This window comes from Xyrauchen texanus, chromosome 9 (genome assembly GCF_025860055.1).
Source record: "Xyrauchen texanus isolate HMW12.3.18 chromosome 9, RBS_HiC_50CHRs, whole genome shotgun sequence".
Lineage (NCBI taxonomy): Eukaryota > Metazoa > Chordata > Actinopteri > Cypriniformes > Catostomidae > Xyrauchen > Xyrauchen texanus.
The window spans coordinates 8,743,733-8,815,821 of record NC_068284.1 but is presented as its reverse complement, the minus strand read 5'-3'; the positions used below and the strand labels follow the sequence as shown (position 1 = coordinate 8,815,821).

The following is a 72,089-nucleotide window of genomic DNA, read 5'->3' as shown; positions in this document are numbered from 1 at the left end:
TGCCTCCACATAAACCTAACAGTAAAGTAGAACCCCGTAACCAAACCCTAAACCTAATTTTAACATGAAAATAACTTTTCTGTACCAAACATTGGGCTTTGGAATGAGACGAAGGAAGCATATTACAGGCTATTGACATACATCAGTCATGTGCAGTGCATAAATAAATATGGAATGAGTAACCATTTGATGTAACCAACCATTTGATGTTTCCATTCTTAAAATAACATTTTGGATAGGAGGCTAGCTAAGACTGTATTGTATTGATGTGAAAATCTGGTTGTTGATTGGTTGGTCTCTATGGGATTATTTTCTTACTGGGGAAACTAATAATAAAAAAAAAAATTTAAAAGTCATTAAGGATTTGTTTTCAGTGTGCACACTTGACTTTACAGCACGGAATGATATGTAGCCCACACAATTAATCTTTTCTATTGTAAATGTATGTCTGTTTAGGCCTTTAAGATAACTTATACTCCTGAGATTAACATGAATAATGGAGTAATAGGTGGAATTTCCTTTTTAAATAAAATGTTGCTAACCCTGCACCTCTGCTGGCAAACACATTGAATCCCCCACAGCAAGCATGTAAGAACTGCCAGAACCTGAGGCCCGAAGCTCAAATCCAATTCATGTTTATCTCATTTTACTTGAAATCCTGCTATGGTCTCTCAAGGGCTTTTCCTAAGCTGTGCAAGTATGTGCATCAATGCAAGAAACACATGCTACATATATTATTTTATATATGTAGTTTATTTATTATGGCCATTTTTTGTCCTGGAAAACGTTATCTGACTATGGCAGATATGTTTTTGTATTATTAGAAGTGATTACTAAAGATCTTATGGAACGGTAGGTCGGCGCAGTCCGTCTGGGTATGAGTTGTTATTTTCATGGCCATTTTTAACATTGTGTCCTAACCAGGTGCAACACAAGAAAGCGATAAATGTAATCTCTTAAATCGTATCTACAACATCAAATGTGCTCTTATGGTTTATTATTTTCTAGTGTCACACAGCATTGGCACTTTCAGTGTGTACAGACAAAACTTATCTCACTGGAAACTTATCGTTGGGCCTGATGATGTTATGATGAAAGCCAAAGCATCAGGATATATTTTTCTTCTTTGTTATATTTGCCATCCTGTAGATCAGACTGGTTTTTTTGTAGGTTGCATCATGACATAGATCTCACTATTATCAAGACAGAAATTGACATAAGACCTCACAGCAGACAAGAGAGCTGATACAGTATATGGCAAATGGGCCAATCAAATCAATGTTTCCATTGCTATCCCCACCCGAAACAGATTTGATGCTGTACTGTACATGATGCTCAACGTTTACATTAAGTTTCTTTGATGTCTCTTGAACTGAGCAAGATTGCTTCTGTCATAGATATTTTATTCTGCACAAGCCTAAACACTTTCTTCCACCTGCCGCATTTTGTTTTGCTTCTGTTCTGAAGAATCCTGAACTCACATGTTTTTCCAGCATCGAGGACGAGTGGGAAGTCTGACAGGTACTTAACAACAATCAAAAACAGTTGTAAACAGGGCTGGAGCGAGTCGAGCACAGCATTTGCCCAGCGTACAGCCCTATCACACTTTCCAGAAACCAGCTCATTGCCACCCCTCCAGCCACTCCCTGCCAACATAAAAGAGCCACAGAGTGAAAGAAGGTTTCATTAAAAAGAGAAGCACAAAAATAGCGCGCTCATGATGTGGGACAGAGTTGAGGTGTAAAATGATTCTCCTAAATAAGTTATATTTTGTCAAATCTTCACAACATTCTCCTAAAAATATGTGAAAATAAATGAAGTTGACAAAATTATTGACACCTTAATTATTAAACACAATCTTGACTTCCTTCATCCTTACACATAACTTCCCTGAATGTCATCTTCATAGCACAAGGAAAGCCCATAAGGCACAACAGCATGCTCCAGAGATAGGATTGTGCGAGTCATCTCTTGCGAGAGTCATCCAGTTCACTCCAACACGACGCAGACCACAAAACTTATGCAATCCTTATGAATTCTACAGAGTATCACAACATCAACCAAACGCCCACCTACTATTGCAGCACGTGTAGTGTTTGGGCTCTCGTGGGTTGATGACCTTAGTTCCTCAGCAACAATGACCACATGGACACATACATGGGGGAGGGGGGCGGGGAGTGAGATGTAAAATATGTAATTCTCAGTTGTTTCCAAGTTTTCACTGAATGATTATTAGATACATCGCCGTCAGTTATGACTTGAGATGGATGAGACGTGTCCTCACCACTTTTTGTAATAGCTTTCATCAGGTATGTGTATAATCCAGATGAAACATCTCGAGTTCTTGACTTGGAGTTTCTATTTCGTCTGTGTGTTTTGACTGGCAATCCAGTGCTGGAATGTGTTAATTTGAATGTCATTGCGGCTGTTATCGGTGTCGTTTATTGTCGGCAATTTTTCCACAGCTCATGCTCTTTTCCTTGTCCCCCACTGTGATGACCTTCTTGGCCATATTGTTTGTGTGTATGTAGTGTGTGTGTGTGTGAGAGAGAGTGTTGTCTTTTTCTCTTTCTCTCTCTTAATCACTCTCAGGTGTGTGGTAACCAGGTGAGACGATTGTTGATGGGGCGCACCGACGCGTCTTTAAAAAGATGCCCTTCTGTCTTTGTGTCATTCCTGAATGCGGTCGTCTCCATTTCTGATGGCCACAGGTGCTGTACATGACCATGGCAACATTGCGGTCGCGGCTCTCCTTCTTCCAATGAAAAGCTACTCTAGCCACCCACCACATTGCGCCTTCTACCCATGGGTATATGCAGTGGTTAAATTGGCTTTTGTAGGGAGGGAGAGCCCTTATTTACCGTGAATGGTCATCATTCAAAATCCCGCCGTAAAATGACTTAGGGGTTTTACACCAAAGGGGCTCTTTTTCCAGTATTAATGTGTAAGGTAGGGTTGAGTAGTTATTCAAACAAAGACAAATACTTTACAATTCACTTATGTTATTATAATTTTTTATCTTGAATGTTAACAGGCAGGCAACGGATTTCACCCTCGTAAAATGTATGAAAGGAACATGTTTGAAAATATTGCAAGCCAGAGACGAATATGTAAATGTATTTTTTATTTGTACACTTTAGAAACGTTGAAGTCCCTTCGCACCTGTATGTAAATGTAACTCTTGCAGTAATTATTTATCATATTCATGCAGCCTGTGTTATTCTGTTGAGGGTTGAAAAACCATCGAGGAGAAACGCATCATGACACTTTTAGCATGTAAATGGGTAAAGAAAAAAAACGAGAAACATTAAACGTTCTATAAAGTTTTTTTTTATTATTAGTAAAACTGAATAACAAATTAACAGGGAAGTAGAGTTGGAAAAAAAATTATAATCTCCACCTTTATTGAGGTTTGTAATGCCTGATAGAAAAGTATCTATCTTTGTAGCGCAATACAATACTTTAGGCAATTGCAGAATAGTCCCATTAGTCTCAGATACACTTCAGAAAATTGAGTACACAACTATTTCTGGCCTTAAAAGTTACAAAAACCAAATCAATGCAGAACAATGTATCTCAAAAGCATTACAATGTGGCCCCCCCATGCACTACTTAAAACCCGATGTGGGCCCTTTACCAAAATAGTTAAAAATATTAATAATTACACACATCACCTTTACAAATTTGTTTCAGGATTTTACAGTAAAAGGAACTGTTATATTTTGACAAAATATTTCAGTTTCAAATGAAATAATCTAAAGGTAAAATTTATTAGACATCAACAGTGGCAGTTTAAAGTTTCAAGATGTGTTTCAGCTAGTATTTATTTTTCATAAATACATTCATTTATTATTATTATTATTACTATTATTTAAGACTAGCACACTGACCTAACCATGGTAATGAGGAGCCTTTCCTTCTGTGTAATATGTGTATAAATATTAGGTAACAAATGGGATAATAATGGGCTCATATAAGTACAGACAGGAGCAGTCTGGCGTCACTGTTGTGCACCTACATTATATGCAAACTGTTAAAAATCAATATATTACTTCAAATGCTCACGCAGCTGATGTTATTCTTCATTTAGTAGGTCATTTAACATGTAAACTAACATGCTTTAGTTATATAACATGTTCTAGCTACATGCTATTTTTATATTCGATCGCTCTAGCCGTTAGCGGGATTCCATGGTAACGTCGCTGTCTTAGAATAGTGACAGTTTTCCCTTGATGGTTGTGGGCGGGGTGCTGAACCAGCGATTAATGCATTTATGACGTCTGATAATTCCATGTAGCCTGGGTGTCTCTGTGTAGTCTTGCTAATTATTCAGTCTCATATGCCATGTATTTGCCAGGAGTCAGGAGATGAAAAATAATTTAAGTGGAATAACAATATTTGGTGCTGAAGGAGACGGAGCTGAGCTCCGGCAGGGTGTGTTGTGGACCTGAGGAGGTGGAGCTGCGCTCCGGTGCGCTCCGGCCCAATTTAACCTCTGGGTATATGGCCAGCGCAGCTGGTGCTGGGGGTGATTTTGGGGGTGCAGTTTCACCGGGTAAATCACCGCGAACCACCTGTTGCCCAGCACACAATTTTTCCCCCGTCCGGATCCGAGATGAGACCGGCTCGCCTTACGGCCAGTCTCATGTCTCTTTCGGAGCCCTGGAGCTGGATGAGTTTTGAGTTTTGCCGCTGCATCAAAGAGCATCTTGGTGGAGTCCGACGCTGAGGACTCGACTGAGCTAGCGCCTACGGGTGTGCTGGCCCAGTCTGAGGCCGACACTGAGCTGTCCGCTATGCTTACCCGGGCCGCCGCAATTGTCGGGCTGGACTGGAACCATCTGCCCCCCAACCCCCCCAGCCCTTGAGGCTAGACGATTGGTTCCTGGGTTTGGGGTGCTGCTCACAGCCACCACCCACCTGGTTCCTTTCTTCCTGGAGGTGAAGAATGAGCTGACAAAGTCATGGAGGGCACCTTTCACTGACCGAAACCAACTTTCTCGCTCGTCTGCTCTCACTACCCTTGATGGCGGGGCGGTCCACGGGTACACAGAACTCCCCCAGCTGGATAAGGCAATTGCAGTGCACCTGTGCCCACAAAACGCCGCCACCTGGCGTGATCGACCGTCACTCCCCTCCAAGACCTGTAGGTTGCATCATCTCTGGCGACCAAGGCCTACAGTGCTGCTGGACAGGCCGTCTCTGCCCTGCATGCTATGGCCCTCCTGCAAGTCCACCAGACCAAAGTGCTAAGAGATCTGCACTTGGGCAGTCCTAGTCCTGATGTGCTGCAGGAACTGTGCTCGATGTACCTCCCCATAGACTGGGCAGGATGTGGCCTCCACTGGGTCTTTTCCCCCTGTAAGAATAGGACAGGGAAAGACCGCCTTCCCCGATGCATTTCATAGCATTAAGATAGCCCCAGCTGAGAGACATAGTGAGAGAGAAGGCCGCGGCTGCCGGGCTTGCACCCATGCTAGTCATGTAGCACCTGTTCCCCCCTCAGGGGTGCGGGGAACCTAAGGTCTGTATGTGACATCTCTTTGGGGACGTTGGGGAGGGCTACGTGCAGCCGACACAGCTGACACGCAGTAGCCTGCTTGCACCTGTCTCGACAGTTCACGCAACATGGTCAGTGCGTGGCGTTTTTATATGGGACCCCATGTGTCACTTCATTCGACACAACGTCGAGTTAGTGACAGAAGGGTAACGTCATGGTTACTGTTGTAACCTCCGTTCCCCGAGGGAAGGAATGAGATGTTGTGTCCCTCCTGCCACAGCACTAGACCTACCACTGTAAACGGCCATACCTTATTTTCAGCTACTCAGTGCAAAATCCTGACTGGCATTCAATGTCCTGCTTCCCTTTATACCCGTATGTCCGGGGCAGGGCATGCAAATTCTGTCTGCCTTTTCGCAGGTTCAGAGGTACGTTTGGCATCCCAGGAAGACCCCATGTGTCCCTTCATTCGACACAACGTCTCGTTCCTTCCCTCGGGGAACAGATGTTACAACAGTAACCATGACGTGAAGCACCATTTGTGACTTAGACTGCCTCATCACAATAACGGCATGTGCCTGAGCCCAGTGCTGCAATTGGGGCTATTTAAACAGGATGCTAAACAAAGCCCAACAGAAACACAACGCAGGGATCTAGAGACGCACTTTTCAATATTGAGCTTCTTTCAACGCTAGGCACAGCACAACTCATTTAAACCAAATGCATGGGTCACAAGATGCATTTTTAAAAGTTGACATTCCTATTACTTTACACAGTGTCTAAAAAACGCTGGACATGGAGCAACGATCAAAAACATCCACGTTTATATAGAAAACAGTTCTAAATATCACGCAGACGGACACTGAACAGTTCTGTGAATAGTCCCATTTGCTGCGAGAAGCTGATAAGAGAGCAAGATGCAAAGACCAAAAACCTCAGTGGTCAGTACTTAGCACATATCGAAAATTCGAATGCACAGTTTTTATTTTTGAATGTGCATTTGTTTATATTAAATTCTAATTTCGAATTTTGTGATATGTGTAATATGTACATTTTCCTTAGAATAAAAGGTAATACACATCTTACATATATGGTGTAACTGCGATGGTTTCACTAATATGATGGTTTCTTCACAAAACCACTTCTCTTAGTTGCCTAGCAGCACTACCTGTGTAAACATTGCTAACTTGCAGTGCAAAGCCTTCCATTTCTGCGGCTTCTTCACCTCACAACCTTTGACTTCACATATAACCTCAAAATGAAGCCCTCCTCAGCACAAAACTTCTGTGGAATGAGCAACTATACAGTTCTGCTCTACCAGGGGATGGAGAGGGGACTGCTGTGTACTTTTGTGCTGTTTTCAGCACACAAAAGGGTTTTGACTGACAAATTATCTCACTTTCCCACCCTCCTTGACCACGTCAACCCTGTTATGGGGCTGAGCAGATGAAAGGATGAGAACGGAGGAAACGGATTGTTTTTGTGTGTTTGAGGGGACTGGTTGGCATTTTTTCTCCAGTCTTTGCTTTAGTTGCACCCACTTCCTCAATGTAACAGCTGTCAAAACGTTGCAGGATTACAGCACACCGCACTGTTACGGCTGGCGTTAGTGCAGGAAGCTAGACAGGGTGAGATGTGCTGGGAATACTCTGCCCGTACGGTTCCTTAGGGCGAGATGAGAGCAGCTTAAGGGAGGAGAATCTAATACAGCGAGGGGAGCCACGCTAATGCTGGTAATTCTCTAACACGTGTCAGACATATCACAGGGTTTATGCTCTTATGATCTAGCTACCAAAAAATTTAACCGAACAGTCTTTAGATCTAAGCCTCCACATCCACAGCGTGTATTTTGTTCCAACACCATTCCAAAAGACATTCATTCTTTCTTTCTTCTGTGGAACACAAAAGATGTTTAGCAGAATGTTTACACTGGATCACATTACTTACATTACATTTTTGCACTAGGATTTGTACATGCCTCGTTGTACGTTTCGCAACAGTTTTGTGTAACAGTATAATGAGGCATTATAACAACAACTACTTTTTTCACTTTATCAAATCAAGAGTTAAACACTATTACTACATTGCATGACTTGAAAGATTCTACAAATTACAATTTGTATTGCATAACCAACTACATTTACAAGCTTGTTCAAATGTGATCAAATTGCACAGTTGCTCAAATGATAAAGCGTTGCACTTGCGATGCAAAGGACCAGGGTATGAGTCCTGAAGAGCAAGCAAGTCTACTTATGTCATAGAAGCACCAGAATATTAAGTGGTTTCATCTCGCATTTGCTTTTATGATACTGTCGGCTAGGTTTAGGTTAAAGGTTTAGGGTAAGAAGGTCAGTTTTGTTTATTTAAAACTAGATAGAGCATTAACTTTCTCTGTTAAAAACCTCAGTGGATATTTTACCTCAGAACTTCCATAATATGTGTCCTGAAACATGTAATATCATTCTGCAAAAATGTTTCCACAGTCATAGAAAAAAGCACCATAGAAGTAATCCTGTTACTTTCTAAATTCTATGCTATATTTCAAGTCTTTTGACAAGTCTTTTTTTTAAGGAGCAGACTAAAATTTTGTTTTTTATTTACTGAAAGTCTTTCCCTCAACCTTAACATGCCACGCTGTGATCATTCGCATGACACATGAGAACCATGTGGCCTAATTGACTTCATAATGATGCGACATCTTCACGCAAAATATTTGAATATAAGATGCAGAGATCTGAGAGCAAGGGAGGGCAAGATTTTCAGTAAATAAAGACTTATAATTTGGTCTGTTCCTCATAGAAAGCTAAAGTATTTCTTCAGAAGACTCAGAATATAGCTCACAATATGTATAGATTACTTAAATTGTTTTCTGGAGCTTGACGGTTCATGGCCACGTTATGCTGTCAACGTATTTTCAATAATAGCATGAACATTCTTGGTGGTTGATGGAATAAAGTTGTATGGGTTTGAAACAATGCGAGGGTGAATAAATTAACTAACCCTTTAATATTTTGGTGAAATGGCTGAATGACTGCAATAGCTTTTGCTAATATCAAATCACTCTTAAGAAGGATTCTAGGACCTTCTGAGCACATGAATGCTGTTGAGAAATGTGGACGGTTTTCCCAACAGTCCTTTCACTAAGGCTTCACACAGCTGGTGAAGAACTTGAGGTTGTTGACCGAATAAATGATTTTCAGTGGGGAGTTAGTATCACAAACAAGTTGCTCGACTTTTGATTCAACACAATCAGATTCTTGAGCTGATATGTCAGCATGATGTGGAACAGGTTTGCAATAACGCATAATCTGAGAGGTGCATATCACTCTAGTTCTTATTTTTTATTAGTCATGACACGTGAAAATTATGTTATAAATGATGAAATTGAATACTTGTTTACCCCGTCCAGTTCCTGTCCATCTGCCCAGCTGTGTATCCCCCTTGTAGTTCACCAATGCTCACTAATTACATCTCTGGTGGCGTAAAACTTAGTCCCATCTCAGATTAGAGCCGGACATTGCAAGATCCTATTCCAGAGGGTGTTTGGAACGGATGTCTTCAACTGAAATTAGCTTTTGGACTTCAGTATACATATATAAAATCTCTCGAAAATGTCTTCACAGATGAAAACTTTAAGGGTTGCTATTTTATAGCTCAGGATTGTTAATTGAGTACTTAGTTGTGTTTAGGTGTAACTTAAAGGAATACTCCGGGTTCAATAGAAGTTCAATTCAATCAACAGCATTTGTGGCATAATGTTGATTAACACAAACATTTGATTTGAATAAAAAAAAAAAAGCACAAAACTGGGTTTCAGTGCTAATAATTTCCAAAGTAGATCCACAAGACATAAACAATATTCATGTTAACATGATTTTAGTGTGATGAAGTCACTCACTAACCTTTTCTTTGTAAAGTTATAGTCAATTTGAAAACTTTGTTGTCATGATGATGTGATTCAACAAACCTTTAAACCCTAAAAAAAAACCCTGTAAAAATTACAATCTAAATAACTTTACAGCTCAAATAATACATGAGTTTTAAAAGAAGTAATGTAAGTTATTTTATAAAATTATAAGCTTCACATTTCTGCCTTTAAACCCTTTAAAAATCGGCCCCATTCACTTCCATTATAATGGCCTCACTGTAACTTCGATTTTTGCTTCTTCTTTTTTTTTTTAAGAATAAATATTTTTTTTGTGGTAAAAACATTATGCCACAAACGCTGCCCATTGAGCTTAACAGGTATTAAACCCAGAATTTTCCATTAAAATTAATGTTCCCTTTGTAAAGTGTTTATAAAGCCATTAAACCATTTACAAATGCATAATAAATCATTTAAAATGTGGTTATAACAACTTGAATAAAAACGTGACAATACATGCAATACTTGCCAAATAGTTGTCACTTTAACTTTCATGTTATTAATGCTTAATAAATACTCGTATTCATACTTATATCAATCAAAAACATAGAATGCACTAATTCATGATTTATATCACAATGCAGAAAAAAAATTATTATTATAGTGAGATTACATTTACATTTACATTTATGCATTTGGCAGACGCTTTTATCCAAAGCGACTTTCAGTGCACTTATTACAGGGACAATCCTCACAGAGCAACCTGGAGTTAAGTGCCTTGCTCAAGGACACAATGGTGGTGGCTGTGGGGATCGAACCAGCAACCTTCTGATTAACAGTTATGTGCCTTAGCCCACTACTCCACCACTACTCCAAGATTAAAATGAGGGGTTATGTCATTTTGCAAATTGGAGTGAAATAAATTTTGCTACTCCAACATACAGGTTCCTAATATTGGCAACTCCTCAATAAATTCTTCATATGTTTTGACTTTACACCTTTTCATAGCTTTCTAATGTTGAATAAGTGCCATTAAGCATTTATAACACGTGAGGTAAAATGGCAAACTATTTGGAAAGTATTGCATGAAAGTAATTTTTTATTTTATGTTCATGTTGTTATAACTGCACATCAATGATTTATTATGCATTTGTAAATGGCTCATTAGTCATCAAAGAAACAAACCCTTAACAAAGGGAACATTAATGTATAGTGTTACCTATGTTTCTTTTAAGTATCAACATTGTCTCAGATGTGTATCTTAAAAATCATATAGGGGAAATTACATAGACAATATATAGAAATGAACAGGCAATTGTTGACATAGAGGCGTAAAAGTAATGTCAATAGCGTCGCTCAAATAATTTGGTATTGTAAGAATTTTATGAAACATTTTTGAATTCATATATTTGAGATCTCGAGATTTTGGTGTCTTAACCAATTTGAACATGGTGTATATCACAGGTGAAATATCTGAGAGGCGGTAGACTTTATAAGTCTCCATTTACTGATAATTTAATGTCATTGCTGTTTATGAGAAGCATTTGAGAAATGAACGTGATCTCAATTTGTGATTTTTCTTTCCAGTTGAATTAGGAGCCTGCCAGACGTACTGTCAATGGGGGTAAACCTAGACAGCTGTTTCCCATACGTATTTAATCTCCATGTCACCAAAACAGGATAAAGAAAAGAACAGGAAGTTGTGCAGACACCCTGTTGACCAGTTTCATATTCCTCGATGACATGTCTTTGCACTTGATGGTGAAGGATCCTAACAGGGTTGTGTAGTAATACATCAAATGGGTTGCATGATCATATTACATATTAATTTGCCAGCACAGGTTACATTTTTAAAAATGGAACTAGAATTTACTTGAATGAGACCATTCTATACGTTCCAAAGTAGAAAAATTAAATAAACCTTACATTCGTTTAGAGGGTTGTTGTTTTTTACAGTAAGCCAATGTCACATTTGGGAAGTTGACATTAAATACTTTTGAGAAGTTGACATGTTCTGCCATGTGACATGTTATACTCCATCTATATCTATATTAAACCTCATTTTGCTATTCTTTTACTATGCCTGCAGCTTATATATAGAACAGTGCTACCTACAGTCATTGTACGAAAAATCTGTGCTCAGGGAGGCACATAAGATTCTGGATGACCCAACCCACATTCTCAATAAGGAACTAGAGTTGTTACCCTCAGGTAAACGATTTAGAATGCTGAAATGCAGGTTAAAGAGGTATAAAAACTAATTCATGCCAGCTGCCATTAAGACGCTAAACAGTAACAAATGACTGCTACCTACTTGTACACTTTTTATTCCCACTGTGTGTTTTCACGGTACAGTGTAATGAGGCATGTTTGTATTGTCTATACTCAGTGTATATTTTATGTGGTTTGTTGTAAGTGTGTGTCGCAGTGACTGTAGCCCAAGACAAATTTCCCCCCCGGGGGACATTAAAGTATATTTTATCTTTATCTTTATCTATATGCGTAATTTAGAGACTACATGGAATATTTGCACTTTCAAAAAAGCAATTGTCACATCACAGGACCAGAAATAAAAAGTCCATGGACATGTTGTGCATCAACTACCCATTTGCAATAACTCTCTGCTAATTCATTGAATGCAAAGGCCATTCTTTGCTAAGCAAGATGATTTATTTTCCAGAGTTTAAACACCAAAACCATTTAAAACAAGATGAATAGCAATTTTGTTATAATTACCAGACAACTTATAAGTTGCACAACTTATGATGTTTAATGTGATCTCTTAAATGGTTCTAACCAATTTTAACCCTTTAGGTTACCACTAAACTTTTCACCTGTATCTTACAGTACAGTTTGGTGTTTTGTATATAGCTTTAGTAATACTGGTTACATTTCATCAAAAGGTAAGAATAAATATGAGGGTTTTTTTTTTCCTCACCTGCATTTGATCAAATGTATTTATTTATTTGATCTCATTTCATTGGAATACATGAGCCAGTTCTGAAGAATGCTTTCTAGCAAAATCAGAAACACAAAATTCGGACATTCTTTAAAAATTATTTTATTATTTTCAGACTTTCTTGCCTTTGTTATACAAAGATGTTAAATAACTTAAATACATTCTTACCAGTCATTCATGATCAGTTTATACCTACAAGCTATACACATGAGGTAGAGGAAAATAATTTAGCGGAAAATAGCTTCCCATAAGACAAGAATAAAGTGGACAAAGACAACCAACCGACAAACTCTACCCTAAAAGAAATAAAAATGCCTTTGAACAGTTACAGCATTGCACAAACCCTGACAAAAATCAGAATAGTGACAGAGAAATTGGAATTGACAACACAAATTTACTGTCCATTTGGTCAGTGTTAAGTGTCTTTGATCAACTCTTAATGATGAGTGTATGTCTAAAACAATCAACCGTCTTGCTATTTATGAAAGTTATGTTTTATTTGATTCCATAATCAATATAGTAGTTGGAAAATGAATTAGACTTTATGCTACAAATGATGTACAGCAAAAACACTATATTTTTGGCGGTTGCTACAGCTAGCTGGGACATAAACAGTATAGTTTTACTATGGGTGTGGTGGGTTGTACGATATATACTACATATTGGCACTCTTTGATCTACATTCCTTGTAATCGAACAAGGTCATAGTTACTCTGCTCTTGAGAGAAGCAAACAGACATAGTTGCAAGACTGAATTTGAGAGGGTTTGCACTTTACATTGGGGGTAAATGATTTCTCTTAGCCACCTGGAGCAATTACATTGAATTAAAACATACTACCTCAACCCCCCAAAAAGCAAATACCAAAGAAAGGACAAATGCAAGCCAGAATATCAAAAACAAAAAAAGTTATAAAATCAAAGAGAACTTAACAAAATGTACACTTAACACATGCTCATAAAACATTTCAAAATAATTTATATTTCGTCTCTGTTTCCTTTTTCCCTACCAAATAGATTTTTACAGGGTGAATTGGGAAGTATCAAAGATTCAAATGCATTAGAAATAAAAACGGAGAATGTAATCTCACGCTGCATTCTGTCAATAAGAAAATATGACTTATTACTGAGAACATGCAGCATGCCAAAAATGAAAACTATACATGGTATCTACATTGTTTGTCAACAGAACATATTTACTAAGCTAGAACAGATGTAAGCAGGCATCTGAGGAGAGCTGTATGTATGTCCATGCTGTTTTCTGCTCACTTTTGCTGTGGGCGAGAGGGCATGTCTGATGAGAGACTTAGCATAGCCATTATGGTTTCCATGTAGCGTGCAAAGGTCTATGTATATGTTTCCAAGCATTCTTTAATTGGCATGTCGCTCCATCACACAACTGTTTGGAATTCAGCTCATAAGGTTAAATGGAATAATAAAAAAAAGAATCCCTTCTCAGACAGAAATATTGCTATGTACTTATTGCTATCAAAATCTTCACCTATTTTTTTTTTTCCATTAAACAAGACAAAACTATTTGCCAGTGCCTGGTAAGAAAAATAATCCATATAATGTATGTGTATTTGCTCATGTTAAGATATTTATAAAAAAAAACAAGGCACTTAAAAATAGATAGAAAAAATGACTGTGCGTGTGCTTACTGGGGAATATTATCTAACATATTATCTATTTACAAAGCACTGAAGTTGGCACTTAAAATTCATGTCAAATCTGTTTTTTATTTTGACTATAGGTTTAATTTTGACATTCCGGAAACTTCTGTCCAAATGCTTGAACGGTATGCATGTGCCTCACTTTTATCTGTATGCCACAGGAACATAACCTTAGCTATTTACAATTGAGAAAAAACATTTGAATGATATATAAACATACATATATGTCTTTAAATACTTAATGGGAGAGTTTCCAAGCTTCAGTGCGTGAATGGTGCCATTTTGCTTTTTGTCGGTCCCTCACTCAGTAGTTCACACTCAACTAAAACAATAAAAAAGCATATATACTGTAATTCATTCATATAATTTTGTCATATGTTCATATATATATATATATATATATATATATATATATATATATATATATATATATATATATTTACACTGTATTCAGATCACCAGACTCTCTTGAGATAAACATAAAGTCATACATTGTCAAAATGTGCGCCGCCACTAAGCTGACAGAGTCAGAGTCTGTAAGTGTCTAAAAGTCCGATCAGAAACTTAGATCCTGTCATTTGGTCATTTTAAATCATTTTAAAAAAAAATATGAAATTTCAGTGTTCTCTTAACAATATGTATATATGGACACCCACATCCATATGGACATAAATATATATGCCAATCTATATTAACGGAGTTGACAGGAGTATATAAATGAACACTAACCAAAGATTGTCTTGCATCTCCACAACTATGAATAGGTTCAATTAAACTTTAGAAGAATCACTTCTAAAGAAAGTTGCTGCTGATTCAAAATGTGATGGGAGAACCACAATCAAGCAGTAAAATTTGGACTTGTACACACTGCAATTTTTTGCACTTACAATGTGGTATTGAATTCCCTAAACTATAGTTCAATGTGGGTACAAAATACAGGAGTCACTTCCAAAATGAATCTGTGATTTTTCCAGCACAGCACATCAGATTAGCTGACAGTGTCCAAAAGAAAGTGGTGCCACTGCATTAACAAACAGTTGTTCAGTTCAGTACCCACTATGTGGATCTAAAAAACATTAGGTTGTAACTAACTGAATTGTTCGAGAGCGAATTTGGTTGTCACTCCCGCAAATAACAGAACTCTGTGTGTTCAATACGGGATTAAGAACAACTGTATTTTAATAATGACAACTCTCAGAATAAATGTAACATGTTATAGTAGATATGACAAGTTGGTAGTTTTTGGTTTTTTTTTCAGACTAGCTCTGCTACTCTGCTCCTCCTGCCTTTGCAGAGCAAGTATGAAGACATGCTAATGCTAGAACATACACAGACATGCTGTGTTGTGCATGGAAGACTGCATATAATGCTTCTGCTGCACAATTTAACATACAAACAATGCCCTTGAAAAAGATTTCGACCAGTGGTGCTGGGGAACATCTGAGGCAATTTGAATGTTAGACAAAGAGAGTACGCAAGTTGACAGGCTAACAGATTACATGTTTAAAGGAGCTATCAGCATGTGCCATGTATAGATTCATGACTGAATTTAGAATCACTTGAATCAGATGAAGTGTGTATGTGGACCTATCCCACTTCGGCCACCATCCCCAACTGAAATCTAGCAGGTGTCAAAAATCATCCTCCACAATTTCCAACATCAAATCCTCTAGCATCAGAATATGCTGGAAGAGGTATTATCTCTGAGATTAACTACTTCCCCCTAGAAATAACATTCTAATAAGAAAGCTAATAATTTAGCTTTTTCCAATGCAGACTCTGGTGGTTCACATTTGCTGTGATGTTTATTCTCATCTCTTCGTTACACCCTCAAGCTGTCTGTAAAACTCACAGAACATAAAATGGCCATGAACCATAGCATACTTAACCAGCAACGCCTGAAGAACACTGCTGCAGCGATTACAGCAATGAATCAGCAGCTTTTAATGAGGATGGACAGATCTGTCGTCAGGTGGAGACCTAAATAATGGAGACTAATACTCCTGCTTGCAATATAGTATCTCTTTACTATCCAATTGTGCATAGTGGTTTCACTTGTTCCCTGAACAGTCATCTGTAGAGTTCATTTAAGGCAGAGATAAATCTTAAATGGACTAGTAAAGATTTTCACTGTCAAGCAAACAATAAAAAAAAGGAAATTGAGAGGAAAAGCAAATAATTTTTGTTCCTTGCAAAAGAATAGTCCACCAAAGTTCCATAAATTATATCCACAGAAAGACACAAATCAAAAGTATTGCTTTCCGAAAGGCCTTGTCAAAGAGAATTACAACACAAAGTGAACGCAAGCACACAAACAATAAAACATTTGTGTGGTTAGTGGTTATTGAACATACTCCGATAAGTGGTGTATATAATAGAATTATAATGTAATTTATCTATGTACATATGCATACACACACTCTTGTGTGGGTGTTGAATACATGTGCATGTAGAATAAATCTGACTCCATCGTTTCATCAATGCAAATTTAGTCTCAGAATGAATTATTTTGGAATTAAATCAGTCACATACAAACACATACTCTCGCACATACAGCTTGAAACGTTTCAAGCTATTTTTCAGAGACTGTCAGATCATTGGACAAACAAATGTCTGTCCAGGACTGAATTTTACTGCTGATTGATGTCTTGGCAGACGAGTTACTCTGTGAAGTTTTTTTGTCTAGTTCCAAGATGTCTCTCAAAACTGTGGACCATTCCCTTAGGCTAGGTATATTATACAGCCTTCACACCACTTCACTTGGGAAACAAACAAAAAAATGTCTTCCAAAACCTATCCAAAAGTGCTTTTCATCTTTTTTTTTTTACCTTCTCGAAACAGGACAAGGGAATCCACCTATTCCAATGTGTCACTTCTCCTTATTCTTTATTGTGTCTTCCACTCACTCTCATTTGTCTCTCTTCACAGTTCTGGCCAGAGATATTCTGCATGGTTGTCATGATTTTTTACCCTTTACATGTGTAAACCTCTTCTCTTTGAGTGCACTGTTTGCATTCAACATAGCAGCACCAGCGTACTTGGCACTGGCACGGCCGTGTCACCACTCGGCTCTGAGTGTTGTGGCCCCTGTCGCAGCAAATTACGTCACAGTTTTTATCCTTATAGCACTTGCGTGCCAACGTTCCTGCCGAATACTTGGTGAGCAAGCAAAAGTCCGGCGAGTCCTCGATGTGTAGAAGATCGGTGGTTCGGGGAATGGGGTCCGGCCGTGGGCCCGGTGGGGGCTGCTGCCCCTGGGAACGTGTCTGAGAGATCTCCCCCTCTCCGGTAGCTTCATTGGTGGAGCTGGCCACTTTGACTGAAGTCTCGTAGCGTTGTTTAAGCTGCTTGCCGATCTCATGGAAAGGTGCCAGCTGCCTCCAGCAGGTCTGCACAGTGCAGGAGCCTGAAACTCCATGACACTTACAGGTGGTTTCCACACCGGCCTTGATCACCTGGTTGGGACAAATGTTGAAAGTGGTAAGATGACACACATCAAAGGCAGTACACTGAAGACTTTACCAAACATCAACATTTATGTCTCCAATTATATCAGCAGACACAGCACACTGCTACACATCAAAGATGTTTACAAAACCCTTATGTTGCCTCTCATATTGAAAGGTCAGTTAAACAGATAGGCAAGTTTATTTACAAAACAAGTATTTCAAAAGCACATTGAGGCAATAACTTTGATGCCCCCACATATTTTGATTGCTTTAACTCTGCTCAACCACAGAGTGAATGACAATACAGCCCATTGAGGGGTAGGGTATTATCCTCATTCTTGCCTAATAGCCATAATTATGGTTTTATCAAATGCTCTTGTCAAAAAAAAAGCTCTGCTTTAAAAAATGTCCATTATGTGTATACATTTTTGTAAGGGATCACCAAGAAAACTGTTTTTTTCCCCTCAGGCTATCCATCTCATGAAAAGTTAAAACTGCCCCATTGAGGAATAATTATGTGCAATCCACAGTTTAGTCTTTTTATATTTATCCAACACATCCGACCTCTTCTGCATTACATTCCCTTGCACTTTATATAACTGTATTTCCACTATGTATATATATGTAGATATATATACAATCAATAAAGCTGATTCTTATTCTGAAATATATTATTACAGTAGCCATGGTAACGTTAAAGTTAATTTTGGTCATTAGAAGTAAAGATTAGGTGTTTAAGGTAGAAGTCACATGGACATGCAGTATTCATATTTATCCTGTAGCATCTGGTAAGGACATGGTGTAACAGAGTTAAGTTTTATCTGCACTCAGATCCCACACAATAAAACTGTGAACAATTCACACTGATATTTACCTAAACCTTGCATTATACGGTGAGCATTACCAACCACAATGTTTGACCAATTCAACATTTCTGTAAGAAAGTGAACTTTGAGATAAGTACATAAAAGGTACTGTCTGGACAATTTCTGTCAAACAAGTGGTGAACTTGTTCAACAAAATCTGCAAATCCACCACAATGGAAGCAGAGGAAAATGTGAAACGTCAGCTTTAAAGCACAGGGGATGCAGAGGCTAGCACATTCCAAGTTTGCTCTCCATATGGGATTTGACCCCAAAGACTGTACACCTCCTTACATGTGCAGATGGACAGAAACATTAAATGCAGAGCTGTAAATCTCTTATCGCAGACAAAATGGCCTGAGGATAACTACTTCAGATGGACCGAGCAGAGAAGACAAGTTTGTGCTGATCTGTGCTGTAATTTATATGCATACTAAAAACTAAAACGAATGATATGAGACAATATGTTGGTGCCAGACCTGTAGTTTACTTTGGCTTTGTGTTATTGGGTCTTTTTCTGTTTCTTTTTTTTTGTGTTTTTATTCTTACAAGGGCCTCCATATTACCTCGCCTACTTCTCTTACCAAAAACAATGGAAGACTTGCATTTGGGACAAACCTACTGCTTATTTAGACCGAAGGGGAAACCAAACCTTGATTAATGGGCACTTATTATAAATTACTGAATTAAATAGTCAATTAAAGTGATTTAAGCTGGGTCTTTTACAGACTATTTAAGTAACCTTAAAGAATTTATGGAGCCATTCGTTTAACCACCAGAGCAGAAACAGGAAAAAAGAAATGAAGCTAAGTTAGCTACAATGCAAATCATCTGCTTCATACTGTACTATATGCAGATTACTCATTCATATTTCTCTCAAACCCAGAAATCTTCCATATTATTTATAATCCCCATCTTAAAAGCAAGATAAATATACTTAAGCAAAATTATATTAAGAATATATATATATATATATATATATATATATATATATATATATATATATATATATATATATATATATAAATATATATACACTCAGCAAAAAAGAAACGTCCTCTAACTTTCAACTGCTTTTATTTTCAGCAAAATTAACATGTGTAAATATTTGTATGAACATAAAAAGATTCAACAACTAAGATATAAACTGAACAAGTTTCACAGACATGTGACTAACAGAAATGGAATAATGTGTCCGTGAACAAAGGTGGGGTCAAAATCAAAAGTAACTGTCAGTATCTGATGTGGCCACCAGCTGCATTAACTCCTCATGGACTGCACCAGATTTTCCAGTTCTTGCTGTGAGATGTTACCCCACTCTTCCACCAAGGCACTTGCAAGTTTCTGGACATTTCTGGGGGAATGGCCCTAGCCCTCACCCTCCAATCCAACAGGTCCCAGACGTGCTCAATGGGATTGAGATCAGGGCTCTTCGCTGGCCATGGTAGAACACTGACATTCCTGTCTTGCAGGAAATCATGCACAGAACGAGTATTATGACTCATGCTGGAGGGTCATGTCAGGATGAGCCTGCAGGAAGGGTACCACATGAGGGAGAAGGATGTCTTCCCTGTAACGCACAGCATTGACAATGACAACAAGCTAGGTTCGATGATGCTGTGACACACCACCCCAGACCATGACAGACCCTCCATCTCCAAATCAATCCCGCTCCAGAGTTCAGGCCTCGATATAACATTCATTCCTTTGATGATAAACGTGAGTCCGACCATCACCCCTGGTGAGACAAAACCATGACTCGTCAGTGAAGAGCACTTTTTGCCAGTCCTGTCTGGTCCAGCGAAGGTGGGTTTGTGCCCATAGGTGATATCATTGCCGGTGATGTCTGGTAAGGACCTGCCTTACAAAAGGCCTACAAGCCCTTAGTCCAGCCTCTCTCAGCCATATTGCGAATAGTCTGAGCACTGGATTGTGCGTTCCTGGTGTAACTCGAGAATTTGATGTTGCCATCCTGTTTCTGTCCCACAGGTGTGATATTGGGAAGACCCGATCCTGTGCAGGTGTTGTTACACATGGTCTACCACTGCGAGGATGATCAGCTGTCCTTCCTGTCTCCCTGTAGCAGGCGTCTCACTCATTGCAATTTATTGCCCTGGACACATCTGCAGTCCTCATGCCTCCATGCTAGAGGTCGACCGATTAATTGGCCGATTTTTAGCATTTTTTAACATAATCGGCATCGGCCAATATCCAAGTATATCAAGCCGATTATTAGGCAGGCGCACCTGTGGGCAGCCTAGTGTTGTTGTGGAACACGTGTTCGACGCACGCTCCCCCTAGAGTCATTTTCCAGCAGAGTGAGCAGACCTCATCCAGTGCCTAAGGAAGGAGCTAAGTTCCTTGGAGAAAACAGTAAGGATTAAATTTGTATAACTTCTTTATATTTAATTATACCATGGTCTGGGTGAATACTCGATTTTGATTGGCTGCAGGGTGTCCGTTAAAAAGTGATAGAGGACACCTAGTAAAGTAGTTCTGGTGAAACTGCCTGCCATTCGAAATTAATAAATAAATGCGCTGCCTACAACAGCTGTGAGTAACCATAGCAACAGGCAGTCAAAGTATCCGTTAATAATTTGCTCTATCAAAACAAACGTCTAACATTAGTTAGATATTACATAGCCTACTAATACAACAATGAGCGACTTCGTTATTTCTTTTAACATTTATGGAGAATATGACAACTTTGATGACTGGGATGCTGCTGAAGAAAGAAAAAATTTAAATAAAACGGAGAAACGACACAAAGAGATAACAACGGGAGAACTGAATCAAATAGAAGACGAAAAAGATGAGATCAACACGAAAAAAAATACGAAATGGGCAGTAAATACACTCAGAGACTTTATTGTTCAAAAAGAAATGGACTCCAGCTTTGAAAATTACACCGCTGCTGCTCTGAATGAAACCCTGCGGGAGTTTTACGCAGCTGTCCAGACAACCAAGGCAGGAGGAGAGTACAGCGTTTCAAGCCTAAGGAGCCTGAGAGCCTGTATGAACCGCCATATAAGGGAATTCAATATTATAACTGACACCAGATTCATGACCTGTAATGCTGGCCGACTTTTTCAAATTGCACTATAAATGGAAACGTTGAAATTAATTGTAAATAAAAAAGCTAGCATGTAGGCAAATGACCCTCTCTTTGATCTGATTAATTTATTGCCCTCTATAAGCGCAAATCGCTGGAGCGCAGAACTAATTGTTTTTTTTGTTTGATTATTGTTTGATTAATTGTTTTATGTGTAATAAAAAATAACTATGCCTACCTTTGTGTTTCATGAAAAAAAAAAAAAAACATTTTTGAACCTGAAGGGTTCTACAAGCTGAGCGGACTATAAATATCTCCGGTTGCTAAATAAACCGTCAGGCAAGTTATTATTTGTAAAAACTAGATTTAGCCTAATTAAAATATAAACTAATGTTTTAAAAATGTTTTATTTGGCAAGTGACCATGGTATAAGTGACCTCCGCTGCGCATCGGCCGGTTCACACCTTGCCGTCGTCCATTAAAACCTGACAATGGACACCTCGTCGGGCATTAACCGCTCCGAAACACACCGCAACGAGACAAGCAAAGTATAGGCTACTTTGGGTTTCATGTGCGCATCTAAACGATCAACTATACACAAAAATATGTCTAAATGACCGGCTTGGAGATTCACTTAAACACAGTTTATGTCTTAAATGGACGTAGTTATGGAAATAGTTGGGAGAAAATATGCTGCATCAGGAGTCTATTAGATCTGAACTCGGTCTTAAAGGGGAAGCTGTCTATTAAACATGTGACGATTGAGCCATTACTGCGAATCAAACAACAAAAGGCAAAGAGAAAATCACTTACAGCTCTTGAATGAATAACTTCTGCATTAATAAGCATTAATCTATCTATGATAAACTATGCAGTGTTATTTTACAATTGATTACTAGATTATTAGATTTCTTTTTAGACCACACCTGAACAGTAATGTTAGTAGACCTTCCTGAAATTAAATCACTGTGCTTATATAACGTTTATCTTAAAAAGAACCGTTAAGAATACAGTTAAAGTACCGGATCGATAAGCAGTATCGGTAAGATAGTAATACCATTAAAACCTTAACGATACCCATCCCTAGTTATGCCTGTGCTTCTCTTGGATGCTCTGAATATTGGATTACGTGTCTGGATTGCCCCTTAATTAAAGCTGCATTTGGATCTCAACCTTCGTGTCTCGGAGCAGTTCGTAACACCTGCTTTGTTTATTTAATATATTTGTTATACATTATTTATACAATATGTTTTTCCATTATACATTTTTTATTTAAATGTCAAGTGTTCAATAAATGTATTTGTTGAGAAATTTTGTCTATCTTAAGTAATTATTTGTGTTACATTTTATCTTTCAAATAAAAGGTTCAAATAAGAGGTTAAAAACAAGCACATATCGGCCAAATATCGGCCAAAATAAATCGGCTGCATTAATCGGCCATCGGCCGACCCGGATTTCAAAAGATCGGCATCGGCCTGAAAAAAACAATATCTGTCGACCTCTACTCCATGCAGCATGCCTAATGCACGGTCACGCAGATGAGTAGGGACCCTGGGCATCTTTCTTTAGTTTTTTTCAGAGTCAGTAGAAAGGTCTCTTTAGTGTCCTACGTTTTTATAACTGTGACATTAATTTCCTACCGTCTGTAAGATGTTAGTTTCTTAACGACTGTTCCACAGGTGCAGGTTCATTAATTGTTTATGGTTCATTGGACAAGCATGGAAAACATTGTTTAAACACTTTACAATAAATATCTGTAAAGTTATTTGGATTTTTACAAAATTATCTGTGTGTCCTGAAAAAGGGACGTTTCTTTCTTTGCTGAGTTTATATATATATATATCATTAGTTCATGAAATAACATGAACAAACAATGAACAATTGTATTTTGTATAAATAAAAAATTAACCAATGTTAATAATAAATACTGTAAAAATATATTTTTCCATGGTCCTTTATGATACCCAATTAATTCACTAATGCTAACAAATAGAACCTTATTGTAAACCCTTACGAAATTTGAGAGTTCATGGCAAATTTACCGCAAACTTGCGACAAATTTTCCATTGTTGCCAAAGGTTTGCCGGAGGTTCACCACTACCAGCAAAGAGCTGCACATTTCTGGCAAACATTTACGGTGAATCAAAACCTAATTTGTATGTGAAAATAAAGATCAGCAAATTTGCAGCTAGTTTAGATTTTTTGTAAGGGAATTGTAACTTTCTTACCCAAGAAAATTAAGAAAATGTTACTACATCTTGCTTTTAGAATGTTTCTCTATAAGGATGATTAGTTTAAAAAACTAACCCTAATATACATAATATACAATAGTTTTATTATTTAAAACATTAGAAGCCTACCTTCATTCCTACGTTGCTGTTGTGCATGTCTATCCGGGCGCGGAGATCCTTGTTGGACCTCTTACCCAGAAAGTCTTTGACAAATTTGTTGCTGTACTTGAGGTTGTCTCCACAGCCACCCCACTGCCAGGCCTTTCGGTTCTCCAGGTCTGGAGCCTCGTCACAGGTGCAGCGCTCCATGCGGCCAGCACTGCAGGCTTTGGCCATGGCGTGGGTCAGGCCTGCTGAAGAAATGGCGTAGAGGAACGCCGTCTCCTTGAAGCCTGTGAAGAACATTAACAAATTAGGCTTTGTAAGACTTATTACTTGAAAATGAAATGTAAAGAAATTTCTGTGCCACTAGTGTCAGCAAATGGGAAAAATGTCTGTTTTGAAAACACCCACCCGATACAAAAAAAGAACCTTTCCCCAAACGCATGCCATTGGTTGAGTAAAAGTTGCTATGTCAAGCTGGTTGGGCTCCTCAAATTAACAAAGCAATGTTTGATTGTTTTTAATTGTACTTTAAAAAAAATATAACTTTTTATAATTGTATTTTAGGTTAACAATCTAAATTTGACTTAAGTTATTTGCATACCTCTCTTTAAAATGTTTGCCCTGAAGCGGCCCTCTAAGGTGCAGTTCCACCTCTCAAAACGGAACTGGTACTGGCACTCTAAGGCACTCATGCTGATGGCCTCCATCAGAGTCTCGGCCACACCAGGGTCTCGTCTGCACATTCTGCGCTGTTTCTTCTCCAGCTTGAGTCTATCACACAGCTTGTAGTGCGCCTTGCCCGCCCTTTCGTCTGGCTGTGAGCTCAGTGGCAGAATGGACAGGGGTTCATTACCTGTCAGCCTACAAGAAAGTAAACAAGGAGACAATTAACATCAAAGTCACCCGGGAATCGTTAAAAAAGTCAATCTTTTGATGGAGCTGCATGCATAGTTTAGGGCTAGCGTTATGTTAGTTAAACATGAGAGCAATGAAGAAAAATGAAGTAAGGCAAAGATGCAGAGCTGGACGTGTCCCAAAAAAAGATGAGGAATAAGTTGTTATTTATATATAAATCCTTGTTTTGGTGAATGGTCATACCATTACTGTGCAATAAAATCACTTGTTTCATGGTATAAAGGTGTGGTCACATTAACCTTTGCACTGTGAAAGTCTGCAGGAATTGAAGGCTCAGGCAGATGTAAAGCATGTGTGAAACTAGCAAAAAAACGGATTGCATATCCGCCTGTTTTTATACTGCACTTTATACTTCTGGAGAGTGAAGTTATAAAGAAACTCCCCACTAAAATAATTTCCTTGTGAATTTTCAGTGTAGCTTTGTACAAACCACTGCCCACACAGAGGTCACTGCTGAACAAAACAATTTCCTATTGCGTGTCAAAGTTCACCAAACACGAAATTTGTAGAAAAAGTGTAGATAAATGGCTGATTGAGATGACTAGATTTCGTTCAAGGAATTTCACTGCGCAAAGGCCTTAACATTTTGGATAAACCACCCACCCCAAGCCTAGCTGTTTGCGCACATCCAAGCCATGATTGTAGGTGTTCATGCGGCCAATGCGAGTTCAAGTCTCACTCGTGTCATTTCCTGACCTTGTTTTTCTATAATTTCCCCAACATTTCCTGCCCTATTCACTTTCTTAAGGAATGAAAGTGGCAAAAAGGCAAAACATAAAGAAAGGATTCTCTACTTTTTGAAGGCAGTCTAATAAAGACAAATAAAGGCATTACAAGAGGACAAGAGGAGATGTGACCTGTTAATTCATGAGCTAGTTTCAAACTCATGTCAACCTGCATAAGCACCACAACTCAATTCAATGCATATACATGTATTAGAAACCACTAGGCCATGACTCTCGAATTTTCAAGGTATAAAGCCAAGGCTAGAATATTGGGTTGGGGGGTGGGATGGGGGTTGTACTTGCTTGTTTTGATTTTCCCCTGGAAACTATGCCCCTGTATAATGCAGATACACACATAATGGCTTGCTTCTTTAATGTACAGCTGTGTGTTCATGAGAGAAAGCAGAGTACAGCACAAATCAATAGGAAGCACTGGAGAGGATGTCATATACAGGACATTCTGGTTTCACAGTCACGCATTTTCTTTTCCTAAGATGCTTTCTTTGAAATAACAGGACTGTTCTTAATCAAGTAAAGGTCATTTAAACTGATGAGCTGATAAGCTACGCAAGTTGACCAGTGGGTTGAATAGTTTGTAGTGGCAAGCTTTCAGATAGATATAGATAACAATGATTGTATGGAATATCATATCACAGTTAACTATTCTGAAATTATTTGGGTCCTATGCTCATAAGAGTTATTATATTTTTATAAGCACTCGAAAAATTGCACTTTCGGGTAGGTGTGTGTAAATGTGATATGATACCCTCACAGTCAAGACAAATAAAAACTCTATTGGACTTCCTGCTTTAAAACCACATAATGCAATGAATGAAAGAGCTGGTTTCACCTCAAATTACATTATACAGTATTGGACAAATCCAGCAAGGAAAAATTAATGATGGTGCTTCGGGCACAAATTAGTTTTTTAATGTGCATCTTGTCAGGTCGGTAGCCTGAATTTATGCTAGTTAATGTTCTCAAACATCCAATGCCCCATGGAAAACACAATTGTGGTTTGGAAGTTAATGTTTGTGTGAACCCAAACTCTTCTTTTTACTGTCCAGTTCTTTACATAATTCACCTCCACAATGCTAAAGTGATGTCAGTTGTTGCCAGGACATTGCTATATATTCTTGGTGATTGCTAGGGCATTGCTACTGTAGGTGGTTGCTATTGTTTTTTGGGTGGTTGCTTACTGGCTCAAGTCACCCCATGGCTCTATTATATTCTGGTCCCCAGAAATTCTCTGGTTCTTCAATGAAAGTCTATGGATTTTTTTTTCCAATATCAAAATGTTTTATTACAAACATCAGCAAATAAGCTAACAATGAACCACAAATATAGCCAGCGAGTAAATTTGCAATTATAATTGTTTGGCACATTTCAGTCAATATCTCAAAATGTCATGTTTTAGAAATTGTGTAGGCTGCATATGATGGGCCAGCACCACTTTTGTCAGTTATTTTAGAGCATGCAAACACTCACTGGGTCTGCCGCATAACTGGCGAACATCTAACCAGCATTCTGTGGTTTGTGACGAGGAGAGCTTGGTGTTACTTTCATAGCACATACAGGGGACAAGACTGTCAGCTAATGACCATATTGGTCACACCAATTGACAGCACTGGCAGGGTAGTAGCTCATTATGTGTAATTTCTGGGTTCCTTTTACACATCCAATGAGAGGCAGAGCAATAAATGGATTTGCAAAACTCACGAACACAGTTCCTTCAGCACATATGTTATTGCGGCGAAGTTTATGCCTTTAAATCTGCCACTTCTGTCTTCTAATATAGGTGCTTTCTATTATAAACTACAACCTAGGGTGCTTTTAGATGACATATATCTACAAAGCAGCAGACGTTGACATTAATGACAGCTCTGGAGGTTTTAAGAAGCATTCTGCCCTGATCACTTCAATGTAATTTTTGCTGAGGAAAGCCATGTCAAGAGACCAAGTTCTTGGCACTGAACATTCATTCAGTATATCCAGAGGTTAAAAAAAGAGCTGCCTCGTAAGGAAATCATGACACATGAAATCTGATGTTTATTCAGTTGCTCAAAGATGAAAATCCACTTTTATTCAGGACTTACCGCCAGGCTTGTTGTAAGACCTGCTTGACAAAATGGGGGGTTTCAGGAGTAATTTCAAGTGCTATTCCCTGCAAAGTCTCGCTTTTCCCAGCAATCTTTCAAGAAAATTTGTGGGGAATTCAGCAATGACCTCAAGGTTCTCAGCCACTTTATGTATATTGTAGCACACTAACATACTAATACTAGAGACTTTGTAGTGTCGGGAAACCTTCTTTGAAAACGTAGTCAAGCTAAAATTTCAACTAGATGAACTAGTCGAGCCACACTTTGGAAACACTGCAAGCTACTAACAATATACAAGTACATGTACAGTACATGTTTAACTAAGTCAACACATAGTAATGAAAAAAAGCATTTCACTACATATTTCGGTATACAATAGAAAACATCCGTAATATTGCACCACGCAGGGACTCGAATTGGTGAACTATATTTCTGGTTTTTTTCCCAACAAACCAATTAATTACAATTAATCAAACTTTTTAACACTACACTATTCGAGAGAGAGAGAGAGAGAGAGAGAGGGACCATTTAGGAGAGGTCAGATTGCTGGGCTGTAAAGTTGTATGCGTAATACATCATCTCATAGACTCACGTTATGTTACGTTTTACATTTTCCTGGTGAAATAAACACTAGAAGTTCTAAAACAACAATTTGTGTTTTCTTTCAAGTACAACAGCGGATTATCAGTTCTTAAACACTTACTTTTTGCCCTGCTCCTTACACAATGCTATCTTGGGGCATTAAAACACTTTTATTTTCGCACATGACTTGTAAGGCAATACATTTTACGAGTTCCAGGCAAATTTGCCGCAAATTTCGCCACTGATTATATTCACGTGCAAATGAACTTTGCGGCGAACTTGCAGCAAATTGTTCATTGTTGCCAAAGGTTTGCTGCAGGTTCACCACTACCGGTGAAGACCTTTGAACTTCTGGCAAACATTTGCAGTGAATCACAAGCTCATTTGCATGTAAAAATAATGAGTGGCAAATTTGCAGAAAGTTTGCCATGAACTCTTGATTTTTGTAAGGGTTACATAACCAAATACATTTACAAGCTTGTTCCAGCACCATCAAATTGCAAGGTAGCTCAAGTGATAGAGAGTTGCACTTGCAATGCAAAGGACTGGGTTACAAATTTGGGCAATTGTGTTTTTCAAGTCACATTTGCTTTGTATGACACTATAGGTTAGGTTTAGGTTTATAATTGAGGGTAGGTAGGTAGAGCCCAAGCCTGTTTGGGAGAACATTTAACTTGCATTTAGGGCCACTCAGTGGACATTTTTACCTCTGAACTGCCACGATATATGCAAGGAACCCCTTAACCAGGCTTGCAATACAATGTAAAGTAAAAAACAGCAATCAGTGTTATGTTGTCTACTTGCAAATTGAAAATAAACTTGTTCCTTGAAAAGCTAGACAGTTCTGAAAAAAGCTAATCTTCTGTAACGCTACCCAGATAGCACACGTACATCTCCGAGATGTCTGTTTTAGATCTTTTCATCTACAAAGCATGCATTTCTTAATGACATCTGCTAAAAATCATAAAAAGATACAAACATTCTTCATCATAAATGTCTCAAAGACATCTACTGAATGTCTTATTGACATCCGAGAGGAAACGTCTTTTAGACGTATTACAGATGAGCAAACAACTTAAAAAATACATCTTCTTGATTTAAACACACACATCAAATAAACGTCTTATTTGATGTGTGTGTTTAAATCGATCAGGGTACTAAAAATGTTTTGTTAAGTCAGTAGCATCTCTTCTTTCAGTTCTTTTCAGTTAGTTCCAACACTGACACTTACTTCATGGTCACCATTGTTGTTCTCTGTACCACCTAGTAAGGTGAGGTAATGGCTAATTTTGAGGCCTATGCCAAAACACTGTCTTACCCTATTTCTCACCGTAGCTAGAGCAAAGACCTCTCAAAAAAGGAGGCATTTTGGTTGTTTAAATAATTTGCTCTCAAGAAACCGTAACTGCATAATCCAATTAGGACATTAGACATGCTTGTGGCTGCAATGTGTGATCCTGTAATATGCTGGCTAACAGCGAGACCTCCCTCAACATGTATCACACTCTGGGGTTCTCTCGAAATGGCATAAAGGAATGTTCAATTCCTTAGCAAAGTGTTTCTTTCCAACCAACCTACATCCTCGTCTGGTCTGGTCATAAGTTGTACTTTCAGTTTCTTCTACAGTGTATAGATAAAACAGAAATGACGGCACAAAGCAAATGAAACCTCAACGAAGCAATCAAGTGCAAGGAATTACAGCAGTTTACAGGAAAAAAAAATTAAAAATGAATTATGCAAGTGGTTATTGGAGACAAGCGTACATAGTCTACAAAATTAATTCCATGTTCTAAAGGGGAATTCTGAAGACATAACACAGATTTAAACAGGTGGCTGCAAATGTCTGTGAGACATTTCCCTTGGGATCCCTGACAAGGCATGAGTTCATGCAACTAGCCAGCATGTTTAAGTGAACACAATCACAATCTTTGTGAGCTGAAGCTAGGTGTAAGGAATCTGTTAGCAGCAGTAATTTGACATCTATTGACAAACTGTGAAACAGAAATTAGGCAAGCAAAGACTTGCAAAAACGTCTTTACAACACCCATGTCCATAGCTTATTTAATCGTGAGAGTTTATCCCTTTGCAACACAGCCACATTTAACCTAAATAATGAATTAGGTCATCTATGTAATGTAACCTAAAATTGATTCTAATCAACAACATATTTATATGATGATTTCAATCAATCACATTAAGTGCCACACTCTCTCAGCTATAAAAGACGTACAAAGTGATTACACAAAGTGAAGCTGCTACCTTTACAATGGACGTATTTATCGTGGTTGTATTGATTTATTTAAAAGAATTCCAAATGTAAGTACCTGAAATTTTGGTGACATTGTTGTATGAGGCCGGAAGCATATTTTGCGAGAGTGCATGCCTGAATGCAAGTGCTTTTGCATTTAACTATATTTAGCTATGCACTTCTAACTACTCAAGCTCGATTTCATGCGTTATCGTGTTCCAAAATATGTCAAATGCCAATTACAATGCAATGCAAATATGTTGTTTAATGACACACACATTAGAAGGTAACTCTATTGCCCCCTTGAGTACTAAGGTTTGCTACAGCCAGAGCAACGCAATAGCAAACATTAAGTTAAAATGTTCAACGGGATTGTAATGCATTTGCCAAACATTCGTTGCTGTGTTTGCGTACTTGTGCAAAGCATGTTTCTGGCTTATTGCAAGTCACAGATTACTTATTATTATTTACAGACTCAGATCATTTTGCTCTGAAAGCCTTAGTAAAACTCAGGAATTAACAGCATTCACCCCTCAATCCTTTAAAACCCCCTAAGTCATTATCAGCCAATAACATACATACCAGTGGTATGTTGGGCTGTAAGATCTCAGAAACTAATGACAAACTGAAAGGCCTCACAGAAACAAAAGAGAAATTTCATGTCATTCATCTGAGAAGGCTTTGAGACGTGCTTCTATCTGCAAAACAAAAGCTACTATGGAACTGGAGAGATGCCAGAGATACTGAGCTCCACTAATCCCTGGGCTACTGGCGATGGCTTACAGCCCAGTATTTTTAGCCTTTTACCCAGAGTGCTATAGGGCAAGCCTGGATGTGTGAGAATGGAGAGCATTCAAATATTCAGGCTTTTGAAAGATGAAGTCACCACAGCTATGTGTGAGCTTTTATCTGTTCTCCAAAACTATATAGATTTGATAGACAGCCCTATTGCTTACAGTGTCTACATCAATATAGACTAGCAATAAATCTTACATTTAAGTTTAGAGATGAAAATGAAAATTCTGTATTTACGCACCCTCATGTCATTTCAAATCTGTATACCCTCACCCCCCAATGAGGAATCCATTTTTACTTGATTTTTTTTTTTTACATATAAGAGGTCATTGTGCTATAAAAACAATAAGATTCAGAACTCAAAACTTTCTCCTTACAGCAAAATGAGCATTTTGTTGAAAGCAAGTGGCCAAAACGACATTCTTCCACATTGTGATTTCACACTGTGGTAGACATCTGACCACAATAACACATGAACACCTACTTTACCTTATCACTTCTGTGGAAAATGATAATGTTTTACAAATCTATGACTGTTTTTTGTGAAAAAAAACTTTACTAATATTATATGTGATAAGATTGCATCATAAGTACTATTTAAGTAACAGAGCTTAGTTCTGACCTTGTGATAAGTAATATAATCTGTAACACTTGCCTATTGCTTGATCTAATTGTTTAAATTGTGTGTTCCTCATAACAGACATTGTAGTACAATACCTAATGGCAAACATCAGCATTCAGACTATTCTAAATCATTGTGTGCATGTCAACATGGCAGTGAGTGATGCCATTCGTCAAATCCCTACAGGCTGTCATTGCTGTCGAGGCTGACTCCATTCATCAATACTCATGCCCGGGAGCTACATTAAGGTCTTCTTGTCATCAGAATAGGTGAAGAATATTTCTAGTTTTGAGGCCCTGAAAGCTGAGCTGGCAGCCTATTTTAGCATGACAACAATAGGGAAGAGTAAATGATGAGGTCACGAACCAGGCATGCTCAATGCTACTACTAGTGCTATAACTTCCCACAGAGTTTGGTTTAACCCTACTCTAACACACCTGCCTGTCATATCCAAGAGAACTCGAAGACCTTGACTAGCTAGTTCAGGTGAGCTTGATTAGAATTGGAGCTAAACATTTCAGGAATGTAGGGTTGTGTCTAAATGTTAAACCTTGTTCTGTGAAACTCTTGAGATTCACATTTGCTGCTATCAAGGTTGGGGTTGGCTTAAGGTCAGGGTATTGTAGGGTTGCTGTGGGACAATAAATAAACACAGTGTATGAATGTCACATGTGAATCTTGTGAGACTTTTTGCAGAGTGAGGGATATCATCTAGACAAGACCTAGAAATAGATCTAAAAGTAGATCCCCAAGAACAGGACTGAGCACCCTTGTCCTAAACTGTTGTCTGTTGAAGTTCATGATAAAAAGAGTTTATATCATCAACTGCCATACAAAACTAGATTTCCAGGTCCTATACCAATAAATTAATAGCTTCCGAACTCGAAACCAAGATTCAGCCCCATACAATTACATTTAGGGTACTTCACACTTGGTTCGATTGCGCCATCAACGCGAGTACAAGCAGTAGCTGTTTACCACTGTTCCAACTCCAGAAGACGTCTTCTGTTTTAAGTTAAGTATTAAAGTTTGTCTCTTTGGATTTACCACGAAAACTTTCCATGCACAGAAGGACACTTGTGTTTGTCTTCCGCGGTTGCACTGAATGTGCAATGATGTGATGAATATTTGCGTTTGTCTGTTGCAAGCCCGTGGATATGTTGAAAGAGGTGTGAAGAGTGTGAGCTGCTCTCTGAATGGAGAGCTTGTGTTTATTTGGACACAAGCATGTATGAGAAATACATCATACCACAAAAACTGTGATCGCGAGCCTGCAAGGACGCATATTATACGTCATCACAAGCGGTTCACTTCCGTGATTTGGTACAATTGCATTCATATCAGCAGCGACCCATACAAGAGTTCACATGAACTGTACCCCAGGCCACCTATTCAAGCAGACCTGGGACTGGATCGCAGGTGCGCAGCCAAGTTCGGAAAACAGCGTTCACATCATACAAACAAAACTAACTTTATGTAATTTGACCCTGGGTGCACACCAAAAGTGCTAGAGTGAAAGCACCCTTACTCAACAATGGTGTGAGTTTGGGGCGTGACTATCCCGTTAGTTAGAATAACAGCAGACGGATTCGTTTTCAGGAAAGCTGTTTAAAAAGAATGTATACTTTTGAAATGTAGTTTAGTTTTGTGCCGCTAGTGGCACAGAAATTATTCACTTTAGCTTTAACACATTTCTGATAAATTAAACTATTGGGAAACAAATGTGTCAGAAACAGCTGCATTCTCAAAACATAATAAACTATTCTATATCTCAGCTATTGGAGTTACATCACCTATACATTCTCAACACACCTATACTCCTCCCACATACTATACATGAACAATCTTATGCTGTAACTAGTTACTAATTTTGAGCAGCAGTGCGAGCCTGAAAAGATAAATCACAAATTATATTTCTTTAATGATAATATCTACATTTTTCTCATTGACCGTAATGAGAATAAATTGTAAGCAAATGTCAACATGATCACATCGGAAATCGACATGATACTTCAAATTTCATGCACCCTGAAATCAGCCCCATTCAGCAAAATTACTGACAAGTGATATCCCCCATTAGACATTTTTTGCATTAATGTAATTGTAAAAACATTTCCCTCTAACATTACTGATTACTGGAAAACCAGAAAGTAATTAAATTTACATAAAACAACGGTGAGTACGATTTGAAAGTTGCATTTTTGCTCTAAAATTACGTTTTTATTCCACTGATGGTTATGTTGAATGTCACATAATTTACAACTAAAAATACAACTCACTTTTGATGCCACCCTGTGGACATTTCAACGGGACGCTGGAGCTTGCACGGACGTTCAACAGCACTTCCAGCTTTGGCCACTGGTGGCAGTGATTTGAATTTCTGTAAGCACAGACTGACTTTCAACCTATTGTTGCCGATTTCATAGTGTGATCAGTCTGCAAATGTACACTTTTGCTAGGTCTACTGCTTCTTCAGAGACTTCTGAAAAGATCACATGTGTCTCCTATAGTTTCAACAAAACTCAAACAAAAGATTTGCCAAGATACCAATTTCTGCATTCAGAGAAATCAGAGATTTTAATATGAACTCAAACATTTATCAAACAAGTCCTTGCAAGACCAAATTATCTAAACTATGCCATCCACATTAGTTTTATTGCTCTATTCATACTGTATCTAAACAATTGTCTCATTTGTGTAATTTTTTTTTTTCGTAAACAAATCTGACACATAAATGAGACATAGTTGAGAACTACACTGGGTATCTTAAACTATAAAAAAGCATCCATTGAGCGATAACATTTTCCTCTCTGCTTTTTATCGGGATTTCTACTTTTGTTCTCAGCTGTTCATTTGCAGCAACAGATTCTGACAGCACTGTTGTGTTATCTGTTGGGTTGTGTTAGTCTTTCCACTTTTCCCATCGCACTCTCTTTGCCGTATTCTCACTGGAGTATTTTTGCAGCGCTATCATTCAGTGCTCTTGGGCTTGTTTGGCCCTTTTTTTATTACTGTCAGCACTTCATATTACCCGTGACATTACCGTCATATGGATTTTCCATGGTGAGGGCTGAACTAAAATGGTCCATTACACACTCTGGAGGTTCTTGCCAGGTTCCTTATAGTTGTTGTTTATTCAAAAGTCTGTTGTTTGTTTCTTCAACGTATTTAGGTAGCTTAGTTCTGACCTTGTGATAAAGCTTTCATGACATTTAAAATGTCGTTAGAGAACTGTTAAGTAATGGGTGAGCAACCATAATAGACTTCAAGGATGACACAAGGAAAGCCACACACATACAGTACAGTGTACCGCACAAAAGACTCCATTCACTGATGTGTACACATTATTTGATGATAATTAAAGTCAACATGGAACAGCTTTTGCAACCCTATTTACCTTCCTGGGCCAATTTATTCTTAGTCAGTTCATGTGCCATAGTTGATCAGATTGCTATCCAATAAGGTATGCACATTACATTTACACTTGGCCACCTACAGTAAATGTTTCTCTGCAAAATGTATATAAATGACCTACTTTTCCTGCTCTATATGCAAATATAACTGTAATTTCTGCGACATTTCCAATGCAAGGTGTGGCGGAACAACCTGTCGCCATCGTTCCCCCTTGTCTTGGGGCAGTCCTTCAGCCAGGTCCACAACAGGAGTTGGGCATGAGAAGAGAAGAGGCACATAATTAATAAGCCTTGTTTGGGCAGCCGGGGGAATGAGGAACACCTGATTGTGTGTTTTGCCTCATCACCACTGCCGCATGAACGTAAAGCATGCCTCCTCTCAGGGAGCCTGCTTCTATTCTCCAAGTTTGGAACACCATTCCCCGTAGACTAGATTCTATGTTTCATATTTTTTATTAAGCAACTTACGAGGCTCGACACCACACTCACTGTGTCTGTCTCTTGCTCACCCTGCCACAAAGGCAACGCAATTTTGCTGTTTCAGAGATAATTTTGTTTACCTGTATATCCGTGTTTGCTCCATATTGCACTGGGTCTCGTCTTGTATGTGTAGCAAACCACCTCCAGAGTTTTGAGTGATCAGATTGCTATCTATCTCAAAAGCTTCTGGGCAGGCATTTACACAAGGTGTTTTCTTGATCAGTCTTGTTCAAGGTCTGTGCGTTAAGAAAGTAAATAGGTTACATTTTGATTTTATGTTTACTTGAACAAGCATATAGTGTTTAATAAGAACCCTAAGCATTTACTAGGTCCAATCTAAGAGCTACTTCTCATCAACAGCTTATGACAAATGAATGGCAGTCTATTCACAAGCTAAAGGTCATGACCTATCTGTCAAACTGCTCTTCTCATGCACCATAACAGCAAGTGTTGCATGTTAGGTATGTAAATGTTTGGCTCATTTGCAACATGATGTCTGAAGTAAAGCGATCACTTGGGAAAAGAGATGGATCTTCTAGAATAGTAAAGGTCAGCAGATAACATTTAAACCTGTTGTTGCTTTGAGTGTGGGAGAGAGATTATGGAAAACAGATGTGAAGAAATACAGCATAACTAATTACTGTACACTCTCAATTTTACAGCGCATCACCCACAGGCAGCACTGGGGAATATATACTTGAGGTTAGGGCTAGGTTATTTATCAGATATTCATAATCTATCTGTAATTATTTTGCTGGTGATTTTTAATTTAGCAACATCGTGTATATCACAAAGATTTGAATGCGATTTTTATTTGGACATTAAAGGGTTAGTTAACCCAAAAATCAACATTCTGTCCTCATCTTGTTCCAAACCCAAATAGTTTTATTTCTCCTGTGGAACGAAAGAGGAGACATCTGAAGAACGTTGACACTGCTCTTTTTCCATGCAATGAAAGTGAACAGGAAATTAGGAAGTCAGTCCCTAACACTGTTCCTAACATCTCCTTTCCATGAAGGAAAGTCAGGTTTGCAACAACATGTGTGTGAATAAAAGATTACAGAATTGTCCTTTTTTAATGTGAACAATCCTGTTCAATTTCCTTTAGAATAGTGTCACACAAAACCTCAAAATGAGTATGTCTGTTACGAATGGAGGCAGCGAAGGCAGACGAGGAGAGCGGATCTAAGTGCAGACTTACTTTATTGGAACAGACAAACCAATAAACACAAAGGAAAACCCTCAATGGGGAAATAAACATAAAACTGGGAACTCGGGCAGGGAACACATACCAGGCATGACAACATTCAACGATTGACAGTGACGAAACAAACAAACAGGGTTTAAATACATGGACATAGGAAGACAGGAACCAATGAACAAACAGAACTCAAACAAGATAACAAGGGGATAAACAGAAACCAGTGGCAAATTAACGAGGGCTGGTGAAAACAATGAACGGAGAACACGAACGCTAACAGGGAGACTGTGGAGCTACAAAAGGGACAAAAGTGAGAACTAAGGAATTACAAAAGTGACAAAAATGGTAAACAAAGGGCAACGGTGAAACAAGACGAGGTATGCCTAACAATGAGAGTTAGGACAGTTATTTTAATAGCATCTCTGATTTAAAGTTCAGAGTTGGGAAAGTTTAGAGTTGGTAAGTTTGATTAATTTCTCTTTGATTCAGTTCAAACTGTCCATTTTAAAGAATCAATTCCAATTTATGACGGACTCTGAATGATTCATTTTTATTTGTATAGCGCTTCTCACAAAACACAAGAAAATCCTCATTAAATCATGTCTTAAAATTATTTGCCTTAAGGCTCCCAGTGAGCAAGCCGAAGGCGACTGTGGCAAGGAACACAAAACTCCATAAGATGTTGGTTAATGGAGAAAAATAACCTTGGGAGAAACCAGACTCTCTGTGGGGGCCAGTTCCCCTCTGGGTAACAGCATGAATAATGGCAATATAAAGTTAGCTTAATGTAATACAAGTCATATGATAATTGAGCATGTAGATTTTTGGTGGTTGTTTTAAAATAAAGGATATTGATTGAACTGTAAAATGAATGATTCAGTGTCTTTGAAGTCCATCCTGAATTGACTGCGGAAGTACATGTACTGTAGATGCAGTCCTTAGTGTCATTGCGGTCATTGTGTCATTGCTGAAAGATAATATAGGTTTTTTTTTAGCTAGCCCTACTTACAGTATATGGAACAAATGATATTTAAACAAATAAAGTACTACTATTAAATACTTTAGCTGATTTTTGTCTTTATGTGAGCACTTAAGTAGGTTTGAAACCACAACACAGTCATACAAAACGTCACTGCTATGGTTGCACCACAATAACAAGTGCTCGATGTGCACACACACACACACACACACACACACACACACACACACACACACACACACACACACACACACACACACACACACACACACACACACACACACACACACACACACACACTAAGCTGAAGTAGCGTAGAGAGACAGTTAACACTCCTAGACTAAGTTAACACGTCTCCATTGCGTTTGGGCTTGCTGGTTGTGTGGTCTCCCGGCTAGCAGGTCAGGGTCCCCAACAGGGCAATTACTCCAACTGCATGCCAATCATTCCCCCCAGCTTTTGACCCCAAACAAAGCCTTTTCTCAGACAACCCCCCCCAAAAAAAGACAGATGTGGAGAGAAGTGTGAGTTACTCACATAAGCCAAACAAAAACCTTCGAGGAGTCCATTCACGTTTCTGTCTTGGCTTGGAAATAGTGGTCAACCAATATGTTTTTATTTTTATTTTTATTTTTTATTTTTTTTTAATGGCCGATACCGATATCCAGAGAGCAGGTTGGCCAATAGTCCAATACAATGCCGATATATAACAATTTAATATAGTGAATAAAAAACATAAAATTACAAAAAAAAACCTCTTATTTAGCACTATATTTACCCAATATTGTATTTTAAATGGTAGATAGAATTTTCTTCTGATTTCTGTTTAGTCAATTTATTTATTTTTTATTTGCACATGAAGAAATTGTTAATTTATTAGGAAGGACGTAACAGTACTCACAGTAGTCCAGCCACTGGCGACCTGCAGCGACAAAGTCGCTGGCAGTGTGAATGCAGCTTTAGCAATCGTTCTCTAAAAAAATTACAGAATCACACCAATTGTATATACAGTGCATAGTGAAGTATGCATACTTCTTGCTTGGAAGTATTTATTACTATTTAGCAGAGACTTTTACTATTTTTTTTTTTATTTTTACTATTTTTACTATTTAGCCACTTTTAAAATGAATGGGAAAAATTAGAATGCCCAACTGCATACAACAGTCATCAGATAGGAAATATATAGGAAGTCCCACCTTACAGGTAAAAGAGCCAATCTGCCTGTCTGTCAATCAACTCGAAAACGTGCATGCGGTATTAGCTATAAAAGATGGAAAATTAAAACATTTGGCGTAATCTGAGGTAAAGAATCACCATTTATGATACCAGTGTTGGCAGATTTAACTGCTGATTTAAAATATGTTCTTTGATCGTATCTTGACCAACCGTTTTGGAGATTTTGGTGTTTCTCCATTCAAGTTGATAGGAGCTGCACTTTCATGACTGGAAATAGCCTCCCGAGGGCATTCCAAACATGGCCGACAGTGGAGTGACTTTAGAAAGACATTGGTTGCACTCACGTGCACGTGTATATCCAGCGCGAGCAGCAATCACCTAACAGTTTAAACGGCCTGGATCGCCTGCTTGGATTGTCGTCGTGATTTGTGAATCAGAGGAACTTATGATCCTGATCCTGAAGCTTACATTCTGGCTGATAGAATACACTCTTCAGAGAAAGACATTAGATGAGCGCGCAGCGGGAAGAAAACGCTGGATTTTCATGAGGTTTGTGAATAATATCTGTTTAAACAAGATATCTGCATATTTGCAGATGGTATATAATAGAAGTTTTATTTATATTTGCCTTTTATCATTAGAAAAGTTAAAGGGGAACTGTTGAGAAGAGACTGTTAGAATGCATGCTTCAGAGGAAGATATATGAGCGCTCCACATGATGCTGAAGTTGTGTGAGGTTGGTTTATTACATCTGTTTAAATGAGATATGTGCATATTTGCAGACGTATATGATATTAGTTTGATTGATATTTCAATTTATTTCATTAGACAAGACAGTTAAAGGTTACAGGGAATTGTTGAGGAGAGACAGGGAGAATGATACAGGCAAGCACTTTAACATTATGAGCTCAAACGTGTCTGCTGAGGCTCTGATATGCAAACCGTTTAAATGACACAGTGTTGCACACCGGTCTATTATTGTAGTAACATGATGGCATGTAACAACAAATGAACTGAGACTGGTCGTTTACATGTCTCAGTCGCTTCACATGCAAGCAGACTATTCTCAGTGCTCTCAAGAAACAAATCATCAAAAGGGGAAAATGTATTGGCCGATGCGATAATTAAAAAAGTCTGAATATTGTCCAATTTATCGGCTTCAGCGGTATATCAGTAGACCACTACTTGGAATGCACCTCTTCAATTCTCTGGACAAAAACATGGCAATCATAGCCAGATCTCAGCAGATGTGTTGGCAACATGGATATAATGTTAGTTCATGATGATGGTTCAACTAGAGTGTTTCAAGAATGACATTTAACACACCACTATGAATATGACCCACGTATGTTAAAGAAATTATTTAAATAATAAGCAAGAGCTAAACGCCGAAAATCTCGTAAGTATCAACCTAATTAATCTGTGGCCTTGTTGGCCCCCGCTGTCACTAGATAACCACTACTTCTCTCTCCATGAGGTCTAAAACCTGATCTCGTCTAAACACTGTGTACACAACTCTGACTTCTCTGACTTCCACTCCAGGAGTAAAAGAATACCAAAGGATACCAGAAAAACACCACCTTAAGGGGTCAAATTAAACCTGCTCCTTCAGGGGCAAAAGATCCCCTCCTCCAATGGTAGAATAACCACCTCCTCCTCCTGGGATAGAAGTTAATTTCTCCTCCAGGGGCAGAGAGACACCTTCTCTAGGGGCAGAGGATCAACTCCTCATCCAGGGGCAGAATAACAAGTCCTCCAGAGGCAGAAGAACATCCTCCAGAGGTAGAAGATAACTTCATTCTCCAGTTGCAGAAGAATTCCTCCATGTACAGAAGAGCACATCCTTCTCCATTAACAGAGGAGCTCCTCCATGTCCAAGGCAGAAGGCCACCTCCTTCCCCACAGTGGTAGAAGAACACCTTCTCCAGGGGCAGAAGATCACCTCCTCCTCCTCCAGGTTCAGAAGAACACCTCTTCCATGGGCAGAAGAAAAACCTCCACCAGTCTTAGAAGAGCACCTCCTCATCCATGGGCATAAGAAAAATCTCCTCCAGTCATAAAAGAATACCTCCTCATCCAGGGCAAAATATCATCTCCTTCAGTGGAAGAAGTGCACCTCCTCTTCCAGAGAGCTGGATGAACTTCAAGCTGTGGTGCAAGTATCCCATCTAGATTTTGGCTGGCTTGGACCAGCAGGAATGCAAGCAAAAGCAGTAGTAAAAGCTTGTTTTACATCTTTCTACCCCCCAACACTTAAGTCAAATAATCCTAATGACTCCCTTCATAATAATCATGCTTGAGCAAATGTTTGCATGAGGGGTGCGATTAGCACAGCAGGTCACTGATTAATGCTAATTCGAATTTGACAGGGGTTATATCGTAAGACTTGTGTTTATTTGTTTATGAGTTTTTTAATTGTCAGCAGTTGTGAATGAAACACTATTAAATGGCTGAGTGTACAGGTGAAATGTATTATGTCAAGACAGCGGGTGTGTATTTACAGTGCATTCAGAAAGTATTCAGACCCCTTAATTTTTTCACATTTTGTTATGTTGCTGCCTTTTGATAAAACGATTTAAATTACTTTTTTCACTTCAATCTACACTCCATACCCCATAATGACAAAGTAAAAAACTGTTTTTTTTTTTATAACTTTGCAAATGTATTAAAAAGAAAAAACTTATCACATTAAAAATATCACATTGACATAAGTATTCAGACCCTTTGCTATGACACTTGAATTGAATGATTGGGAAAGGCACACACCTGTCTATATAAGGTATCACATCTGAAAATGTATATCAGAGTAAAAACCAATCCGTTGTTTTTCAGAGGCAGGGACTGGGGTACTGTTCAAAGTTGAAGGAAAGCTGTATGCAGCAAAATACAGAGATATCCTTAATGAAAACCTGGTCCAGAGCACTCAGGACCTCAGACTGGGCCAAATGTTCACCTTACAACAGGACAATGACCCTAAGCTCACAGCCAAGACAACGCAAGAGTGGTTTAAGGACAACTCTGTGAATGTATTTGAGCAGTCAGAGCCCGACTTGAACCCAATCAAGCATCTCTGGAGACCTGAAAATGTCTGTCCACCGATGGTCCCCATCCAACCTGACATAGCTTGAGAGCATTTGCAGAGAAGAATGGCAGAAAATCCCCAAGTCCAGGTGTGCAAAACTTGTTGCATCATACCGAAACAGACTGAAGTACTGAGTTAAGGGTCTGAATACTTATGTCAATGTGATATTTCAGTTTATTCTTTTTAATACCTTTGCAAAATTATCAAAAACAGTTTTTTGTTTTGTCATTATGGGGTATGGAGTATAGATTGATGTGAAAAATTTTTATAATTTAAAGCATTTTAGCATAAGGCTACAACATAACACAATATGAAAAACATGAAGGGGTTCAAATACATTCTGAATGCACTGTATAACAAGTTCCAAACAGAAATTTTATATTTTGGTCATTTTCTAGCAGATATAATTTATGCTATGAGCAGACAGGTATTAAAATTTAAGGTCCAATTCAAGAAGTTGCCTAAATGTGCATTCTGCGTTGTGCCCTCACTGCAGTAAAACTTCATCCATGAAAGTGTCAAAGTATAACAATATTACACAAACATTTTCCTTCTCTGAAAAACTGGGAGTATAAAACACAAGGAAAAGTGATCAAAGAAACATAGAACCCATATATAACTATGACTAAGTATTAAAATAATTTAACCAAAAGTCACAATTTATTTTAATGGCTAGATCAATTACAAACATCTGAGAAAGTGCCTGACTGAGACCTGTACATGTTTCAGTAAAATGTATGAAACAAATTCGACATAAAGCAGCATAGACTTTGCAAGAATTCCCAAGAATAGCATATTTTTACTTTAACTTATCAACTTAATACATGTCAAAGTACAAAGTTGCTGTCTACTTATGTACAGCAGGGGTCTTAAACTCAAATGACCTTAGGGCCACTAGCTAGGTGGTGTTCTTCATCATGTATATCTATATACAGACATTGGAACAATTAGCTTACAACTTTTGGCGGTTGTGAGCACAAAGGCTTGTGATCAAATAGGCTACAATTTTGCATTATATTCATGTTTCATGTATAAATCAATGTGGGAAAATCTATACAGTTGCCCTAAAGTATCTACTGTAAATGTCTTTGAATTGTACAGTGACATTCATTTTAAAGAAACGTAGTACCCATAAAACACTATACGAGACATATTATTTTTCTTAGTTGAATGATGGAACATTTTGTTAATGTGATGAAAAACACCTGTGGTTACTCTGCTGGAATACCTTTGTGAACTTGAGGGGGAAATGACTTTATACATCCACTAAAACCACCTACAGACCCAGCTTAAAAGTAATTGCAAAAAAAGTGAAGTTAGTTCTGAGAAAAACACAAGCATCATTTGTTTAAAGATGCCACTTGATATATTGTTTTCTAATGCAATTAAACCCATACATTTTAAGAGTGCTTTAAGTGTCCAAAAGTGAACATATATATTTAGTGCTTTGAGAACCCTGATGTATCGACCTCTGCCCTAACCACTCCAATGGTCTATGAGATCACCAGGAAATTGTCTGCCTTGCTAGAAAAAGCATTCCCAAATAGCAAGAAGATGATGGATTGTCTACCATTGACAAACTCTTTTACAGTCCGGAGGGAAAGAGTCACATGACGGCAACAGTTGAGTGACACACACAGGATGTGAACAAGTCATCATGACCTTTAGAGTCACTCTTAATGGCACATGTTCTCTGGATTCCTAACACCAGTTCACATACACAATGTCAGAGAGTTTGAGAAATATCATGTTAAAAAAAATTACTGGTTTGTTCAAGACTCAACTGAACACACCAAAACCCATAACATGGAAATTACAGACATGCGCACAGACAGAATGGTTAAAAATCAATCAGATACTGATATACATTCCAGAATGTTATAAAAATTTCAGAAGGAAAAGCATCATTTGTGCGCTGGTGGGGCCAGATGGACGAGGAAGTATTGTTTATTCACTCCGCACTAATATTTTGTTTGGCAAGGTCACATCAGACTGAACTTAAAATGATTAACAGTGTAGCCGAGCAATGTGCCTGCAGCTGTATCCAGGTGTAATACCCAAAGAAAAGGTTAATAAACAACCCCTAGCACATCCCAGAGGAAAATTGGATTATTCAATGAAGTAATGCAGTTCTTAGTTACTGTAAGTAACAGCTTTGTCTGAGACGTTTCTCCTTAAAGTCCTTGGGAGAAATTTAACTATAAATAAATCAGCCAATAGTTGAGATACAGTTAAAGAGCATCTAGATGTTTACATGGTCTGAAGGAAATGTGAGTGTTGTTTGCCCATACAAAAGGGTTTGTGATTGTAAGGGTGTTGCTATGAGATAGCTAAGGTGTTATGAGGGTTTTTAGTGCCTTGCCATATAGTTGCTAGGGTTTTCTGGGTGGTTGCTGGGTCACAACTTCAATGTTTGTCTAAGAGAAAATATCACCGGTTTTTTGTCTGCCATGTGAAAATCATACGTCTGATACTAAGAAAAGAAAAAGCACACCTCTTCTCAACAAGCCGCATATTGTAAGCTACCATTTATGGCTTTAGCACAAACAGTTTTGAGTAACACACCAAAGTTTAATACTTAGGGATTTGAAGAAACCCCTAATCCTCACTATAAGTATGAGTACACTATCGGCGTACAAGTACAGATCCTTTCAAATTGAATGGGGAAAGACTGAGATCTCTAAAACTGTTGGTCAAGAATACAATCAATTATTGTAATTATCTCTAACACCTGTCTCTTGTTATAGTGATAGAGCAGAGGAAGTCTTGCAAAGCCACACAAACGTATCAGTTTGGGAGAGAGAGAGTGACACGAGAGCACGGTGTCAATGTGTACTGAGTGCATTCAAAGTTTATGTTATCTTATTGAGTGTCATGAAGAATCTATGTCAAGTGAGTGCTGTAAAATATAAGACACTTAAAAGACTTGCCTGCATTGCTTCGTTGTCTCCTGACTCCTCCATTGCCCACAGAACCAAACATTCGACACTCTTTTATCTGTAAGGCGAGACTTCCTTTTCTACACCAAACATATTGAGTGTTCCAATTCCTCCCATTCCTTTTAATTCCAGTGCTCTGTCTCAGCTAATCTGTCTCTGGCAATATTGACTAGACTAAGTTACCTTAGCAAGCACCAGTAATAAAAATAAGATGTTTAATTTAATAAAATGTATGTATGTAGATCAGTTCAATTGAAATCTCACACTTTTGATTGTAGGGTGAAACTATAGAGATGTATATGAGATTTATCCGGGGAGGAAAAATTGGTGCATACAGTACCGTGTGTGTGTGTGTGTGTGTGTGTGTGTAGTTTGCATTAGTAAGAGGTTTAACTGCAGGGCTGTGCATGGGTCAGCTGCTCAACGATGGTGACTGTGTGACTGGCACAGCATGGGTGCACTACAGAGCTCCGCATGACTCTACCTATCGACCTCACGGCATGGGACTGAGAACCCAAGCACCCAGTGACAGGTACGAGAGCCGCTCGAGCTCCACTCTCTTCTCTGGGCTCCCACTAAAAGCCTTTAATAAAAGTATGCAAACATAGACCTTAATGATGTGTTTGTCCTGACCATACAGACATAAAAATGGGCATGAGAAGATGTGACTCCTAACATGCTTTGATTGTAGGGGTCAGTAACATAGCATTTATGGTTTGTATGATAGCTGTATGACAATATAATGACATAGCATCTGTGACAGTGATTCTAGAGGAACGCTGATACATCGATAAATTTCATCTCAATGTGCAATTCTGAAATCCCTTAAAATAAATAGAAGGGTAAAATGTATTTTACCCACCCAATCAATCTCAAAACACAAGCAGCTATATTAGTTCCAGTTATTTACAGTTTCTACTGTGGGAGATTACAGAGTATTTCCTACATATTGGAGACTCTTGTAAAGTCATCTTATTTAAGCCTCTAATCTTAATGCTTAGAGAAACAGTAATGCAAGTTGCAGTACAATATTTTAAACTTTGTTTACATATTCAATTAGGCAAACCTGTACATTTTCTCATGCCCCTCAGGCTAAAAGACCCTATTAACCCCCAACCCCATAAAATACAATAATTTTTTTGTTCCCAATCTTATCCCAACCCAAATCGTTCATTAAGGAAGGAAACGTACAATTACAAACTTGATTTGAAGTAGTTTGGGAGCATAGGGACACCAACTGATTTGCAGTGTGTCAGTGCGGTGCAGTGCAGTCGTTTTACATACTTAACTGTTGCAATTCTAACTCCACAATTTTCCACAATTTAACACTATTTAAAAAAAATGACACTGAAATAAGGCGAACCAATAGCTTTATCAGAGGCATATACATTCGAGCTCACAGTAAGTCTGTCATTAAAGGTTTTTAGGTTATTGTTAAATATAAATTAGTCTATGGAGAATATTAATGGGATTTATACATCTGAAACCAGACTGTTGCTCTCTTTTAAGGCGTTTGCACACCAGAGGCGATGTGATAATGCAAAACTAATTGCAGACGAATTGCCTGTTTCACTTTGAGACAAATAATCGGCATTAGCACATTCACGCCTTTATAAAAGGTGGCGCTAATTGCAATTTTACCATCCTCACTGCTGGTTCAGTATTTGGTCCTTGAGTTACTTCAGCTTGTAATGTCAGTGGTCAAAAAAGCTTTCTGTGCATTAGTGCCACCAGTAGCACTGGTTTTGGTAACTGCAATGACACGTGATCCAAATCTCATATTTTATTGGTCTGGGAATATTATCGCCGGGCGTTTAAAGGGGTCATGACATGAGAAACCAAATTTGCCTTGATCTTTTGGTATATAAGAGGTCTTTGTATCATTAAAACGTCCTGCAAGTTTAATATTTTAAGACGTCCTCCCCATTCTAAACGAATCATTTATTTAATCAAGCTCAAAATACAGCTCGTTCTGGATTCATGGTTAGAAGTGACGTGACGGTTAGAAGTGACGTACCAGCGTTTGCATATGACCGCCTCCAGCACAAGATAACTACGCTTTAAGCGCCAAGACAACTACGCTCATTTCAGTATCGCCATGCGCCTCACAAGTGTTCAGTCGATGGACAGCGAGCTCTGACAGAGACTACTTGTGCACAGGAAAATTACGATGCCACACAGATGTGCTGTTCCTGGCTGTGGTCAAACAAAACCTCTGAATAAGCTGCCGAAAGATCCAGGCGTCAGGGAAAAATGGATGCAGTTTATTTTTTGCGGACGTCCCAGTCACGGCAGTGTTAACTTAAGCGTTTGTTCTGTACATTTTAAGGATGACTGTTTTGAGAACAAATTTCAATATGATGCTGGCTTTGCCAGAAAACTGTTGCTCAAAGATAAGTCCGTGCCGACTATTCTGGGAACAACGACGACGCAAACTGTAAGTAATCTATTTTAAACTTTAAACTACTTTTTAAAGCGCAATTTCATTCATTATGAATAATCACAGTGTTTTTACTTAGTTTACTTGCATATTGTTCTGGCTGGGGCGTCAATAATTGATACATAGGCACTGACGTTAGCCAATCATAACAGTGGGCGTTAACACTGAAGTCTTAAATGGAAAACGCCCCCAAAACAGACTGTTTGAATCAGAGGATGAGAAACAGGGTGGGAAAAGGTCATAAATCACTAGATTTTAAAAGTTTTTCTTAAAAAAAAATATATTAATACTATAATTGCACCTAAGGGAACATAATAATACAATAAAAAAAACCATGTCATGACCCCTTTAAACTCCAGTTTAAATAAGAAAGTCAACAAAGAAAGGAAAACTGTGCACATCAATGCATTTCATGGGGTCTTTAATATGTTTACCATAACCTGACTTTGTGCTTTGTACTAGTAGAGGGGATTTGTATTCATCTTAGTGACTTTAATCTTTTAAATCCATTGACCAAAAAGGTTTGTTCAGATTTATTAACTGATTCTTTCAGTGAATTTTTCTGTATATTACATCGTTACCACAATATCACATTTCACCCCACGCTTCCTGTAGCACATGCCATAGATGTGGCTGTCTTGTCAGGCATTTCTCACGCACCTTACAGTCTAGCTGATCCCAAAAAAGCTCAATAAGGTTAAGATCCATAACACTCTTTTCCAATGACCTGTTGCCCAATGTCTGTGTTTCTTTGCCCACTCTAACCTTTTCTTCTTATTTTTCTGTTTGAAAAGTGGCTCTTTCTTTCCAATTCTTCCCATAAGGCCTGCATCCCTGAGTCTTCTCTTTACTGTTGTACATGAAACTGGTGTTGAGCGGGTAGAATTCAATGAAGCTGTCAGCTGAGGACATGTGAGGCGAACTAGAGACTCTGATGTACTTATCCTCTTGTTTAGTTGTACATCTGGCCTTCCACATCTCTTTCTGTCCTTGTTAGAGCCAGTTGTCCTTTGTCTTTGAAGACTGTAGTTACATCTTTGTATGAAATCTTCAATTTCAAGCATTGTATAGCCTTTATTCCTCAAAACAATGATTGACTGATGTGTTTCTAAAGAAAGCTGTTTCTTTTTTGTCATTTTTGACCTAATATTGGCCTAAAGATATGCCAGTCTATTGCATACAGAAAAACTCAAAAACAAACACAAAGACAATGTTAAGCTTCATTTAATGAATCAAATAACTTTCAACTGTGTTTGATATAATGGCAAGTGATTTTGTAGTACCAAATTAGCAATTTAGCATGATTACTCAAGAAAAAGTGTTGGAGTGATGGCTGCTGGAAATGGGGCCTGTCTAGATTTGATCAAAAATTACTTTTTTCAAATAGTGATGGTGCTGTTTTTACATCAGTAATGTATGCCCTATATTTTGTGATCAGATGAATTCCAAACTTATGGCTGCAAGTGTATATATATACACATATACAGTTGAAGTCAGAAGTTTTCAAACACTTAGATAGAAGTAATTAAAACTCTTCTTTTTTTTTTAAATGATATCAAGCCTTTAGACAATTAGCCAATTAGCTTCTGATAGGAGGTGTACTGAACTGGAGGTGTACCTGTGGATGTATTTTAAGGCCTACCTTCAAACTCAGTCTCTTTTTGCTTGACATCATGGGAAAATCAAAAGAAATTAGCCAAGACCTCAGAAAAAAATTTTGGACATCCACATGTCTGGTTTATCCTTGGGAGCAATTTCCAAATGCCTGAATTCACCACGTTTATCTGTACAAACAATAGTATGCAAGTATAAAAACATGGGACCATGCAGCCATTATACAGCTCAGGAAGCTCCTAAAGATGAGCGTAGTTTAGTGATAAAAGTGCAAACCAATCCCAGAACAACAGCAAAAGATCTTGTAATGATGCTGGAGGAAACAGGTAGACAAATATCTATATCCACAGTAAAATGAGTCCTGGGGAGTCCTATATCGACATAACCTGAAGCAAGGAAGAAGCCACTGCTCCAAAACCGGCATAAAAAATCCAGACCACAGTTTGCAAGTGCACATGGGGACAAAGATCTTACTTTTTGGAGAAATGTCCTCTGGTCTGATGAAAGAAATATTAAACTGTTTGGCCATAATGTCCAACGTTATTTTTGGAAGAAAAAGGGTGAGGCTTGCAAGCCAAAGAACACCATCCCTCCGTGAAGCATGGGGGTGGAACCGTCATGTTGCTGGAGGGACTGGTGCACTTCACAAAATAGACGGCATCATGAGGAAGGAAATGTATGTTGATATATTGAAGCAACATCTCAAGACAGCCAGGAATCAAAAGAGTCTTCTAAATGGACAGTGACCCCAAGCATACCTCCAAAGTTGTTGCAAAATTGCTTCAGGACAACAAAGGTATTGGAGTGGACATCACAAAGCCCTGACCTCAATCCGATTGTGGGCAGAACTGAAAAAAGTGTGTGCGAGCAAGGAGGCCTACAAACCTGACTCAGTTACACCAGTTCTGTCTGGAGGAATGGGCCAAAATTCCAGCAACTTATTGTGAGAAGCTTGTGGAAGGCTATCCAAAATGTTTGACCCAAGTTAAACAATTTAAAGGCAATGCTACCAAATACTTACAAAGTATATGTAAACTTCTGACCCACTGGGAATGTGCTGAAAAAAATAAAAGCTGAAATACATAATTCTCTCTACTATTATTCTGATATTTCACATTCTTAAAATAAAGTAGTGATCCTAACTGACTTCAGACAGGAAATGTTTTCTACGATTAAATGTCATTAATTATGGATAAACTGAGTTTAAATGTATTTGGCTAATGTGTATGTAAGCTTCTGATATATATATATATATATATATATATATATATATAATCTGTGTGTGTGTGTGTGTGTGTGTGTGTGTGTGTGTGTGTGTGTGTGTGTGTGTGTGTGTGTGTGTGTGTGTGTGTGTGTGTTTAAAAAAGCACTTAATCTCTTTGGTAGTATTAATTTTTTAATGATGAAAAAAGTATTGCATGCACCTTTAAAAGATTTGATTTTTAGAGAAACCTCAACTGTTTGGTTGCCATATCATTGGCTCACAATAACCATTGAGAACTGGCTCAGTTCAGTCTTTAGGGCTGGTGATTAAGTAGATTAATTTGACCTTCCCTAATCAAAACCATCCATTGAGACATTCAGTTCAATTACTATCTATAAAACCAAGATTTACAGGCAAAAAAGCATGTCTTTGTTATAGCGACTTGTCTATCCTCGCTTCTTACTTCATAATTGATAATAGGCATCACTCAAAGAAGGGCAGGATCACACAATGATTACAATATGTGTTTGGGTGTTCACGGTATACACTGAGGTGCTGTTTTGAAGGAAATTGTGGTCACAATTGTTACCAGTGGGATTACATGGGTTAAGCATCCACATCAGTGTTTTAGGTGGGGAGTAGTCCTTCATAATTCACTGCAAACTTACAAGTCTGAAGCAATTCTGGTATGGAACTCCCACTTTTCATGATCCAATCTATTCCAGATTTTTTCCACTTTTTTTCATTTTCTGTTTCATTCAGAAATATGTCACATTATGAGAGTAAAATGGGTTGTGAACAACATTTCATGTTGATTTATTGTATCTAGCAAAATCTAGCAATGCAGCTCTATTTCAACGAGCCTATCATGAAATTATGAACTTTATCACAGTAGATTACAGGCTTGTCGAGTCTGTAATAAAAGTTACTGTATGAGATTTGCTAAACTTGATGAACAACACCCAGTCCATGCACATGAATGGTTCATAGCTCAGGGTTTTTACAGTCATCTTATGGTTATGCAGTCATCTAATCTTGGCTGTAGTCACTGATCATTTAGGACCACAGTCCACCCAAAGCCCTTTGTGGAGGAAAACAGCATAGAGATGGAAAACACACAACATGGTAGTGCCACTAATTAACGTCATCTCATCAATCCATGACCACCAAAAACTATTCAGCTTCCATATTGGCTTGTCGGTTTTGCCTAGCCCTGACCTTCCATCTGAGATGCCCATCAGCGCATTCCTGACAATGTCCTACATATCTACAAAACGCACAGCTGATTGGGTTATAGTAGAAGTGGAGCCGCCCTCTCTTAAAAAGTCCAGGCAGACCTCCAAACTGTGGTTGAGCCATGCTACCAGAATATTGAAACCTTTGGATGTGAATGTGCCAAAAACATTTAAAGACATTCCCCAGAGCAATAATACCATATAATCAGGACAGGGTTGGGATGACTCCTGCAGGAGAAGCCATTCTCACAGCTTGTCGAGTAAGCCATTGAGAAAAAACAAACCGGAAGAAATGTGGAGACACTGATTTATGTTTTTGAAGCAGTTCCTTAAAATCTCATGAAAAGCCAACAAGATAATCATAATCTAAAGTGTGTTCAAAGAGGAAAAGTTAAGCTGTGAAGCTGATACTCATTGGAAATAGAACTGTAGTTTTTTGCATTGTGTTCTTCCTTTTCTAGTCTCACGTAGTCAGACTTTTCACTATGGCATAAAGTCTGGTCCTCATTGCAGCTTATTCTTTCAAATAACCACTCACGCCATGACTGACATGTAAAGCAGCCAACCACATTTTGTTTTGTTTATCTGAAATACATTTTACCCAGTGTTGTGGAAGCCAAGCTAAGCTTCCTAAGATACAAGCTACTCATAACTTAAAGTATTCAACTACAGACAATCTACTTTTTGTAAAAGTAGTTAGCTACAATACTAGCTAACTACATTGAAGCTATATAAAGACAATTGTTTTGAATATGCAGTTGGATGATGATGATACTATATAATTCTGCAATCAGTTACTACAGTCATGGTTACTTCAATATTATTATAGTAAAATCATGGTTACTATAGTTTTACTGCAGTAAAACCTTGGATAATTGTATAAAAATCATGTTTTTGGTCAAAGAAAAACTACTGTTACTACAGTCATGGTTACTACAGTATAACCATGGTTAATTTTCTATGGGTTAAAGAAATAGTGGTACAACATTAACTTGAACATAAATTGATACTTTTAAATATTTTGCTTTAAAATAGAATGCAAAGTCCCTTTAAGGCTGCGTGGGGCTCAAGTGAATCAAGCAATCATTTTTGTGAACTAGTAAATTTACATGAACTGTCCAAAAGAACAGAATCACTCAAATGAATTAATTAGCGTTGGAGTTCCCAGTGCTAACTATAAGTGAATAGCTTATTTTAATCACCTCATTTACTGTACATGAACTGTCTGAAACATCTGATTTACTTAAATCAGTGGTTCTCAACCGGTGGGGTACACTCTCCCGGGGGGGGCGCGAGTAGGCTACGATGCAAGGGAAAAAAAACTGGGAAAAAACATTTTTTGGGGCACATTTTTTTTATCACTAAACTACTGTCATAAAAAGTTATAGTTTTGTATATACATAACTCCTGAATAAAAATTAAAATGTGTTTGGACTGATTTAAAAAAATAAGTTTTGAACAAATTTGATTGGTTTGTCGATAGTGAGCGCAAATGCAGGTGATAAGCATATGCGGTTTCATTAAGCGAGTCATTGAGTCGTTCATTCAAACGATTCGTTCAAACGGCCGATTCATCAAGAATGAGACAGATGTTTGTGAATGGGTCATTGAATCTTTGACTCAACCGATTCGTTCACAACACTGAATCATTCAAAACACGATTGAGTATTGCTGTGAGATGCGCTATGCTAAATAAATAACAATACATTGTTGTAACAGCAATATCTCCAAGTTTTGTTTTTCACTGTAAAAATGTCATGATTTGCCAATGCAAAGAGAGTGCCGCCACCTTTTCCCCCCACTTCAAGCACTGATTATAACACAAACAAATGATCCTACTGGCGGCTTTTTTTTTTTGTCAAAAGTGACAAATCCAGCGACTTTTGTGGTGTTTGGAAACTCTAAAGCACGAATCACTCTGCAGTTAGGCCTACTGTGCTCAACGAACAGCGGGTGCTGCCGTGAGCCACTCTCCCGTCCAAAAGTCAGTCTCTCAGTAGCCTCGCGCAGCAGTCAGAGCAGAGAGGAGACACACACCCCTCCACGTCCAGGCTGCAAATGAATCGCTTATTGAGCTGAAGAGTGACATTAGACTGAAGGAACTCTTTAGCTCCTGCCCTCTTTCGTCATTCTGGGCAGCATTGATGCAGGAATACCCTGAACTCTGTGACGTCGCCTTGAAGATTCTCCTTCCTTTCGCGTCGACATATTTGTGTGAGGCAGGATTCTCAAAAATGATTGCACTCAAAACGAAATACCGCAATCATGCACAAATCGAGGATGATTTGAGGCTATGTTTATTAAACATTGAGCCAAGAATTGAGGATCTTTGCAAGGCAAAGCAGGCTCAGGTCTCACATTAACATCACCTACCAGCAAGCTTCTGTAAAAAATGCAGATGATGCCTACTATTAGGCCTAGTAATAATAACAATAATAAAGCATAAATTAATATCAGAGGTCTGATGCCAATTCCCAATTATAGGCCTACTGATGATGATGATAATAATAATAATAATAATAATAATAATAATAATAATAATAATAATAACAACAATAAAGCATGTAACCTCATATAATTATATAGCAATAGCCTAGTAATAATGATAGGCCTACTACTACTCATAATAATAATAATAATAATGCCAGCAAGCTCACATTAGAAGTCTGGTGCTACTGCCAATTATAATAATAATAATAATAATAATAATAATAATAATAACAACAACAATAAAGCATGGGGCGGGGCGGGGGGCACTGGGGCCCCAACTGCAATGAACCAGCTTTGGGGGGGCCCAGCTTGCAAAAGGTTGAGAACCCCTGACTTAAATGATTTGGTTTCCCCAGCGATACTTGAGAGAGAGAGAGAGAGAGAGAGAGAGAGAGGACAGTATAGGTGTTTGATTGCTCCTTTGGCTCCATTTCTGCATTTGCAATACAATGTGACAAATATAGCGTTTTGTGATGTTACACCACTACGTGTTGGACAATGTAAATACTTGACAGCTACATTATTGTGAGAATAGCTGAACTGCTGTCATGCTAAAAAAAAACATGTGTGCACTTACTCCCGGAAGTTGCATAAAGCCAGTCAATCAGATTGGAGTTTGCCAGATCTTCTTTCAGATTCGTGTGCAATATGCATCAGACGGTCAGTGAAGGCAGTGTGGGCATTCTAAAACTCAAACTATCCCTTAATAAAACACTATTCCACGTCTGTTAAGTGAAATGTTAACAGTAACATAAAACATTAAATGGCACAGTTACAGTTAGAGTAAATGTGTATGACTGAATAAAATGCTGTACAGTTGTCCGTAAATGTGTACAGCAAGTGAAGGAAGTGGTCAAATGCGAGGATGAAAATCTTCAATTGCAAACACTGCTATTCTCTGAGACTGAAAGGAGATCCACCACAGCTCAGGCAGTGGCTCTCATCAACATTCCCAAGCATAAGTCTAGTCGAGAGATTAAATCTGAAAGTCCTCTACAGCAAGCAGCTTCTGTACAGGGGTTTTCCTACGAGCTACGGCCAAAAAAACTGCCTAAGTGCCACTGCAAACAGATGAAATGCTGTTTTGACCACAACTACCTTTGAGTACCTTTGAACTGTTGCTCTTTTTACCTTTTCCATGTACCCTCTTCACACAGTGTTCTGTTCTCATATCTGTTTTTGCCACTCATTTCCCACTGTGCTAAGGTTTCATACAAGAGCAGATGCTGACTGAAGAGCAGAGGGTTTTTGCAGTAGTGACTGACTGCACCTCCTGGTGGAAGCTTCAGGGACTGCAGCTAATTCTCCACATGTCTACAGATAAATGACAGAAAACTTATGAGTAGTGTTGCACAACTCTGATTTCAGCACAGTCTCAGTAAAGATGCAATGGGCATCAGAAGACCCCACCAGACCCATTGAGAATGGTCTTCAAAAGCTAGAGTTTGAGCCATTCCCTATTTTGCATCGTCAGGATCTTTAGCATCTTCCACTGGGAAATGATCTGCCATTTTAATCTTAAAGCCCAAAGTATACTTCGGTTTTTGCATACACGTAAAAGGACGAGTGGCATAAATACATAATTAGTAGGGTACGCAAGCACTGTACGCATGCATCACTATTTTTCTAACCGTGCATATTCTGTACACATTGTCTGCGCATGCGCCTGGAAATATTTGCACTAATCCACATGTCCACAAAGTGGCAACACTCACAGTTTGGCTGTTGCTTCACAAAGTAGAGCAAGAAGATGATGTAAACATTGGAAAACAACAAGAGATGGAAACAAAGATGGAAACAACATCAGACGAACAAAACAACATGTGCCAACAAAAGCGCGTTTGTGAGGAGGTCGGGAGATGCATTTTTAAAGACTATATATAAAAGAAAGTATGTTCCGATAAGAACAAGTATGAGTACAGATACTTTCTTTTAGTAATCACCTACCCACCCACCTAGAACTCAATATCAGCAGTTTATTTAAAATGTTACATCAATATTGTGTTTAAATTCATTCATTAATTAAAACATTTATCAAATAAAAAAATGAAATTGTCTTATTTTTATCAAATTATGTGATTTTATACATAACTTCACACAGAGACGTTGCAATGGGTTAGGCAAACCAGGCATTTGCCTGGGGACCCGAGCTGGAAGGGGGCCCCCTCAAGGATGGCTGATTACATTGGACCACAGCAACGACAACATGGAACCCCCTTAAATTAATTGATGGTACAAGACACTGCAATGACACGTCTAGAACCCCCTAAAGGGGACCCCATGAAACAAGCTTGCTGTCAAAATTTTCACATGGATGAATGATTAATGTGCCTTATTGGGGGGTCCCTTCTGCCTGGAGCCCACAGAGTCTCTAGAAACGCCCCTGACTTCACAGCACAATCCTGAATACAACATTGGAGTTATTTTTGTAAAAAAAAGTGCTGCATAAAAGATCATCACAGATGTGAGATAGTTTAAATATAATACAGTTACTACTGATTTATTAGTAGTAGTAGTAGTAGTATAAAAGTGACTATTACATAACTATATAGTAGTGATCTATTTCTGTCATACATTTTTCATTTAAATTGAGCTTTTATTTTTACCGGAGCTTTTATTTTGAAGTGTTCCTGTGTTGTTAGACAAAGGAGCTCTGATGTATTGACTGCAGATTCCCAGTCCGGAAAAGCAGGTGGCTACGTGACTTTAAATGATTATTAAACCACAAAATGCTACTATATAAATAAATAAATATGTAGTCTGTATATGACGTGACCTAAAAAGTGAATTAGCGCTCTGCCTGCTGTCATCTGATACGAACAGAGCATTCAATGCTCATGATGGTGTTTTCCATGTATGAGCCAAGGATCTCTAAATGTATGAGCAGTTTGTGTCTCTATGCCTGCACAACACCGACTCCACACATTCACAAGAATCTGTATTTAAAACGCTGCAAGTGCAAACAATCTATTTATCTCATTAAATCATAGCTTTTGCTGTTAAATAATCTCACTAGGACATGAGGTGATTTTAATCTATGCGCTGAATGTTTACATAGTGACATTCGTACGTCAGATGGTATCGGGTTTTGGTATCTGAGCATTTTATGAGTCCCAGTATATGAGAGTGTTATCGGACCCTATTCCCATAACAGTATCGATGCATCCCTATTTGAAAACTATAAAGACACCTTTATGGGTCTAAACCCCTAAAAAGAAATAATGAAGTATCGCATAGCAGTTGTAGCATGCACGCATCAATGGCTTGTGTATGCACACACGTTCATATGTAATATACAGAGCATTTTACTCTACACATACGCTAGTGAACATGGAAAATCTGAAGTATACTTTGGGATCAACATCTGATAAAGATTCTTAATTTATTAGTTCCTTGTTAAGAGGTGTTTGTAAATCTGACCAGTCTCCCTTTAGATACCAAAAGAACCATTAGATCCATTTTAACTATCACTGAGATATAAAGGCTTGAGCTTTGGGCTCTTCGTTTCATTTAGGATTCCCAGAAGATATGTACATTACAGAAGTGATTTTAAACCTCTGTTTTTCCTTAGAATGATAATTTAGGTGGCAATAGCCAACATCTTTCACAAAAGTCATAAATCATTACCCCATTTCCTAATTCAAGTTGACTCTTAGGGCAGCAATGCAGAGCAGATCCCCACTTTTGACCCCAGGCTGGCCTCCACAAGAGATCTGTATGAACTTGTCAGAGCCAGGCACAAAAGAACCTCATTCCATGGATATTCAGGGCTTATTTTCCCCATGTTTTCCCGGCATGTAAACTCTTCCATTTCTTCCTTCAGGCTGTTTGAGGTGAGCTGAACACCTAGACAAAACGTTTGCATTGCCTCCTTTACTAGTTCCAGAAAAATGTCCATAATGCCACCACCACTTCATCCCCACCCAACCAAACCTGGTCTCTCTACGACTGCTGCTGCTTAACAAGACCCAGCTGAAATGTATACGGGGCACCTGCCGCAACATGCTGGAGGGGACTGGGTGGTAAAAAACCGAGGGTTTGCATTCTTGTGGCCTGGATGACAATTTCAGCAATGGCTCAACTAGGCAAGGAATCCCACCCAACCCTGAGAGACCTGGACCGTGGGTAAACAGAGACTGTGTTTAGGTTTCACATGCGCTCCACCGCACCAGGGAAATTGGGTATGCAACATTGACCCTCTATTTTAAGTAAATCAGTACCCAGAGGATGCGGCATTCCCTCATGGAATGTATTTATTTGCACATGTTAGTAGACGCAAGTTTGACAATGGCTTCATGCCGTCTCTGGCATGACCCACTGACCCATGTTATCGCAGGCCAGCATTTCTGAAATGTATTGACATCCCAATAGAGGGTAGAAGTAAAGGTTTAGACCCAATTGACATCCACTTGCGGCCCATCAAACCGGTTTACAGCTTCATAATGTTCAATGGAGCCTTAGGGAACCACTCCTACCCTATCCTTGATTTGCCCTAACAATATCTTCTCCTTAAAACACCTTTCTAGATTAAACCTTCCATCAATGCTGACCACCAGCCAAGAGTGGTCAGCATTGATGGTCAATATTTAATTCTATATTGTACCTTAGATCAGTTCTTTATAGCATAAACCCTCCCTGATGGGATTAGAGTATTGGGACAATATTAAATGCCTGCTTGACAATGGATTATGTCCAAAAAATGGCATTCTTACATAACCATTTTTGAGACTTGACCTATATACATAGGTTTATGTTTATGTTTCAAAGATGAAATGGTTAGCATATGAGTTTCAATGCAGTGCAAGTCTACCTCACTTCTCTGCCACTCTGCAAAGCTGGTTTCCAACTTGTTGAAACAAGTGTCAATGGCTCGAAGACAATGATTAAATGTTAAACACATGTTTCTGAAAACATGAAGTTCTTGGTGTGTCCGTTGAAAGGCGCGAGATGGCAAAATATCAATGCGCAGAAATGCAACCGTCATAGAGGAATAAATTCCAAAGGCGTTCCCGCGGTATCACATCTCCAGTGTCCACAATTACCTAAATTAAAATGATGCTAGGAGAATGTTTATAGGGGGAGCTGGGGAAACTATAAATTCAACACACATTTTTGAACTTGCGCTTATAAAACCTAGTGAGACAGCCAACACGAGTGTTTATGCTGGACGAAGAAATATTATCTGCGATCTGAACAGACGTTTCGGCCACCAGAGATCTTTGCGGCTTTATTGTTACCAGCTGTTGAGAGCTGCTCATGTCTGCTCATGTTTTACAAAAAAAAATAAAATATATATATATATACATAATATATATATGTACCGGCTTATAACTAACTTCCATTCAAAACACTACTGAAGACATAGTAAATTTATATTCAATCAAGGTATCATCACCAACAAATAAGCGTCTAACACTTATTATTAGACAATGCATTATTTCATGCATCTGTAAAAGACAGGTAAAAACAAAGCAGGTGGTATCTTTGTCTACTGGAGGCTTCTTTCAAACATCATCTCGTTATAATACGATCATCGCTCATTATCACTCGCTGCATCGCAACTCTACAGGTTGTTAGGGAGAGAACTTCACAGTTAAGTTCTTTCCCTAAATTGAGTTTTTCTTTTAAATGTGTGATCTTTGATCCATTATTTCACCTCTTAAAACCAATTCCACTTGAAAAGCAAGAAAGAAGAGTAGTTATTTTACCTACCCGAAGTAAGCTGCGGTCGGTCCAGTCAAGCTGATGAGATGCACTATAATGGTGAATGATAACCATCCCAGGAGTAGGTGTCCATCCAGCATTTTGTAGCGGCTCTGGGGCAGATCATTTCGTTCGTCCTGAGTTGCTGTGTAAAATCCCTGCTTGTGAGAACGGCATTTCTTATACACTGCGAGGATTTCTGCGCCCCTCCCATTGAATTAGAGCAGGAGAGAGAGAGAGAGAGAGAGAGAGAGAGAGAGAGAGAGAGAGAGAGAGAGAGAGAGAGAGAGAGAGAGAGAGAGAGAGAGAGAGAGAGAGAGAGAGAGACCTGAGTGAGCAGCTGTATTTTGAAAGCTCGCATGGCTTAATTATTGACGTTTGCTGGAGACAGGCAAACCATTAGGAATACAGTAATATATCATTTAAGAATTCACATGAATTGAAATTGAATACATAGGTAATTGGACTAATAAATGTATAAATATAAATAGTGCCTTGGTTTAAGTTTCATTACTAAATTTATGAATGAATGTATTTATTTATGTATTCATTAAATATTAATGTTTTTATATTTAATATTTAAATATATGTATTTTTATTTAATAATATAAATAATACACATATATAAATTATAAATAAATTACATTTTATTTGTAATGCACTTTTCACAATACAGATCGTTTCAAAGCAGCTTTACAGAAAATAATATAATGTCTTGTCATAAATTCCTCAGTGAAGAGTTTCTGTAGTTCCTCCCACTCATCACCAGAGGGCTCTATCACCTGAGTATTGACTTTAACTCTCTGAACTCCATTTCCCATAATCCCCATACCTTGCACTGATTACCTGCTGACATCCTCATTTACTCAGCTATTTAAAACTCACTCTCAGGCTTTGTTATTGAGAAGTCTTCTTTTGTCCTGGCTGACATTTCTGAGCATTCGCTGTGTTTACGGCATTCCCTGTGTATGATCCTGGACTGTTTGCCCTATTTTGACCCATTGCTACCTGCCTACTATAACTGCCTTGTTTCCCTGGATATAACATGTGAATATCTGCTGCCTTCCCTGACCTCTTGCCTGTTTATTGATTTCTTCTCTGGATTCCCTTGGATATTAATTTGGATAGAAGCGTCTGCCAAATGAATAAATGTAAATTTAATTTTACTGTTGCTGGTGATTGACCCTTGCCTGTCTGTATTACTATGTTTATCTTATTAATGCTGCACATGGATCTCAAGTCCGTTGACTCGTCATTACAGAAGACTTCACCACAAACAGATCCAGCTGCTTTTCTGCAACTCGCCACCGAGGTCTCAGCGAATGTACTGGCCGTATACCACCAATGGCTTGATGGGCTGACATCGTTAACAGAGGAGCTAGTTAAGACTTGGCAAAGCCTCCATTTAACAAAACCAAACCCATCAGCTTCTAATCCAGTGGCTCACCCAGCACATTCACCGTTAACCCATGCCTTTCCTGAGAAATTCAAGGGGTCACCAGCTAAATGTAAGGGATTTCTGCTCCAATATTCCCTGTTTGTTAACCAACAACCCGCACTATACCCCACTGAGTCGCATTTCCTTTGTTCACTACTCACTGGTAAGGATTTGGACTGGATTACAGCAATCTGGAACAGTGAATGAACAACATTCCCTTCGTTCAGTTGCTTCCTCCATTGATTTTGTGCTGTGTTAGAACATCCGGTGGGAGACAAAGATGCCGGAGATCAGCTCCTGTCTCTTCATCAGGGTAATGCTCCTGCCACAGAAGACGCTCTCAAACCATGTGGGTGGAGGGCAAGTTAAAGCCGATTTTTCAGAAGGGACTGAACTTGGAGCTTCAATCAGAGCTGACCTGTTGTGACTAGGGTAAGACTTTGGATCAGTTCATTGAATTGACTATACTTATTGATGATCTCCAAGCACGTAAACCCTCCTACAGTCCTGTAACCCATACCACCGCTGCATTCAACCCGTTTGAATCTGAACCCATGCACATTGAACACACCCACCTTACTTCTGTGGAGAGAGATCATCGTGTTAAGCAGCATCTGTGTCTGTACTGTGGTCAAGCCGGACATCAATGGATTTCCTGCCCAGTTAGACCTTCTCGAAATCGCCCCACTTCAGTGAGTGCCTGTAGTTTATTAAACCCCTCTAATTCATGTGTTGAAGTGCCTGTGACTATTAACCTTTTTGGGGAGATCTGTCTCTAATCTAATCTAATGCCATGCTGGACTCTGGGGCAGCGGGCAACGTTATTGATTAGGATTTTGCGAGGGCTCCTAATATTCCACTTAACCTCTGACTCCCTTTTGGCAGTAGCGGCATTAAACGGATGCCCGCTTGGTGACTGTCATGTTCGTCACACTACCAAAGATGTCATTCTACATGTTGGAGCACTGCATTCTGAAACTATTCGCCTGTATATCATTCCATCACCAATATCATCAATATTAGAGCTGCTGCTGTGCATGTTGAACCTACTTCAGTTCCTAATCTACCTCTTGAGTATTCCAACTTGGTTGAAGCCTTCAGCAAAGCCAAAGCCTCGCAACTACCTCCTGTCACTCCAATGATTGTGCCATAGAACTACTACCTGGTTCCTCACCTCCACAAGGCAAAATCTTCCCCTTGTCTAAACTGGAGTCTGAGGCCATGAAGTCATACATTGAGGAAGAACTAGTGTCATAATATAAAACAAGTGGAGCAGTGTGATTGATGGTTAACCTTATTTAATTTTCGGAATTGTTATTGATTGATATAGTGATTTGTTTCTTCTAAAACTTTATATTTGTTTGCTGTGTTTTTCCTTATGGTTTGCTGTGGATTGATTATATTGTTTGCTGTGATGTTGCTGGACATTTGATAGTACTGTTTTCCCTCTTTCACAAACTGCAACAACAAACACTAATTGACACACCTGTAGAACCCCGTTCCCATCAGCGATCTAATTTGCCAGCTGATTAGATCACTCCTAATAAAAGGAGGCTAGATCTCTTACCGAGGAAGTGAACGCTCTGGGCGGATGGGCGTGCCGTGTGTGGTAGCGGACTGGCTTGCGAATCTTCTTTTCCCTCTGTGTTGCTGCTGACTGGATCTTTTGTGCCTTGGTGGAGCCGACTCTTGGACTTTACAGTATCAACGCTCACAAAACTCAGACTAAAGGGAAGTGGTTCTTTTTCTCCCACACTGATGCGTGTGTGTGTGTGTTTTCTTTGCATTCGAGCTAAAGGAGTCGTTTAGTTGTTGTTCATTTCTGTGAAGGTGCCGACGGCAGAGCAGCGGATACGGCAGTATTATTGAGGATCAATCACGTGAGACTGTTTTGAAGTTGCCCGAGCAGGCTGCCCATTGATTTTACGATTTCTCCACTGACACTGGCTCTGGATTTGGAATAGGCTATTTGAAGTCCCGCTGAAGCAAGATATTGTGCGTCGGCGACAGGGGAAACACGGAGCTGACTTCAGGCTGGACTGGACTCGGGTATTGTTTCACCCTGGGACAGAACATTGGAAAATCCATGGTTTTATTGTCTCCCCGGGTTTTTGAGATGTTATTTTAATATAGTTATTTTCAACTTAACTCTTAAAATAATAAAATACAATTTTTTTTTATATATTTCTTGTGTCTTTCTCGCTGTGTTGGTGTGGCTGGGAATCTGAAACTAGATTTATTTAACAGATTTTTAATCTGTTAGCCAAGAGATTTGTCAGACCCTCAGCATCTCCTGCATCAGCCGGATTCTTCTTTGTTAGCGAAAAGGAGGGAGGGCTTCGCCCATGCATTGATTGTCATGTTTTCCATGAAATCACTGTCAATTTGTTACCCTCTGCCATTGGTTCCAGCTGCCCTTGAACAACTCAGCAGTGCCAAGTATTTCACCAAACTTTATCTTCGCAGTGCTTACAATCTCAACCGCATTCGTCAGGGGGACAAGTGGAAGACTGCTTTCTCAACCAGCACAGGCCACTATGAATACCAGGTCATGCCTTTCGGATTGGCCAACAGTTCATCAGTGTTCCAAGCATTCATCAATGATGTCTTCCGAGACCTACTGATTCATGGGGTAATCATTGACATCCTGATCTACTCTAATACTTATAAGGAGCATGTCAAGCACATCCGGGCTGTTCTACAATGCCTTATCGCCAATCAACTGTACGCCAAGGCTGAGAAATGTGAGTTCCATCAAACATCCGTGTCATTTCTTTGATATTTCATCAGACCAGAGGGTGTAACAATGGATAACAAAGTTGAGTGCAGTTTTGAAATGGCAACAACATACCATGATAAAAGAATTTCGACGTTTCCTGGGTTTTGCCAATTTCTACAGGCACTTCATAAGAGGTTTCAGTTTGGTTTGCCGCACCTTTGACATCTTTGCTTAAGAAGAGCTCACAGCTCTTGTGGTCCCCAGCTGCTCTCCAATCTTTCAAGGATCTCAAAGCTCGTTTCACCATTCATTGTTGAAGTAGATGCATCTAACACTGGTATTAGAGCCATCCTCTCTCAGCGGTACGGTACACCTCCTAATCTCTTCCCCTGTGCCTTGTACTCACGCAAACTCTGCTCCGCTGAACAGAACTACTTTGTCGGGAACCGAGAACTACTAGCCATGAAAGCAGCGCTCTGAGAGGCATCATTGGCTCCTCCGATGCGAGACCACCTGGGCTCAAGCTCCTGGCCATCTTTAACGGGCTGTCAGGAGACAAGAGGAACAAGCCAATCCTCATCATCGCCCCAATCCTGAATACAAGCCCCGGTCAATGGATCTGGCTTTCTACCCGAGATCTCAAGACTTAATCTACCCTACAAGAAACTCAGTCCCAGGTAAGTTGGTCCTTTTCAAAGTACTCAGACAAATAACTCCTGTTTCAAACTACCTTGCCTCCCACTTTTCCATGTCTCATTGCTCAAGCCCGCTGTTTGTCCAAGGGGGAAGGAGAAGGAGGCCAGAGATCTCTTGGATTCCAGGCGCCGGGGCAGGACACTGCAATACCTCGTCGACTGGGAGGGTTACAGTGTGAAGCAATGGTCCTGGGTCTGAAGATATTCTCGACACCACACTCATTGCAGAGTTTCATAGGACTCACCTGCTTGGACCGGCCCCTCAAACCTGAGGAAGACCCTGGCATCGCCAGCCTCCTTGCGTCAGGAGCCACTTGCTGGGGCGGGGGGGCTCTGTCACGAATCCCACCTCTGTAGTTCCTCCCACTCACCACCAGAGGGCTCCATCATCTAAGTATTGACTTTAACTCTCTGAACTCCATTTCCCATAATCCCTGTACTTTGCACTGATTACCTGTTCCTCATTTACTCTATTCCTCATCTATGCTATTCAAGTCTCACTGTCATTGTGAAGTCTTGTTTTTGCCCTGGCAGACATTTCTGAGCGTTCTCAGAGTTTACTGCATTCCATGTGTATGATCCTGGACAGTTTACTCCGTTTTGACCTGTTGCGGCACGCCGACTATTACTGCCTTGTTTACCTGGATATAACCTGTGATTTATCTGCTGCCTGCCCTGACCTCTTGCCTGTTTATTGATTACCTTGGATATTACTGTTGCTGGTGATTGACCCCTGTCTGTGTTACTATGTTTGTTGTTATTAAAGCTGCACATGGATCTCAACTCCGTTGACTCGTCATTACAGTGGCAGTTGGCACGTGAAAGTGCAATACTTTCATAACCCTTTTCCATTTTATTTTCCAAAATTTTAATGTAATTTATAAAATATTGATTTGACTTCAACCAAAAATGATGTAGCCAAAATGTTCAATGTTATTGTGATGCTCATCCCTAGGGGGCAGATCCAGCTGTACAGTCAGATATTGCACATATGCATAAACAACAAACTGAAAGCTGATTTGATCTAGCATTTACTGCTAGAGATGATGGAAAAACGGTGAATGCAACCACCGTTTGGACCAAAAGCATCCTTCTAATGCATGTGTGGAGATGGAACAAAAGCATCCTGTGAGAACATCTCTTAAGTCTACCTTGGAAATATTGACTAATTCAATTGTAAAAATTTTAGCAAACATTGATTATATATGATTAATCGTCTAAATTTATAATGTTTTTTTATTGATTGACAGCCAAAGTATAAAGTTAAATTAAAATGTAGTGTACAAGAATATGACTGTACATAAATAATGATTAATTTAATGGCTTTGCATTGTAAGCATAATAACAAGGTACTATATGCATGTTGTTTATAGGCCAAAGCAATACTTATACAGTATGTAACATGGGATCCTTGCTCCATCTCTATCTACCAAGGGGTCTTTGTCCTAAAAAGGTTGAAACCCCTGCATTAGTCCCTAAACTGCAGGATTACTAAAGGATCTGGTTTCTATTACCCAGCAGCACAGATTATTCCAACATGACTAAATTGTTCTGAAGAAAATGTAAGCGACGTTAGGGTGTAAATAAAACGTGTCACCGCAATGCTAGTGGTGTTCTAGATGGTTTCCAGAATGATTTACTATAATACAGGAATTCTTTGTCTCTTGAATTCCAGACAAAATTTCTCAAGCTAAAGAAATAATTGTTCATGCTTATAAACATATGCATATTTTCCTATTATTCATGTTCCTTTTGTGAACTATTTTCCAGTAAAGTCAAAGATCGACTCATGTCTGCAGAGAAACCATATGACTATTTCTTATATTTTAGAAAGGACATACTGTCACAAGTTCAGTTGCAGTGAACAATTACAGGCCATTATTTTTCCTCTGTGTTCTGGATGAAACATTTTAATAAGCAAGCAAATGACTTATTGACAGTTATAAATCATAAGATATTTGTTTTGGCAATAGCAGAGGGGAAAATGTTGTCTAGTCTTGTCTGAATACTTTTTATTGATGAGCAAAGAAGACAGGTACACTCCCACAAGAGTTAATCTGATCTGCACAGTAGAAGATAGTGACTATATATGCACAAATAATTAAACGACATTGTGTCCATATGAATTAATGTCCATATTTACTGTATATACAAACACGCTGACTGACCCCTACTGACGTGGCTCGTAAAAACACAAAGTTATATTTTTCAAGCTTCAATTGCTGTGATGGTAGCAATATATTTCGTTTTATCGTTGAATTTACGTACAGTTTAGGAGGCATGATTAATTGCATTTTAAACTTTTTAACTAGTTATTTGTGTTTTAATTGAACTGCAATAACACGTTAAAACGACAGCCGTAAAAGATAAACAAAAAAAACTCAAGTTAACTTTGAAGTCACGGGTGAAGCACAAATCTCAGCATCACTGTTATAAACCACTTACACATTTTTGTTTTGGCAGCAAATGGCTAGAGAGATAGGGATCTACTGTTGGGCTGGTTCCAGCTCAGTCTTGGGTACACCTGGTAGGAGCCCACGCCAGAACGTTACAACAATATGGACCTTTTCATCGCAAGGATCCTAGTAGCAACAACAGGTGGGATACTGGAACCCTTTGCCAAGTTTCTGTTTGCTAGGCAGCCCGTTATGCTGGATTATGACACAGGTAAAGAATAAGGCCCAGAGTGAAACGGCATTAGTGAGGATCTAGCTGTACAACCATGAGGCAATGACGTCTGCTTTGTTGACATCAGGTGACGAGGCATTTGATTATACAAATTAAAGAGCTGGACATAACGGACTATACAGTAATTGGCCAGAGCAAATATAGATTCAGTGTTTCCTTCATGATTGGGCCTCTTAAAGTCGACATGAAACCAGTTTTGATCATATTTACTTTCTTAATGGATATTCTTGATCTTACAGTCTCATTGGTCGCTGTGAATACGGCAACAATAGGTCAAAAGTTTTAAGCTGAAATCGGTCTCTGCTTACTGAAATTCGAATCACTGCTTCCATTCGCCGAAGCTAGAAGTGTCAATGAACGTATATTACTTCATGGTTTCCATGGGACCAGAACCAATTTATCAGAGGGCTTTGCGCAATGTGCTATCAGTAGCACTTGAAGGATAGATGCTCACTCAAATTGATGCAAAAATGTCTAATGGGGATGGCGCTTGTCAGTAATTTGGCCGAATGGGGTTGATTTAAGGATACATTAACTTTCGGAAGCAATATGTTGATTACGTGTGATCATGTTACATGTTGTTCCAAATTAAACGTTTGTCTTTTTATTCAGCCTCTGAAATGACTTTCATTTTTGGCTGATGTCACAAATCCCTCTTACATTTAAACCATTCCTCCAACTATCTGTAATATAGTAATATAGTAACATTTTTGATGATACAATCAATTACCAAGAGATAAAATCTAGTCCTCTCCTAAACTGATTTCCACTGAACATCTGGATACTCTCTGAACTATGCTAGCTAGTTTATGGTAAGTGCAATGAGCTGTGAATCTGGATACCTTTCTTTGAACTGGTTAACTTAGTTAGATGGAGTTTTAAGTGTTGAATCCATATATCTGTTTTTTCAAACCAAAGCAAATGTCTGGGGTTTAAAAGGTGCAATCATTGATTGTTACAGTAGGTAAGCTGCAAGGTCTTTTCTCAAATCTCTCAGCTGGAACACAGGTGGAAATACAATTGGGTGAAAGGAATTTCACCTCGGCTATCCATTGTGAAGAAGATCAGCGCCAAATGTGGATTTCACAGTTGAAGTGTGTAGAAGTCAAATAACACATTTATCAGTGTAGGAAAAATGTGTCCATGTTTCTTGAGTGTTTTGTGCAAGAAAACTGTTGGCATGGCCTGTTGCAAATGATAAATGAAAGAAGGTTAATGATAGTAACACTCTCTGTTTTTACTTTTATAGATTTTTCCACTACATGGCATTTGACAGTGAATATCAGGATGGCGTCACCATTACAAAATGTAGGTATTGTCTTAATTGAGAGATGGTCTTACATCTACAGCCTGTTACTTCAACTTTATTCTATTATTATTATTATTATAACGTGATCTGCTTTTTGAGACATCAAGAGAAAGATTTATTTTCGATTTATTAGTGTTGCTTGCTAAGACAAGCATTAAAGGGAAAGTTCACACAAAAATTAAAATTCTCTCGTCATTTACTCACCCTCATGCCATTCCATATATGTATGAATTTCTTTCTTCTGCTGAACTCTGACACATATTTTTAGAAGAATATTTCAGCTCCGTAAGTCCATACAATGCAAGTTAATGCTGACCAGAACTCAAAAAGCTCCCAAAAGGAGATAAAGTCAGCATAAAAGTAATTCATAAGACTCCAGTGATTTAATCCATGACTTCTGAAATGATCCAATTGGTTTTGGGTGAGGACAGACCAAAATGTAACTCCCTTTCCACTGTACATCTTATCATTTCAGTCTCTAGGCATGATCATGATGGCCAAGGAGGCTGCTGCTGGAGGCTGCTGATGTCAAGACTTACAGTGAAAAATGATTTACATTTTGGTCTATTCTCACTCAAAACCAATTGGATCATTTCAGAAGTCATGGATTAAATCACTGGAGTCTTATGGATTACTTTTATGCTGACTTTATCTCCTTTTTGGAGCATTTGGAGTTATGGTCACTGTTCATTTGCATTCTATAGACCTACAGATCTGAAATATTCTTCTAAAAATCTTCATTTATGTAGGGATTTAAAGAAACCCCAAAGTATTATACTTTGTTTAACTTCCATGAATGACACCTTAAATCACAAAGTTTTTTCAGCAGAGGAGTGCTATTTCTTTTCTAAGCAATCAGCATGTTCTCATGGAAAATCGACATGTTGCTTCTGAATGTTCATGTGCCCTGAATTCAACCCGATTCTGCTGAGTTGCTGACAAGTACTATCCTCCATCAGACATTTTTAAATCAATTCAAATCAATTCACCTTACCCTCAAGTGCAGGGGTCGGGAACCTATGGCTCACAAGTGGCTCTTTGTTAAAAATCAAGTGGCTCGCCAGGTCTCTCACCATTCACCAACACATGAACCTTTAAAACTTTCTAGAGATACTTTTCCAACAGAAAGTGTGGGTGCGATTGCAAAGCTTGAAGTCAATGACACTTTTGATTTATTTTCTCTCGAATTTTACAGCCTACTCCTGGTGAACAAGGTTTGAAATGAACACCTGCCAAATGCTGATTGCTGAGTATTTTGCTGATGTACCAGCCACTGTGGAAGGCGACCTAAAAGACTTTAGACACAAAGACACATGTTTGACAAAATGTGATTATATTTTGAAGACCAGACGAAAGAAAAGACGCTGATGCGCATCTGATTTGATGTGCGTGCAGTGAGCTCTGAGTGCAATGAAAGCGCTTCTCCAACACACGCACATGCATAGAGTTCTGGGACTTGTTTCTCAAGAACTATTGATCTTAGCTGTTAAGAGCATTTTCTACGAGCGATTTTATGAACGTTCGTTATTTTTTATGTGCAACCGGGGTGTGCTATAATCTCTTTGAATCACTCTCCTCTGACAGAAGGCTGAGGTCCATCAGGACAAAAAGCTCACGCCACAAGAACAGTTTCTTCCCATCCGCCACTTGCCTTATCCACAATGCCCGGTACCAACCCTGACACTCTCCACACTCCACCTCTGGCTCTACATTCCACTGCACTACTCTGCTCTCTTTTATTTTATACTTACTTTTAATTGATACTGCGTGGACATATTTATATTTATATTGCTTATATTTAAATTCTTGTTTCATATATTTAGAGATTGTGTGAACGCACCTACAACACCAAAACAAATTCCTTGTATGCGTAAAAAACTTACTTGGCAATAAAGCTTTTTCTGATTCTGATAGCACCAACCACCCGCAAAATGTGACGAGACTCAATCCAGTTTGCGAGCTCCTCTCCAAATGCATTTCATGCATGAGTAATTTTGCTCATCTACCTGCAAAAGGTGTCTCAGAGTGACACCTTTTGCAGAGAAATGCTGACGTGTTTGAAGAAACACACTTTATTATATTTTTAAGAACAGACAAAAGAAAAGCCGTCAGTGCTTGTGTCTGATTCACTGTTCAGAGGCATGCAATGGGACCCTGTCTCGTGAAACAAGCCCATGTAAAGAGTTATCACACCCTTTTCTCTGTTTCATTCAAATGAAAACTGTTTGCAAGAATAATGTAATCTATGAGAATGCTGCACATGATCTCCGATCATCTCGTGAGGAACTGCAAGTTTAGTTTGCTCTTACACATTGTGAACGCAACTCTGCAGGTTCAGTAATATATACAGGTATCTTTGTATTAAATAAAAAAAGACGAAAGTGATTAAATCATAAAGTAATACAAGACATGTTCACCTTGAACCTAAAATTGAGTTCTATTTTTTTCTTTAGTCAGCATAAATATGACCAAAATGGAATAAAAACACATTCGATAAGAACACACATTTGGCAGCATTTTTTGGGAACACAAGAATTATTTTGGCTCATTTATTATGATGATTATTATAATTATCTTTACATTTATAATTGTCTTTAGTTCTTAAGTTGTATGATCATTTTCACCTGTTGCTGCATACTGATACTTGCGTGATGGCAAATGGAGCCGTTGGAGATGGTAAATGTTAGGATTTGGGGAGGTGATTATAAGATTTTTTATCTTATGAAGCCTTGGGGGTTGACCATATAATCGGATATTGATATTTTAAAAGCGATTATCATTAAAATGTTTTTTTACATATCGGCCAGCCCAAAAGGGAAGTAAGATTTTTCATGAAGTAAAATTAAGTAATTTTATGGAGACCAGCACAAACACGTGTACTCAATTCCATATTGCAACATGCTACCTATTAATGTTCGCATATTTGTTTGTTTTTGAGTAGTCTATGGGCAATATACACGTTGTATTTTATTGAAAAACTTAGTAAAATAGTAAATTATTTGTTTGTGGTATGGCTCTTTCGAAAAATACATCAACCAAAAATAAAAATAAATGGCTCCTTAGTGAAAAAAGGATCCCGACCCTCGCTTATGGCACCACTCTGTAAACATTTCAACTGGAAACTGAAGCTTATACATGCCCATATACAGTACGTTCAACAACATTTCCAGCTTTGGCCACTTGTGCCAGTGATTTAACTTCATATTTCAGCAGCAGAATGGTCAACCTACTGGTGCCAGTTTATAGTATGATCTGTCTGAAGCAATTGGACATAAAATCCTAGATTGAGAAAATCATATATAGCCTACCTGCCAGGCTCTTTTGAATTAGGCCAGTATTTTCTAGACTATTCTAAATAACTTGAACATGAGTTAGTTTAAAATACAATTCAAAAACCATTTTAATTTCATAAACGGCAGGTTTAAAAAAAATTAAGTAAAAAAAGTCATACGACTGTAACCAGACATTGTTGCTAAATGGACACATCAGCATCATCAAGCGAGTTCCAAACAAGTCTGTCTCGTTAAGTCATTTCAGAGTCCAAATGTGCTTATAAGACCAGTTTGTTGTTTTAGTGAGCACGCATTTGAAGATATTCAACAA

The 72,089-nt window shown here is 38.6% G+C and overlaps 1 protein-coding gene across 1 annotated transcript; it reads right to left on the bottom strand.

The window, feature by feature from the left end:
• Positions 1–14,449: 14,449 nt before the first annotated feature.
• LOC127649052 (protein Wnt-9a-like) lies at positions 14,450–59,851 on the bottom strand. Its single transcript, XM_052133946.1, is given in 5 exon segments — positions 14,450–17,450; positions 23,720–23,982; positions 24,297–24,556; positions 59,647–59,825; positions 59,828–59,851. Coding segments are annotated over 5 exon segments (1,215 nt in total). The 3' UTR covers positions 14,450–16,961.
• Positions 59,852–72,089: the final 12,238 nt, after the last annotated feature.